Source organism: Bufo gargarizans, chromosome 1 (assembly GCF_014858855.1).
Source record: "Bufo gargarizans isolate SCDJY-AF-19 chromosome 1, ASM1485885v1, whole genome shotgun sequence".
Lineage (NCBI taxonomy): Eukaryota > Metazoa > Chordata > Amphibia > Anura > Bufonidae > Bufo > Bufo gargarizans.
The window spans coordinates 378249580-378321668 of NC_058080.1; the positions used below are offsets into that span (position 1 = coordinate 378249580).

General features: G+C 43.5%; 1 protein-coding gene across 1 annotated transcript; it reads right to left on the reverse strand.

Moving 5' to 3' along the window:
* Positions 1-8835: 8835 nt before the first annotated feature.
* On the reverse strand, positions 8836-58923 carry MAP1S (microtubule associated protein 1S). The gene is made up of 7 exons (XM_044270076.1): positions 58626-58923; positions 42953-43054; positions 39246-39328; positions 38277-38420; positions 35109-38184; positions 12389-12624; positions 8836-11158 (listed from the first exon to the last, which is right to left on the reverse strand). The coding sequence occupies exons 1-7, from the start codon at positions 58738-58740 to the stop codon at positions 11003-11005; spliced, it is 3912 nt and encodes a 1303-aa protein (XP_044126011.1). The 5' UTR covers positions 58741-58923; the 3' UTR covers positions 8836-11002.
* Positions 58924-72089: the final 13166 nt, after the last annotated feature.

A 72089-nucleotide genomic window follows, 5' to 3' on the forward strand; every position in this document is an offset into this window, starting at 1 on the left:
TATAAGCATTTGCTGAACACATTTAATGTTAAACGAGTTTTATTTTGTTTTGTTTTTACTGGCATTTTGGTGGTGTTTTTATTTTTTTCATGTATTCCTGCTGCACTTTGTACTATGTGCTTTCTAAGTCCTGTGGAGATGCTTATGGGGGGAAAAAAGCGCCACACCTAGATCCTTCTAAATTTTGTAAGGGGTGGGATGGGGTAACTATCTGTATGAGACCTAATAGGGTATACGTATATGGTGTGTATTATGCGCTGCTTTTTGTTCGGAAAATCGGCAGTGTAATACTGTACCAGCTGAGGAGATGGTATTTTTATATTAACTCATATTAAAATCTCATGTGCATAAGGACCTTCTAACGTCACAGGGTCATGTGACTGTGCCCCCCACCCCGTACTGTGCCCCTTTATACCCTGCATTGTGCCCTCTTACCACACCCTGTGCAGTGCCCATAGTCATTCCCTGTACTGTGCCCTCTTATACCCTTTTATCCGGTCACTGTATGGTGGTTTTACCATTGTATGGCGGTGTTATCACTATATGGCGGTGGTATCCAATAACTGCATGGCCATAACTGTATCCCCTTCCATGTCCACACCACTTTTTTAGACCTGGCATGAGCGGGAAAAGATACAGATTGCGGTGCTAAGGACCTTTGCGCCACAATCTGTGTCAGAAATACGCCTAATATAGACGTATTTCTATATAATAAATGACCACCTAATTGTATTATTATTCGGGGGTAGGGCTAATAGCGTTATATTATGTAGACTCTAGTGTGTTTTACTGTGCCCTGTATTTCCCAGTAGAAAATGATCCTTGGGAAACACAGTCCTCCTCCCTGACCACCAGGACCAGGTAGCGCTCTGTCAGTACATGGCGGCCCCCCTCCGCCACGCTGCTCCGCTGTGTACTGGGGCTTATTCTGACACTAGGGCTGGGTTCACATCCCATTTGTGCCATCCATTTAATGTATACCAAAAATGTCTGCGTTACAGATGCCTCAGACTGATGCCGTACAGTGGCGTCCGGTCACCATACAATCCTCAGACTGATGCCGTACAGCGGCGTCCGGTCACCATACAATCCTCAGACTGATGCCGTACAGTGGCGTCCGGTCACCATACAATCCTCAGACTGATGCCGTACAGTGGCGTCCGGTCACCATACAGTTCCATTGTAAAAAAACATATATGTTAACGTATGCATTTTTTACTTGACTCTGCAGGATACAAAAACGTGGAGTGCTGCACATTTGTATACATCAAACCGATAGGAAAAACGTGATGTGAACACACATTGGGGGGGAGGGGGGGGGCGCACTAAAATTTGCTGTGGGGCCCAGTCAGTTCTAGCTACATCACTGCACATCTCCTTCTCTGCTCCAGGCCTGGCTCACTGCTGCAGCGGCCGCCGGAGAGAAGGAGCGCAGGGAGCTGCGGTTAGTGAATGACAGGACCACCAGCTCCCCTGCAATGATAGGTATGTGAGGGGGCCATTGGGGGGGTCATTCATCACACTGTGAGGGCCCCTTACACAGTATAATGACTCCCAGTGCCCCCCATTTAGTATAATGATCCCCATTGACCCTCCATTTAGCATAATGACCACCAGAGCCCCCATTAAATATAATAACCCCTCGTGCCCCCTCCATACAGTATAACCCCCAGTGTGGGGGCGACTGGGGGTCATTATTCTGAATGGAGGGTCACTGTGGGGTCATTATACTGTGAGGGCCCTTTACATAATATAATGACCCCCAGTGTCCCCCATTTAGTATAATGATCACCAATGACCCTCCATTCAGTATAATGACCCCCAGAGCCCCCTCCATACAGTATTCCCCCAGTGTGGGGGCTACTGGGGGTCATTATTCTGAATGGGGGCGACTGGCGGTCATTATTCTGAATGGGGGGCAACTGGGGGTTATTATTCAGAATGCCGGGCCACAGGTGGTCATTATACAGTGGGGGGGGGGGAAAATTGGGGGTTCATTATACTGTGTGAAGGGCCACTAGTAGTCATTATACTGTGTGAAGGGCCACTAGTAGTCATTATACTGTATAGGGGCCACTGGGGGTCATTATACCGTGTGGGAGCCACAGGGGGACATGTCAATGTAAAAAAATGCCTCATGGGGGCCCACTGGGATTTATCGCCCAAGGGTCCACATGAACCTGGAGCCGGCCCTGGGCGTAGTTATACGTTATTGTTCCTCGTATATAGGCCTAGTTATACGTTATTGTTCCTCGTATATAGGCCTAGTTATACGTTATTGTTCCTAGTATATAGGCGTAGTTATACGTTATTGTTCCTCGTATATAGGCCTAGTTATACGTTATTGTTCCTAGTATATAGGCGTAGTTATACGTTATTGTTCCTCGTATATAGGCCTAGTTATACGTTATTGTTCCTAGTATATAGGCGTAGTTATACGTTATTGTTCCTCGTATATAGGCCTAGTTATACGTTATTGTTCCTAGTATATAGACGTAGTTATACGTTATTGTTCCTCGTATATAGGCCTAGTTATACGTTAAACCTACAAGAAACCTCTCTGTCTAACCTAGACAGCAACACACACCACTTGTATATCATCTAATCTATAAGCAACAAAATTCAAGTGGGAAAGCTATATCAAAATATCACTTTATTCTCAGATATAATAAATATGGGAAAAGACAGGATGGAAAAGAGTATACAGAGAGCCGTAGGGCAATATACACAATGCGGGATCATGTGTGACCACACAGATAAGCATGGATAACCTACAGGTAAAAGTAATTATGGTGCATGAATAATCAATCCTGTATAGAAAATAAAGAAAAAGATATAAATAAATAAGTATAGGGCCCACTAAAGGGATATATCCCATACAACAGGATCAATTGGGTTACTGATTATTCATGGACCTCACATCAGCAGAAGTCATGTATACATATATAAACTTCTAAGACTCCAGTATGTATAATACAATAAATATGGTCACTGGATATCAGGTAATGACAATATCCCACGGATGGTATCATGGGCATAATGTGGATGTGAACTGGAACCAAGTATAGACACACCGTAGTGCTATAGTACTATACATGGAACGTACCTGAGGACATGATAACCGCAAGTATAAGCCCGAGAGCGCAGACCTCGACGCACGTTTCACCTGACGAAGCCGCTGATATATCCCTTTGGTGGGCCCTATACTTATTTATTTATATCTTTTTCTTTATTTTCTATACAGGATTGATTATTCATGCACCATAATTACTTTTCGCTGCATTTTGCTTAAAGATAACATGATTATTATAGACATTCAAGTTAAAGAGTGTGTGTGTGTTATTCCTGCTACATCTGTACTTATAATGTAACTAAAGTATTGAAATTTCAACATATGTTTTTTAATTTTCTAATGTTTTTAGAACTGAAGACAACCTAGAGGAGGAAGGTGATGAGTCGGGCCCACACCAATCAGGTGCATGTGAGGAGGACACCACATCAGCCCAGCCTGAAAGTGGACCAGGACCCAGCACAGCACCATCAAGGCCTCCTGCAGCATCTGGTGGCGAGTCCCCCACCTCCCCTCTGGCTCTACCCAGCAGGGCCAGACGACGGGCAATGCCTCCTGCCGAATCTAACATAAATTTACAAGTTCTAGATTATTTATCTAGAGCACGGCAGGAGGATCATCATGACATGTTTGCCCGTAGTCTGGCCCATTTTATGCGTCAGCTACCTCCTGAATGACTAATGTGAACCAGAACTGCATTAGAAATAGTTCTGGAGGTAGCTAATCGTCCACAAGAGCCGACCGAAATGTTCGATGCGCTCAAAAGCCTGCGCTGTCATGGCAACATATTTAGCCCCCACAGGTAGTCAGCCCTCACAGGGCCCCCAACAATTTCCGCCCCAAAGGGATCCCTATGGCCCACTAATTGCCCCATATGTGCCACAGTATCAGGGGGAACCCAGTTACAGTCAGCAGGGCCCATCGTCCAGTCAACCTGGCCCAAGCCAATACTCTGGACCCCCTTCCCAGACACAATTTCCTGGACCTCCATATCAGGGCCCATCGTCCAGTCAACCTGGGCCTAGTCACTACTCAGGGCCTCCTTTGCAGCAACAAATTTCTGCCCCTCATTATTAGGGAGCCTCGTCGCCATCAAGACGTTATGTAAATTTATAATTTATATTTGTTTACTGTTTATTTTTTTTGAAAAGCCAGAGTATATTGGAATATAGTGTGCAATAAAACACTTTTATTTTTACAAGTTTATAATTGTTAACTTTGGTGTTTATTTTGCACAAACACACACAATACAATATAGATTTATGATTTGTGGAAAACATCATTAGCCACAAAAGATCCATACATTTTAAATTTTTAAATCACAATCTGTAAACACACATTCATGTATTGGATTTTTCGGCAATAATTGAAGAACTTTGGAGGGTGCGCACGGAGCTCAGCGTACAAGCCAAAAAAAGAGTCCTTTGCTGGCCCGCTGCGAAAGTATAGGATGCACCCACATACGCTTCCTCCGCGGCTCCTCCTCAATCATTTCTGGCTGCTCTCCAAAACAACGGGACACCAGCCAGTGCAAAAAGACATGGTCAGTTGATGACCGGGTGAAAGTGGACATCCTGCAAAGGATAATCCAATAACAAAGACACACGTCAACCACACAAAAACCACTCCACAAAAAAATGGAGCTGTCCAACAAAACACTGCATACTGGGGCTATTTATATTGTCTTTGCAGTTACAGGTGAATCTAGTGGATGGATCAGTTTTTTTTCACGCGCGTGAAACGCAACGCAATCGCATAGTAAAATTACAGCACTCGCTTGAAAAATCGCAAGCTTTTCACTGAACGCACCCTGAATGCATCCGGCCAAAAAACATGACGCCCGTGTGAAAGAGGCCTTAGGAAGAGTGTGAAGGAGAAAGTTTTAACCACTTTGTGACAACTGTTGTACATATATTTCATGTTGCACCTGCATGCAGTGGATGAGATAAAAAAAATTCCGATCACGTTCCCAAAACTCGTTTGATGTCATGGTCAACAGCAACATCTAATTGGTCAGACCTCTGTCCCACAGACCACCCACTCCATCCACTTGCAATGAAATTGTAGGTTGCTGAGCAGTTGTCATGACAGCTTGGGACCTAACAATGGCCGACAATCCTACAATGTATGTTAGGTTAGGCATTGCCAGAAACTTAATAGGCTGACCCAGATAGGCCCTGTACATTGCAATGTAGAAGTAAAAAACTTAATACATTTAAAAAAATAATATATATATAAAAAAAAACTTATTATAAGTTCAACAGAACAACTTTGCAAGGGTCGCATCTCCACACAGAAATACAAAAGGAATTTCTCCTATCAATTTGATATACTGAGTTCTCTGAGAGTATATCCATCAAGAATGGAATGTCTGGATTTAATACCACATCATTGCCGCATTGAAAACGCAATTGCGTTTTTTGAAGTCCTTATGCCAAGCCCCCTTCTCCCTCAACAGGAGAGCCTAATAGTTTACCTAATTCAAGGGTAACCCCCTATGCTATATTGCTATACGGAATTTGTGGTGTAGAGCCGCACCATCATATTGATGACGCAATTGCGCTTTTGAGTGTAATTTTATATACTGCATGTTTATATCTTTATGGAGTTGTATATCGGCCATTATATGATACATATTACCACCTGAGAAGAATATCACAAAATTCATCCCATATGTTATTCGTCTCTCGGAGCAGCCCCACCTCTTATTAAAGGATTACTCATAAAAAGGGAGCCATGATACCGCACTGTCTATCACTGATGAAGGAACCAGTTTTGTTCCGAAGCACGTTTGGTGTAAAGAGGGATGACTTCCACGTCAATTATGGAATAACTTGAATTTATTTCTAACACAAAGAAATTGAAGCGCACCGGAACGGATAACGATCAGCTGATCCAATACATCCAGGAAGTGTCAGCGGTCCAGTGTCACGCCACACAAGCGGACCAAACCGCGAGCATAGAGCCTACAAAGACCGCCTCACTAGCATCCTCGCGTTCCAGAGCCTGCAAAGATCACCTCACAAGCTGCTCTCTGCTGCAAGACTGGTAACGTAGAACACTCATCTAAGTTGTGTGTCAATACTACAACGGTGGCACTTTGATATCACATGCTGATATATAGCAAACTACATACAGTGACGGATGTGGAATTACTAAGTATCTTCATGATATCAACAAAGAAAACATTTTATGCCTCACAAGTAACAAAAATACTGACATAAGTACGAAGTCAGCTTGCTGTGGAACATGATAGGCGAGTATATGGACACTGGAAAGTATAACCCTAGTTCCCATTGCTGAACATCAGCAAGTGTAAATCTGACATCATTATACGGGGGTATAACATAACATTTGTGTGGACGCACACAAATAAGAACCCATTGGGATTGGATTTTGAAGCCCATCCTATGACTATTTATTTTATTTTTATCTCAATCGATTCTGATATTTATTTTTTAAATATGCATATGTAATCGATTTTTAACTTTGACATGTTATGAGATATATGTACTAGGCAGGATAAGTGGTCTTTAGTAATATATAAATAAATCCCCAGAATATTTAATTATTTTAAGGTGGAGTTTCTATGCAAAAAAACAGATATTTGAGTGCCCTCCATACTACTTAATTTATCTCTGGATCCATTCTGTTTGGCATTGGGTGTTGCCTTGGGAGAGTGCACCTATTCCATGCTTATGCGACAGTTGAGCCACTGAAATGTATCATTATTTGTAATGTCAGAGGAGGTTTGGAGCTCTGCAGGAGACAGCAGAGCCTTGGGGCCTTTTATGCACTACACACCTCAGCACTCGGTAACCGCTCTACAACTGTACGGTCTGTCACTTCATGGCCGAGTTGCTGTGGTTTCTTTCACTTTACAATAATACCACTCACAGCTGATGGTGGAATATGTAGGAAGGAAGAAATGTCACAAACAGACCTATTACATCAATGGCATCCTATTCTAGTACCAGGCTGGAATTTAGCAAGATCTTTACAAACACTTGTGAAAGAATGACTTGTTCTAAAGGCAGACTGCATGGCTAGGGGGTGGATTTTATACACCTGTGGCAATGGGACTGAATGAATCACATGAGCTCAATGATTAAGAGGTGTCCCCTAATACTTTTGTCAACATAATGTACTGTATGTGTATGTATATACATGTTCCGCGATCACTCAAAAATATAACCATCGATTTTAATGAAACTTGGTATACACATCCCTTGCTACCTGGAATAATAATCTTGTGGGGGTCACAGGTCTCCAGGATGTACCATTCCCGAGATATTCCCCAAAAATGACCTGCATTAGCCAATACAAGCCTGCAAGTCTCTCTTTGTATTCCAACTGCCATACACACGGTCACATGTCCCTTATCAGCCAATAGAAGCTCGCAGGCCCTTAGTCTTCACATACATACAGTTTTACTCCAGGTTTCCATAACAACCCAGCCATTTTTCTTCACTGCTGTAGGTCAGCTTTAGGCTGGGACTACATGACATGTGTTGCAAGACACAGGGCACAACTACACTGCTGCATATGTTGCGATACTGCTGCATATGTTGAGATTCCAATTTTCATAATGATAGTCTATGGTGTTGCACTGCGACATGCTGCTACCGAGACACGACAGTCGCAGAAAAATCCATCTTGGATTGTTTGCAACTGTCATGTCGCAAAGCGACACTATAGCCTATCATTATAAAAATTGTTAAGACAAAATGTCGCGCGACGCGTCGTCTTGTAGCCCCAGCATTAAAGGGGCAAAGCGCTGTGGAGGTCACTGTTAAGGGGGCAGAGGCCACTATTAAAAGGTGCAACTGCTGTGGAGGTCACTGTTAAAGGGGCGGGCTGCTGTGAAGGTTAAAGTTAGGGTCCATTCACACGTCCGCAAAATAGGTCCGCATCCATTCCACAATTTAGCGGAACGGGTACAGACCCATTCACTTTAATTGGGGCTGGAATGTGCTGTCCGCATTCGCGGATCCGCACTTCCGCATCCGTTTCCACAAAAAAAAAAAAGAATACGTCCTATTCTTGTCCGCAATTGCGGACAAGATTAGGCATTTTCTATTATAGTGCAGGCGATGTGCGGTCCGCAAATTGCGGAATGCACATTGCCAGTGTCCGTGTTTTGCGGATCCGCAGTGTTAAGGGGTGGGGTGCTATAGAGGTCACTGTTATGGGGGAATACTGTCGATATCTTTTAACCACACAAAGCCGGGTCCTTCTGCTAGTGTTTGATACAAAACAGATTCCTCATATAGCTATGCTGATGGAAAAATTAAAAAAGGAAATTATGGTACTCTGAAAGAGGTGAAAACACACACACACACACACACACACACACACACACACACACACACAAAACTAATGGTAGAAGCAACATGTGCCATAATGGAAAGTGCCCAGTTTGTGTTCCCCAATTGTAAAATAACTTAAGCTGTCTACTCTAAATTCCCCACAATCTCCCCACTCTTACTTACGGCTCCAGCATGCATATGGTAGAATTTATTGTGCCATTCCATGTTGAGTGACCGACAGGGGATCCAAGAAACATCAATTTGGGAGCATGCTTAAAACAAAATACAAAAATAGTACCACCCTCACTGTTTGGCAATTCTTGGGTTCTGTGGCCAATGATTGGCTGAGTGGTCACGTTTCTTGTGCCAAGAAGAACAAATTGGTGGTGGGGATCAGTGAGGCGATTATCAAATTAACACAGAATGACTTGGAATAAGGACACAAGAAGCCACAAACACTTGTTTACTTCAAATTTTAATTTGCTTGTCTACTCAAAGCTATGTGAATTCACAATACAAATTGGTGGTACATGATCTATGCCGCCCACCCCATCGTTGTCTGGTTGGATGCACACTCATTTCACAGACAATGACATGGTGATTAAAGCCCCATTTAACTCCTTCTTGGGGCTGACTGGCACTTTTAACGTGACATGTTGGCATGTCTAAGGAACTATTCTCCACATACATTCGTGAAGACAGCAGGAGGTAATCCTTCATTTAGTACAGCATACTATTATACAATTAAAAAACATAACTAGCTAGCAGAACTTTGCGCCACAGGAAGAAAATGGTGTATTTAGTGTTTTAGACATAGTACACTTTACAGAACAGCTGAAAATACAAGTGACCGTGCAGAGATATTGCCGCTAAACTGGTTTCTTCTTCTTGGGCTTACTTCTCTCAGCAAGTTTTATTTTTATTTTTTTAAACATTATCTTAAATAAGAGCATTAGAAAAAAAAAAAAAGATGTTTCATTCTAATACACAACTGAGAATGTAAACTCAAAACTTCATTACTTAAGCCCCAGCTTATATAGGAAGCACAAATCTTCTTTTGTTGGAGTGTCAGAAACTAAACAGTACCCAAAAATGCACCACTAGCCCTTTATTGTAATCTAGCAAACTCTAGTATGCCAAGTACAACAAAAAGCATACAGTATGTGTGTGAAAATGGCCACATACCTGCCAGAGATCAAATTCTTGTGCTGTAATGCTACAAAGGTGAAATATTTCTACAAACAGTCAGTCATTCTATCACAATTATCTTATTCTGAAAATCGAGGGCGATAATCGGCTGCTTGAGAAAAATGGACAGTATGTAACACAGACCGAGGAGCCATGATGCCTAAGGGTCGGTCCACATGTGGATGTAGCCCCATTACTGGGTCTATATCTGCTTGTGGCCACCTGCAGTGGTTTTATGTGAACTTTGATTTCTTATCCACCCCATGTGAACTTTAGGCGGTGGATTTTGGGCAGATTCTATGCAGATTTCAGTTTGGAATATGCATGGAAAATCCACCATGTGAACGTGCTTTTTCTCCTATTACCACTAAAACAAATTCTTGTTTGTGCAGTAAGTGCTTGTGCGTGAAATGCAATCTGAACATTAGCTAGCAAGCAACCAACCAGGCTCTAGGTGCGATTCTAGAATCAGGGGTCAGCAACCTCCGTCACTCCAGTTGTGAAACTACAACTCCCAACAAGCTCCATTCACTTGTACAGGTGTTTAGGGGACAGTTCAGCAGCTGTGCATTGTTGAGAGTTGTAGTTTTACAACAGCTGGAGTGCCAAAGGGTGCTGACCCCTCTTCAACAATGCTGGCAAACTGTCTGCAGATGGATACAGATATTTAAGAAACATTGTATATTGTCCATAATTTAGTATTGAAGTGTTCCGAGACCATGTTTGATCCTATGAAAGAGAATTTGATTGTGTGGTCATCTTAAGAATAAGTACCTTGCTTTGCCGAGGACGACATGTTTTGCGGTCTCGTTATGGCAAAGGCAGCAGATAATCATAGCACAACATGCAGGACTCTTCCCACTGATATCTCAGGTGCACACAGCTTTCAGCGGCTCGAGTCCACATTCATTACATCCATCACATTTACAGGGAACAATATTTTCACTATGGTAGGACAGAGGCAGTTACCCACATACATATACAGGTAAGGTGATGGGCCAATACAGGTTACCTTCGGCAACAACAACTGCAATAGCTTCTAAGACCACGCAAAAGACAATTCAACTGCAAACATCTGAATGTGATGTGGAAAGCAAGTCTTCAGCCCAGGTGGAAGGAAGGTCTACTGTTTGCAGGTACAAGATTCCATGCCAAAAATCTGGGACGTGAGGAACTTTTATTCATGCCATTGAGTGCTCTTCAATTGTGCACAAGCTTTCCCACTTCCCCAAAAAAATCTAGGATTCCATGGCAGCCCAAATAAAAGAATGTTCTTGTGTGACCAGTGGGTAGGAATGTCTTCACTCCAGTGCGAAGTGCTGCATCCACTGATAAAAAAAAAAAAACATGTGCAACAAAATAGAGAAAGCACCCCCAAATGACAATGTCCTAAAATAACTCCCATTGGGTAAGCACACCGCAGGATAGGAAAGGTTTAGAACTCTACTTTGCAAGCAGGGAAGGTTTCCCCCTGCATCGATACACTGCTGGTGCTGCCCAACACAGTAATGCCAAGCGACTGCTGAAGGGCGTGCGTTTCCTCATACCAGGCATGAACTGTTGGCGACTCAAAAGTAGGAATCAGGGTAACCTGTGAATGGAGAAAGCAGTAAATAAAACACCACAAAGGAATACAACTAATACTACTTTCACACTCGCATTTGGTGCCAATCCGTCATGGCATGCGCACAGATAATACAACAGTATGCATCCGTTCAGAACAGATCCGTTTGTATTATCTTCAACATAGCCAAGACGGATCCGTCTTGAACACCATTGAAAGTCAATAGGGGACGGATCAGTTTTCTATAGCACCATATTGTGTCAGTGAAAACTGATCCGTTGCTATTGACTTACATTGTGTGTCAGGAGGAATCAGTTTGGCTCTGCATCGTCAGGCGGACACCAAAACGCTGCAAGCAGAGCGGAATGGAGGCGGAAAGGAGGCAAACTGATGCATTGTGAGCGGATCCTTTTCCATTCAGAATGCATTGGGGCAAAACTGATCTGTTTTTGACAGCTTGTGACAGCCCTGAACGGATCTCACAAACAGAAAGCCAAAACGCCAGTGTGAAAGTAGCCTAAAAGCATACACATGAGGGTAAATGCAAAGCTGGGGGATTTGGTTTTACATTAATTCACATGTGGTAGATGTTGTAGAAAGCTCGGCAACTGTCCCATTCATCTGAATAGGGTTTGCAGAATCAATCTTACCACCAAAAGCAATCAAATTAATTGAACATTGTGAATTTATCCTAAGGCCAAGTCCACATGTGACTAAAAATATAGCGTAAAAATCAGCTGTATTTTGGCAGTGAGATCCCTATGCATTACGTGGTTTTGCCACGTAAAAGGCAGTGGATGTCACCCTTTCTGCTGCAAAGGGAAATCTGCAGCATAAATTGACCCTCTGCAGATTTCAAATCCACACTGCAGGTCAATTTAGGCTGCGTTTTTTGTACACAGCGTGTGGAAGAGATTTCTTAAAATCTCATCCCCTTCCCCTTTGGTACCGTACAATGATGTGGAGATGCTGCATGAAAATCCATGACTGCAACTCAAAAACTATTCAGTCAGGTGTGAACACAGCCTAAAAGTCACCCACCCAAACCTGTCCATTGTGGTGGGAGCAGCGGCCTGACCGTAGGCACTGGTTTGGTGAGGTATGTAAAAAGGGAGCATGGCCTTACTTGCAATTTTAAAAAGGGTATTCCCATTAATCTGCCCGATATTCTGGCCACGTAAATCCACAGTTACTTGAAGGAGAGGTTGTAATCTACCCTGCAGAATGACATTGAAGAATTAGTAGTAAATAACGTACCGGCATATCTTGAGGCCAATTACTTTTTTCAGCAAGCAGAGAGTCCAGAATTTTGCGGGTAAACTTTTCTTTCACAGGATCATCTCCACTAACAACATAACAAGAAGAACATAGCCGCTTGAAAAACTCTTCATCCACCGTCTGGGCAGCAGGTCCACCAGGTAGGTAAGCAAGGTCTACATAAACTGGTGTTGCAGGGGTTGAAGAGGAGACTGGCTTTGGGGTTCTGCTGGAAGCTGAAGAGAAGAAGGGGGGAAAAAAACAAAGTCTTACAAATGTACCAGTAAATAACGAATTTCTAGCAAGACTATCACATGTGAGAAGACCCTGGCAATGACTAGAGAACAAAAAAGTTACTGCTGGAGATTTACGGAAATGATCTGTAAAGGCTCTGTTCACAAAACTATGCATCATTAGGACTTCTTCACACATTAGTAAATCACAGACGTGTGTAGCCCATGTTCTCCACAGACTTCACACATATCCCTTGACTTTAATCTGTTTATTCACACATCCTTGTTTTTCAATGGGCCATGGATCAATGAAAAAACAACGGAGACCAGCACTACTTTGGTCCATGATTTGGAACAACACACCCACTGAAGTCTATGGACATGGATGGTCAGTGGTTTTCATGGGCAAAATTTTGGTAGGGGATTCTGTGGAAATCCCTTTTCAGCTTAGCAGTTCATGTGGAATACAGATGAAAAACAGAGGGCAGGAAGTTGACATATGGACCACATCATGGATGAAACACTGACTGTTTTGTCATGGATGTGTGAAGGCCTGACAAACACTGAGGGCTTTATATAATGGTTCTGTCATGGGGGGAAAAAAGTCACCATGCATTTTATTTAAATTAAAAAGGAAATGGTTATTTAAGAGAAGGAAAATAATAAAAACTCAATATACATAGAAAACATTTAGGAATTTTTGAGTTTCTTTTGCATTTTGGCAGTATAGGCCATTGAAAATTATAAGGGTTTTCTAAGATTTTATAACTGATGGCCTATTCTCTGGATTGGTCATCAGTATCTGATGGCTCCTGCGAGAGCTGCAGCCTTCTCATAGCGTTGTACAGTGTATAGCTTGGCATTGCAGGTCACCCCATTCACTGCTCCTAGGCCACATGACAAATTAACGTGTGGTCACTGGCCTAGGGAAAGCTGTGAGAAGGACGCAGCACTCACAGGAGCACCAGTGCCTTCTCAAACAGATGAACGGTGGGTGTGCTGGGTGTCGGTCCCCCACCGATCAGATAGAGATAACTTATACACAGGACATCAGTATAAAAGTCTAAGATAACCCCTTTAACCGCCTCCGGACCGCCTAACGCAGATGTGCGGTCCGGAGGCGGCAGCCCTGCGCTCAACGACGCATATACGCGTCATCTCGCGAGGGCCGGGATTTCCTGTGAACGCGCGCACACAGGCGCGCGCGCTCACAGGAACGGAAGGTAAGCGAGTGGATCTCCAGCCTGCCAGCGGCGATCGCGCTCGCTGGCAGGCTGGAGATCCGAATTTTTTAACCCCTAACAGGTATATTAGACGCTGTTTTGATAACAGCGTCTAATATACCTGCTACCTGGTCCTCTGGTGGTCCCTTTTGTTAGGATCGACCACCAGAGGACTCAGGTAGCTCAGTACAGTCGCACCAAACACCACACCACACTACACTACACCCCCCCCCCGTCACTTATTAACCCCTTATAAACCCATGATCACCCCATATAAACTCCCTGATCACCCCCCCTGTCATTGATCACCCCCCTGTCATTGATCACCCCCCTGTCATGCTCCGTTCAGACGTCCGTATGATTTTTACGGATCCACGGATACATGGATCGGATCCGCAAAACACATGCGGACGTCTGAATGGAGCCTTACAGGGGGGGTGATCACCCATATACACTCCCTGATCACCCCCCTGTAAGGCTCCATTCAGACGTCCGTATGATTTTTACGGATCCATGGATACATGGATCGGATCCGCAAAACACATGCGGACGTCTGAATGGAGCCTTACAGGGGGGTGATCAATGACAGGAGGGTGATCACCCATATACACTCCCTGATCACCCCCTGTCATTGATCACCCGCCTGTCATTGATCACCCCCCTGTAAGGCTCCATTCAGACGTCTGCATGTGTTTTGCGGATCCGATCCATGTATCCATGGATTCGTAAAAATCATACGGACGTCTGAATAGAGCCTTACAGGGGGGGGTGATCAGTGACAGGGGGGTGATCACCCTGATCACCCCCTGTCATTGATAACCCCCCTGTAAGGCTCCATTCAGACGTCCGCATGTGTTTTGCGGATCCGATCCATGTATCCATGGATCCGTAAAAATCATACGGACGTCTGAATGGAGCCTTACAGGGGGGTGATCAGGGAGTGTATATGGGTGATCACCCGCCTGTCATTGATCACCCCCCCTGTAAGGCTCCATTCAGACGTCCGCATGTGTTTTGCGGATCCGATCCATGTATCCGTGGATCCGTAAAAATCATACGGACGTCTGAACGGAGCCTGACAGGGGGGTGATCAATGACAGGGGGGTGAGATAAATATGCTGGGTGAGAGAAATATCTTGGTCAAATGCCAACTTTGTATAAAAAAATTGGAAAAGTTGTCTTTTGCCAAGATATTTCTCTCACCCAGCATGGGTATATGTAAAATGACACCCCAAAACACATTCCCCAACTTCTCCTGAGTACGGCGATACCAGATGTGTGACACTTTTTTGATGCCAAGGTGGGCAAAGGGGCACATATTCCAAAGTGCACCTTTCGGATTTCACCGGTCATTTTTTACACATTTTGATTGCAAAGTTCTTCTCACACATTTGGGCCCCTAAATTGCCAGGGCAGTATAACTACCCCACAAGTGACCCCATTTTGGAAAGAAGACACCCCAAGGTATTCCGTGAGGGGCATGGCGAGTTCCTAGAATTTTTTATTTTTTGTCGCAAGTTAGTGGAATATGAGACTTTGTAAGAAAAAAATAAAAATAAAAATAATCATAATTTTCCGCTAACTTGTGACAAAAAATAAAAAGTTCTATGAACTCACTATGCCCATCAACGAATACCTTAGGGTGTCTACTTTCCAAAATGGGGTCATTTGTGGGGTTTTTCTACTGTTTGGGCATTGTAGAACCTCAGGAAACATGACAGGTGCTCAGAAAGTCAGAGCTGCTTCAAAAAGCGGAAATTCACATTTTTGTACCATAGTTTGTAAACGCTATAACTTTTACCCAAACATTTTTTTTTTTTTATCAAAGACATGTAGAACTATAAATTTAGCGAAAAATTTATATATGGATGTCGTTTTTTTTGCAAAATTTTACAGCTGAAAGTGAAAAATGTCATTTTTTTGCAAAAAAAGTTACATTTCGATTAACAAAAAAAGTAAAAATGTCAGCAGCAATAAAATACCACCAAAAGAAAGCTCTATTAGTGAGAAGAAAAGGAGGTAAAATTCATTTGGGTGGTAAATTGCATGACCGAGCGATAAACGGTGAAAGTAGTGTAGTGCCGAAGTATAAAAAGTGCTCTGGTCATGAAGGGGGTTTCAGCTAGCGGGGATGAAGTGGTTAAAAGGCAGTCTGCCATCAGGAAATTTACCTTTAAACCTGGTATAATGTCTTGTAAAGCTAACTGAATGCAATGATACCTGTAACTTAGTGATCTGCTTCATTCTAGAGGAATTAGTCTTAATTTGCATGCAAATAAGCAGTTAATTGCACAACGGAAGGGCTCAAAGCCACTCTGTGCACGCTTGCACCTCCTGCTTCCTCTGCTAGCCTTCCCTTTCCTTTTTGATTGACAGGGCCAGGTGAGATGACTTCACAGTAACCTAGCCCTGTCAATCAAGGAGATAGAGGTCCTGGTAGAGAAAGCAGGAGGAGTAAGTGTGCACTTTACTGCTCATCTACAAATGCATTAAAAATCCTTTTTACCACAGTAACTCAAAAGATCACTAAAGTGAAAAGGGTGTGTGTGTGTGTACACATTATAACATACACTCACCTAAAGAATTATTAGGAACACCATACTAATACGGTGTTGGACCCCCTTTTGCCTTCAGAACTGCCTTAATTCTACATGGCATTGATTCAACAAGGTGCTGATAGCATTCTTTAGAAATGTCGGCCCATATTGATAGGATAGCATATTGCAGTTGATTGAGATTTGAGGGATGCACATCCAGGGCACGAAGCTCCCGTTCCACCACATCCCAAAGATGCTCTATTGGGTTGAGATCTGGTGACTGTGGGGGCAATTTTAGAACAGTGAACTCATTGTCATGTTCAAGAAACCAATTTGAAATAATTCAAGCTTTGTGACATGGTGCATTATCCTGCTGGAAGTAGCCATCAGAGGATGGGTACATGGTGGTCATGAAGGGATGGACATGGTCAGAAACAATGCTCAGGTAGCCCGTGGCATTTAAAACGATGGCCAATTGGCCTAAAGTGTGCCCAGAAAACATCCCCCACATCATTACACCACCACCACCAGCCTGCACAGTGGTAACAAGGCATGATGGATATATGTTCTCATTCTGTTTACGCCAAATTCGGACTCTACCATTTGAATGTCTCAACAAAAATAGAGACTCATCAGACCAGGCAACATTTTTCCAGTCTCAACAGTCCAATTTTGGTGAGCTTGTGCAAGTTGTAGCCTCTTTCCTATTTGTAGTGGAGATGAGTGGTACCCGGTGGGGTCTTCTGCTGTTGTAGCCCATCCGCCTTGCTGCATACCTCGGTTGTAACGAGTGGTTATTCAGTCAACGGTGCTCTTCTATCAGCTTGAATCAGTCGGCCCATTCTCCTCTGACCTCTAGCATCAACAAGGCATTTTCGCCCACAGGACTGCCGCATACTGGATGTTTTTCCCTTTTCACACCATTCTTTGTAAACCCTAGAAATGGTTGTGCGTGAAAATCCCAGTAACTGAGCAGATTGTGAAATACTCAGACCGGCCCGTCTGGCACCAACAACCATGCCACGCTCAAAATTGCTTAAATTACCTTTCTTTCCCATTCTGACATTGTTTGGAGTTCAGGAGATTGTCTTGACCAGGACCACAACCCTACATGCATTGAAGCAACTGCCATGTGATTGGTTGACTAGATAATCGCATTAATGAGAAATAGAACAGGTGATCCTAATAATTCTTTAGGTGAGTGTATATACAGTACAGACCAAAAGTTTGGACACCTTCTCATTCAAAGAGTTTTCTTTATTTTCATGACTATGGAAATTGTAGATTCACACTGAAGGCATCAAAACTATGAATTAACACATGTGGAATTATATACATAAAGTGTGAAACAACTGAAAATATGCCATTCTAGGTTCTTCAAAGTAGCCACCTTTTGCTTTGATTACTGCTTTGCACACACTTGGCATTCTCTTGATGAGCTTCAAGAGGTAGTCACCTGAAATGGTCTTCCAACAGTCTTGAAGGAGTTCCCAGAGATGCTTAGCACTTGTTGGCCCTTTTGCCTTCACTCTGCGGTCCAGCTCACCCCAAACCATCTCGATCGGGTTCAGGTCCGGTGACTGTGGAGGCCAGGTCATCTGGTGCAGCACCCCATCACTCTCCTTCATGGTCAAATAGCCCACACAGCCTGGAGGTGTGTTTGGGGTCATTGTCCTGTTGAAAAATAAATGATGTTCCAACTAAATGCAAACCGGATGGAATAGCATGCCGCTGCAAGATGCTGTGGTAGCCATGCTGGTTCAGTATGCCTTCAATTTTGAATAAATCCCCAACAGCGTCACCAGCAAAGCACCCCCACACCATCACACCTCCTCCTCCATGCTTCACGGTGGGAACCAGGCATGTAGAGTCCATCCGTTCACCTTTTCTGCGTCGCAGAAAGACACGGTGGTTGGAACCAAAGATTAAAAATTTGGACTCAGACCAAAGCACAGATTTCCACTGGTCTAATGTCCATTCCTTGTGTTCTTTAGCCCAAACAAGTCTCTTCTGCTTGTTGCCTGTCCTTAGCAGTGGTTTCCTAGCAGATATTCTACCATGAAGGCCTGATTCACACAGTCTCCTCTTAACAGTTGTTCTAGAGATGTGTCTGCTGCTAGAACTCTGTGGCATTGACCTGGTCTCTAATCTGAGCTGCTGTTAACCTGCGATTTCTTAGGCTGGTGACTCGGATGAACTTATCCTCCGCAGCAGAGGTGACTCTTGGTCTTCCTTTCCTGGGGTGGTCCGCATGTGAGCCAGTTTCTTTGTAGCGCTTGATGGTTTTTGTGACTGCACTTGGGGACACTTTCAAAGTTTTCCCAATTTTTCGGACTGACTGACCTTCATTTCTTAAAGTAATGATGGCCACTCGTTTTTCTTTACTTAGAATTTGTATTATGGCAAGAAAAAAGCAGCTAACAGTCTATTCAGTAGGACTATCAGCTGTGTATCCACCTGACTTCTCCACAACGCAACTGATGGTCCCAACCCCATTTATAAGGCACGAAATCCCACTTATTAAACCTGACAGGACACACCTGTGAAGTGAAAACCATTTCAGGTGACTACCTCTTGAAGCTCATCAAGAGAATGCCAAGAGTGATGCAAAGCAAAAGGTGGCTACTTTGAAGAACCTAGAATATGACATTTTCAGTTGTTTCACACTTTTTTGTTATGTATATAATTCCACATGTGTTCATTCATAGCGCTCCAATTGAGTCTCTGGCCACAATTATGGTCGGAATGAAAAAGCTGGGCAAGCTAGTTTGCTGTGCTAAAAGTCTAAACAAAGAAGACATTTAAAAGCAAAGATAAAAAGTGACTTTTTCTAATTATGGAAGAGTCCGCTTTTTTTTTTTTTTTTTCATACTGATTGAAAAATATATTGTGCAAATGTTTTGGGACCCAGAGCAGGCCTCCCGGAACCACACAGACCTTCCTTCCATCTTTGGCTGCTTCCTGTGCTCCTACTGCCACGACCTTATAGACAATTGAGGTTACGTTAGCCTCAGCACAACAAAAATGACACTGGTAAGCCCTCCATTCGCTTGGTTTCCTCTCCATGACATATGACTAAACAAATAGATATATATAGTACGTACTCCTGTTTACACCCTAGTGCTCATGAAACCTGCAATACTCACTCTGACCAAACAACCACTCTAAAAGCCAAGCTGGTTCAAAGACTAAAAGGTGGATTTAGGCTACTGTCACACTAGCATCTTTGCCGGATACGGCAGGGTTCAGCTTCTTCCGTTACTGATAATACAACCATCTGAATCTGTTATGAACGGATCCGGTTGTAATATCTTTGTGTATAAAACTCTATTAAACAATCAAAAATACATACATAGCAAATGTACATGTACTCTCCAATATGTTGTACAATAACTGACAATAATAAAGAGCATGACATTGCCAAAAGACAGTGTTGCATCAGAGGTGCCAATTATCAAGAAACCTTACACTTAGTTCACAAGGAAATAATTATTTGAATTGCAAGCTTATTTCTCTGACCTCTGGTGCAATACAGCAAATAAAGTTAAAAACAAAACTGATAATAAGCGTCATGGTGATTCCAAAGACAAAAGGCGAGAGCACTTTACAGCTATACTTTATGTTTAGATCCAATTCTAGCTCTAGAATCATCTACATTACTTGTCATTTTTACTATTGACCCAAGTTAATTATTTAACCTGTACCTTTTTCCAAGGTTTCCACAATATGGAATAAAGTTGGTGTGTTCTTTGTTCCCAGCTTGCTATCTCTTCAAGTCTACATATTAAATCTACTTTCACTATCCACATTTGTATTGTGGGTGGATCTTTACTTAGTCATTTCAATGGTATAAGCAATCTGGCTGCTTGTATGAGCAAGTCTTTTTTGGAGGGGTGCCAAGAGGCACTAGGAAGCCATAACATTTCCCTTCTCAGTTTTAGTCTATCATAAGAAATAAGCGGTTTCTTTTCCATATAAAGGCTGAGAACATTGATTTAACTTGCGTGAAAAACGTCTTAGGGAGATCAATGGGGGCCATCTGCATGAGGTATAGAAACTTGGGCATAATAAATGTCTTCAGCAGACACTTAAAAATTTGAAAGTTTCCCAAATGTCTCAAATAAAAGCATGTATGCGTCGGAACGCCCTGGAGGGGTTGGTGATCAGTAATAAATCATCTGTGAACGCCGCTGAAGTATGTATCTGGTCACCAATCCTCAAACCTTAAATATCAGTCTGGTTCCTAATAGCCTATAAGAGAGTGTTTCCATCTCCAGGATGAAAAGAGAAGGGGACAGAGGGCAGAATTGTCTAGCGCCGTTAGGTATATTCCAATAAATCCGACATAATACCCTTTACCCTTATTTTTGCACTGGGACAGCTATATAGAAACAATCACTTTACTGAAGAGGGGGGAAAGCCAAAAATATTCCAAAGCAGCTTGCATAAAAGACTACCAATTAATTCTATCAAAGGCTTTTTCGGCATCTGTGCCAAGTAGAACTAATGGTATTTTGTTTTCTCTAGCATAGTGAATTGCATGCAATATTCTGCAGGAATTGTCGTTTCCCTCCCAGCAACAAAGCCTGTTTGCTCCGGATGAATCAATTTAGGGAGTAGTGGGGATAATCTATTCGCCAATAACTTGGCCCATATTTTTAAGTCTACATTTTATTTAAAAAAATGGGACAATAACTCCTACATTGTTTCAGATCTTTCCCTTCTTTAGGCAAGATGGCAAGAATTGCCTCCAAAGCTTGTCTCGGCAGAGGTGTACCTTGGAACAATGCTGTGCACCATCTAGTATGGTATGGTAGTAAGGTTTCTATAAGCCTCTTATAATAACACGCAGGTAGACCATCTGGTCCCGGGCTTTTTCCCAGTGGGAGGGATCTTATGAGCCCTATAATTTCCTCAGATATTTTGGGTAGGTTAAGTGATTGCAGAAAGGACCTTAACTCTGGATTAGTCCCTTGTGTCTTCTCTTTTTGGCTGTCCTCTAAGTTGTAAAGTGCAGAGTAAAAGTTTTTGAAAGCACTAGCAATTTCTTTAGCTGTAGACGCTGTACCCTTCCCTTCCTTTGAGATGGAAGTCACATAAGTCTGTTATCTCCTTTTTTCAATTGGGTATGACATCATACGATTACCTCCATCACCCTGGGCATAGTACCTAAACTTCGCATATTGATAGGTTTCAGCATATTGAACATTAAGATGGTCTTTGAGTTGTTGGCGTAACTTGACCAAGTCCCCATGTATCTGTTTAGCTTTTAATCTCTTATGTATCCTTTCCAATGCTGCCATCTGTGCCATTAGGGATTGTGCGAGTTTCTGCGTCTTTCTTAATTCTACTTTCCAAAGCAATGAACTCTCCCCTAATTACTGCTTTATGGGATTCCCACAATATGGTAGGAGATCTCAGTCGTACCATTTTCTTTGAAAGAGAGATAAAGTTTATTTTGGATAGCTAAAAATCTGCCTCCTTATCTAGCAAAGTCTGATTCAATCTCCATGCCCACTGCTTCTCTGGTAAACTAGAGAAGAGTAGTGAGGCTCACATATGAGTGGTCTGATGGTTGGACCTATGTCTGCCCCCTGCACCATGTCTACATGGTGGTCAGAGATAAATATATAATCAATGCGGTGAAAAGTGTTATGTACTGCTGAAAAGTAACTGTAATCTTTGGAAGATGGATTCAGTAGCCTCCAAGTGTCAACCAGTCTCGTGTCTTAAAAAGCCCTATGAAGTGCCCCCCTGTGTATGTACAGATTTGCCAGAAGAGGAGTCTAATTCAGGGTCCACTAAAAACCAGTATCCCTTTCTGCATATGTATGAAATGCTTGTAAATTGTTAATCAGCAATGGGATTTGCTTTTTGTTTGGTGCGTATACATTTGCTAGCGATACCTTCACTGAGCCCATTGTACCTTTAACAAAGAGTCCAAGTGTGTGAATGGGACAGATTTTGCAATGGCAATGCTGACCCCTCTAGATGCACTACTACGAGTGCTATGGTACCAACTAAAGTGGAATGCGGTCATTTTGGTATTCTGCCCATTTTAAAGTGAGTCTCTTGGAAAAAACAAATCCCCACCTTGCTCTTCCTGCACAAGCTCAGCACCTGAGACCTCTTTTGTGTGTGACATAATTGAACTCTCACTACCATTCCCTGCCTCCAAACAAAGACAAGACATATACAATAAGTATAACCATAGATAACAAAAAACATAAGTGATATTCCGCCCAAGCAAGGAACATATTTGTGGAGGACAACATACGGAGAGCACTGCACTCCTAAGGGAGTGTGTGAGCCCAGAAGGCTCTCCAGTTTCTGCTCCTCTTATGGTGGGGATGGCAGGAATATGACACATGGTCAATATCCTGAACTGTTCCTCCTCGCCTGCATACCATTTTAAACTCATAGGCTGACTAAATTATTTATTTAACCCACTTTATTCTTAAAACGTACAAAAGTGTTTAACATACAAAAACTATTCAACTTTAGCTTTATGCCTTTTCTAAGGTCTGCTGTTGTCTTTAACATGGGGATTCGATGCCCCCATGTCTGTTGCCCCATGGTCTTACTAATTGCCCTGTTTGTATCTCAGGTACGTGTGTATTTCAGACAACAGTCACTCAACGCCTGTTTTTAAACACCTTCAAAGTCTTACAATTAGTCCATATCATATTAGTGATCAGACCTTGCTTTAGATCTTCTGTTCTTCTGTCTAGCAGCTGCTTGCCACTTCTCCTGCTCAGGCAGAGTTGGATACTCTTCTCCTATATTAGGCAGCATGAGCCATGTTGGAATGCGGACAGGCTCTGTATTCAGAAGATGCCAAATTGGTGGTAGATCCTCCGGGGTCCTGATCACCTTTCTTTGGCCCTCTGCAACGAGTGTAATCCCAAAAGGGAACAGCCATTTGTACATAATCTTCCGTTGTCTCAGCAGATCCGTAAGTGGTCGCATCATGCGTTTTAGCAAGTGTGGAAGGAGCCAAGTCCTGAAAAAAATAATATAATAATAATTTTTGCCCCACTCAATTCCAGTTCTTTCTTCTCTCTTGTCGCATTAAGTATGGCAGCTGTGTCCACATAGCTCAACAGACCACATATTACATTTCTCGGCGGCTCACCTTGTTTAGGAGGTGGTCTGAGGGCCGCCCTATGAACCCTTTCAATTGTTATGTTTTCTCCTCTGTCTTGACCCAGTAACAATGAGAATAATGTTCTGGTAACAGTCTGAAGATTCTCCCCGGGCCTCTACAGGATACCTTTCATGCGCACATTCTTCCTCCTACTTCGATTTTCTTGGTCCTCTATTAACAGGTGCGCCATGTTCAATGACTCGCATTGCGATGCCATTTTCAATTTTACGGCAGCAGTGAATGTGATGAGAGGGGCCTGATTAGATTCAAGTGCCTCGACCCTGTTCCCAATATGTCGCACTTCATGTTTTATGTCCGCCAGCTCTTTCTGGATCAGGGCTATGGCTTGTTCCAGTGCCCTTCTGAGAATACCTCGAGACAGTGGGGTTCTGTCCATGTCTTGTGCTGTTGCCCCTAGTTCAGTCTCAGTCAGAATCTTCCACAGCCTCCGACTCCATTGCAGGATCTGGCCCCATCTTGGATTTTTCCCCTCGTGGAGACATTTGCCTTCTTCTGCCAAAGTTTGTCGATTTCCGACTGGCCTTGCTTCTTTTTGGGGGTCTCCCTCTGATCAGCAGCTCTGTCTCTCCCCATTTTGGAGTATTCAGTTCAGTTTTGTCCCCATTGATAATGAATAGGGTCAAAACTGAAGCGTTTTTTTCTTGGTATTGAGCCATTATGACGGAACTCAATACCAGAAAACTAAAACGCTAGTGTGAAAGTACCCTTAGACGGCCAGATAACCAGGCAAAACGCTCGTTCATCGGGTGATCTTGTTGTTTATGCAGGCACCTAAATTATCGCTTCTGGGCAGCAGATCTGCTGCCCAAAACCAGTGCAGCAGTATGAGCGATCGCAATAGCGACGGATTGGCCTCGTACTGTGGAGGGGATCGCTGCATGTAAATTCAGTGCGTCACCCCCACTGAGCAAGCAGATTACTGTCGGGAAGGAATCTGTTGTTCAGCACATGTAAATGCACCTTTAGTGATGCACACTGCATAATGACCACTAAAGGAAATTCTTAACTACTGACCACTTTGACAAGACGCACAAGAGGAACGGACCCCAGTATTCTCAGAATGCAGTGCTGACTTTGCTCAATGAGTTGTGTAATGCCTCCGTTTATTCCTTTCAATGAACGCTTTGTGTAAAATACAAAAATACTGAAAAAAAACTAAGTGTATGTCCACACAATGGATTTTGAAAATCCGCCTCTCGAAATCAGCACCAATTTATGAAGTTACCTTTGAAAATTACAGCTTGTCTTACAAAAAAAAATTAAAAATTACATAGCTGTGGATAGAAAGATAAAAATGTATTGGGAATACAGTGACAAAAACTTTGAAAAATATTTTTATTGTCAAAAAGTAGTTATGTCTTCAATGTGGAAATGAAAAGACAACATTAGCCAAGCTGATCATTTTAACTCTGCATAACTGAGGTTTAGAAAAACATCCATATGTACTATACATTGTTGAGAAACTTCCTCAACTTATATGCCATGGCCAAACATGCAGCTATTGGAACTAAATGTATACACACACCTAGGCCTCATGCACACGACCGTAGGGCTTTTTCATTATTTTGCGGTCTGCAAAAAACAAATCCACAAAAAATACGGGTGACGTCCGTGTGCATTGTGGAATGAAACAGCTGGCCCCTGATAGAACAGTACTATCCTTGTCAGTTATGCGGACAATTAGGCTCCATTCACATTATGTGCTCTCCGCATCCGCATTTCCGGAGCGTGCCCCCGATCTTCCGGTCCAGTTGCTCCGGAAAAAATAGAACATGTCCTATTCTTGTCCGCAATTGCGGACGTCTAAATGAACCCTAATAGGACATGTTGTATCTTTGAATGGAACAACGGAAATACGGAAACGAAAGGCATACGGAGTACCTGGAGCGAAAGAAACGGAACTTAAAACGAAAAAAAAAAGCGTAACAAAATAAAATAATTTACATTAATTTAACAAAACCCATAAAACGGTGGAGGAATTGTGTTTTTATTTTTTCAATTTCACCCCATTTGGAAAAAAAATTCCCTGCTTCCTACTACATTGTATGCCACAATTAATGGTGGCATTACGCTACTTTCACACTTGCGGCAGTGTAATCCGGAAAGCAGTTCTGTCTTTGGAACTGCCTGCCGGATCCGCCGATCTGGATGTGACTGAAAGCATTTGTGAGACGCATCGTGATGTGGATCCATCTCACAAATGCATTGCAAGAACGGATCCGTCTCTCCGCTTGTCATGCGGACAGACGGATCCGTCTTGTATCTTTTTTTCACATTTTTACTGGTCTGCGCATGCGCAGACTGGAAGGACTGATCCGATATTCCGGTATTTTGAATGCCGGATCCGACACTAATACATTCCTATGGGGAAAAATGCCGGATCAGGCATTCAGGCAAGTGTTCAGGTTTTTTTCGCCGGAGATAAAACCATAGCCTGCTACAGTTTTATCTTTTGCCTGATCAGTCAAAATGACTGAACTGATGCATCCTGAACGGATAAGGCTACTTTCACAATAGCGTTTTTCTTTTCCGGCATAGAGTTCCGTCACAGGGGCTCTATACCGGAAAAGAGCTGATCAGGCATATCCCCATGCATTCTGAATGGAGAGCAATCCGTTCAGTTTGCATCAGGATGTCTTCAGTTCAGTCATTTTGACTGATCAGGCAAAAGAGAAAACCGTAGCATGCTACGGTTTTATCTCCGGGAAAAAAAACTGAACACCTGGGGGGGGGCGGGGGAACTGATCCGTTTTGCCTGATGACACTGGAAAAACTGATCAGTTATTGCAATGCATTTTTCTGACTGATCAGGCATTTTTCAGGATCCTGATCAGTCAGAAAAATGCCTGATCAGTCAGAAAAAAATTACATCCGTTTGCATACAGTTTGCCTGATCAGGCAACTGAACTGCCTGCCGGAATCAAACACAAGTGTGAAAGTACCCTTACTCTCCATGCATGGGGATATACCTTATCAGTTCTTTTCCGGTATAGAACCCCTGTGACGGAACTCAGCGCCGGAAAAGAAAAACGCTAGTGTGAAAGTACCCTTAAAAAGTACAACCTGTCCTGCAAAAAATAAGCCCTCAAATGGATATGTGAACGAAAAATAAACAAGTTATGGCTCATGGAAGATAGGGAAGAAAAATGAAACAAAAAAATGAAAAAACCTCCCGTATCCAAGTGGTTAAAGGGGTATTTCCATCTTCAGTTTTAATACTTACCTTCGTCCAGCACGACGTTCACTTCCTGGATTCGGCAGTGCTTGATTGATGTCTTCTCGCGCTTGCGCAGAAGACTGAAGTTTTTCTCCAGGCCGGGCCGTGCAATGTCCTGAACGCGCACGCCGCCGCGCATGCGCCATGGTGACTTATTTCTGGCCTGTATAGTACAGAGCCGGCGTGCACATTCGCAGCTCTGTACTATACTGTCCAGGAAGAAGTCATCATGGCGCGGGGGCGTGCGCGTTCAGGACATTGCGTGGCCCGGCCGGGAGAGAATCTTCTGCACAAGCGCGACCCGGCGGGATTCGACAGGAGAGGTGGCCATAACCAGGGGAGACGAAAGACAACAATCAGGTAAGAGAGGACTTATTTTCTCAAAAAGGGTGGGATTTGGGTAATAAAATGTATTTAGAAAAATGATCACTGTCAAATCATTAAGAGATTTAACAGTGATCATTGTGATGGGAATACCCCTTTAAAGAATAAGGCCACTTTCACACTAGCGTTCGGGGCTCCGCTTGCGAGTTCCGTTTGAAGGCTCTCACAAGCGGCCCCGAACACATCCGTACGGCCCCAATGCATTCTGAGTGGATGCGGATCAGCTCAGAATGCATCAGTCTGGCACCGTTTGTCCTCCACTCCACTCAGCAGGCGGACAAGCGAACGCTGCTTGCAGAAATCGGATGTCCGTCTGGCCGTGCGGAAGCAAACGGATCCGTCCAGACTTACAATGTAAGTCAATGGGGACGGATCCGTTTGAAGTTGACACAATATGGCTCAATTTCAAACGGATCCGTCCCCCATTGACTTTCAATGTAAAGTCTGGACGGATCCGTCTGACTAACTTTCACATTCACACTTTTTCTGAAATATAATGCAGACGGATCCGTTCTGAACGGATCCCATCATCTGCATTATAGGAGCGGATCCGTCTGTGGAGACACCAGACGGATCTGCTCCGAACGCAAGTGTGAAAGTAGTCTTACTAGCATTTTATATTTTTATTTTAAATAAATGATTACTATGGCATAGGATCAATATCTTCAAACCTATCCAAATATATAGACGTACAAATACAACCAGTTGTGAAAAAGACTAGCTCCTACATCAAAGACACAACCCATATTATACAAATATTAGAGGAGTTAGAAGCTGAACCAGGGTGGATTATGGGTACACTCGATGTACAGTCTTTGTACACGATAATTGACCATCAACAAAAGTATGTCAGCAGTAAGGGAACAACTCAAGAGAGATGGAATAACGGATGATGCATATATTAATTTTATCATAGAAGGGATCAATTATATTTTAACCCACAAATTATTTTTATTTTGAGGGTAACTATTACCTACAGAAATGTGGGACCGCCATGGGGACCAGATTCGCCCCGAGTTATGCAAAAAAAAAAAATTCTGGCAGAATGGGAAGTGAACTACATCAAACCCAAACTGGGGGCAGATCTGGCCCTATGGCGAAGATTTATAGATTAGATCATTTTCATTTTCATTTGGAAACGCAGTAAAGAGGAATTAGAATTATTTCTGCGCGATATCAATCAGAACCAGTTAAATCTTAGGTTCACCTCTAATATTATAGAAGAAATTTTTAGATTTAAAGCTAAAACAGTTGGGAAACAAATATATATGCAATACATTCTCTAAGGCTATATCGAAGAACAGCTTCATACAGTTTTCTAGCTGTCATCTGCTGTCATTGGCTGACTAATATTCCATTTGGCCAATTTCGCAGAATCAGAAGAAACTGCACACAAGATGAAGATTTTGAGATGGAAGCTGTAAAAATGAAGAACCAATTTTTGGATAAGGAATATCCGGAATTTTTTTTGGACGTAGCGTTAGAAAGAACAAAGGAGGCTAGATAGACAAACGTGTTTCACCAATAAGGAACCAGAGATTGGGATAAAGCAAGACAACACAACAATAAAAATACCTGAATTATTCTCCCATTCAATAATAATCATAAGAGTGCAAAAAATTATAAGAACGCATTGGCACCATATCTTGAGTGATAAGACGATAGGCCATCTTTTACCAACCGCACCATCTTTAACATTCACAAAAGCACCTAATTTAGGTTTAAAGATAGCCCCATCTATTAAATCACCAAAACTAACAAATGAGAGAGAATACAATCATGGGCACCTGGATGAAGCTTAAAGGCTTCTTCAAGTGTGGTAAATGTATGGCATGCAAGATTAATCCTACACCTAGGAAAACAACAACAATCTCTTCCACTCAAAATATGTACAAATGGGAGATTAAGGCATGCCTTACCTGTAATACCGCTGGTGTCATCTACCTGATGTAGTCCAGCTAACTAATAACCCTAGCAAAATTTATATTAATCATTTTATTACTATTACATACAAACAAAATGTCCAATCATGTCCAGGCGTACACCAGACCGTCAATACGATTAGGCCAGAGTGTATGTATTAGAGAGCCCTAAGCTAAGATCCTAAGCCTTGGCCCTAAGCCCAGGGGCGGCTCCTGATGGTGGAGACCCCCTGTCCTCGAACCTAACTATACACTCCTGATATACCCTAATAGATAAGGTTGGTTAGGGGCCTAGATTAAATGTGGTGGGCTGGTGTAGGCGTGGACACGAAGGATCAAGTGAAAAAAAGTGCACAGTGTATACAACCCTGCCCATACAGAGATAAGCAGGTACACGGTACAATTAATTAAATCTAAAGACACCAAAAAGAAGGATGGTAAGTAATGTCACAGACCTAATCTGTGTAAACCCCTGGTCTGTGACATTACTTCCCAGATTAGGTCTGTGACATTACTTACCATCCTTCTTTTTGGTGTCTTTAGATTTAATTAATTGTACCGTGTACCTGCTTATCTCTGTATGGGCAGGGTTGTATACACTGTGCACTTTTTTTCACTTGATCCTTCGTGTCCACGCCTACACCAGCCCACCACATTTAATCTAGGCCCCTAACCAACCTTATCTATTAGGGTATATCAGGAGTGTATAGTTAGGTTCGAGGACAGGGGGTCTCCACCATCAGGAGCCGCCCCTGGGCTTAGGGCCAAGGCTTAGGATCTTAGCTTAGGGCTCTCTAATACATACACTCTGGCCTAATCGTATTGACGGTCTGGTGTACGCCTGGACATGATTGGACATTTTGTTTGTATGTAATAGTAATAAAATGATTAATATAAATTTTGCTAGGGTTATTAGTTAGCTGGACTACATTAATTTTGAATACATAACCCATTATATTTATATATCCTAACCTGCTGAATGATTATTGTCATCTACCTGATCCAGTGTCCATGCAAGAACAAAATGGCCTATGAAAACTAGACTGGCAGAACATATAGCCAACATAAGAAAGGGGTATGACAAACATTGTCTATCCAAACACTTTAGGGATGTACACAATAAAGATCCATCCATTTTGATCTTCATGGCACTGGAAAAGATGGATAGGCACTGGCGAGGAGGCAACTACATCAAACAGATGTCAAAGATAGAGTCAAGACGCATACGAGTTCGGATCGATGCTGCCAGTGGGTCTGAACGCAGAATTGGAGTTGTTCGGGTTTTTGTAGGCTGGGTGCCCCTGAACAGACTCACACGCCGCAGTCACTGCTTCGTGAACTCGGACAGGGGCCCCTAGCCACACACTACTTGATCAAGATCCTGCACAAATCCCTATATAAATCAATAAAATCAACTCTGTTGAGTGGCAACCCCCATGATAGATTGTCCCAGCCCTAAATCCTTGAAAAGAGATATGGAAGTGAAGGGGTATATCATGCGATTAAGGAAAAATAAAAAAATACCATAAATATTATATAAGTGATAATGATCCGCAATTGTCTTATTCTCATATTTATGTTTAGTCAAATTTTTACATTTTAACAATTGAAATATATGTATCGAATACACTCCAAGAGTCTGTTTATAATGAACTTTGCTCTACAATACTGCTATATGAAATTGCAGATATTATAATATCTGCAATTTCATATAGCAGTATTGTAGAGCAAAGTTCATTATTTATTATCATCACATATATTATTCATATACTCATGTGCAATTTCAAAACTGAATAACTCATATGCAACTTGAAATACAAATTCTGTTTATATGGGATGTTTATAAAGATGAAAGGAACACAGTACAAAAAACGCATGTGTACCCAAAAAAACGCACAAAAAACGCATGAAATTAATTCTAGGAAGGAAATCCAGTGATCCACATTTTGGTGCTACTTACGATATAAAAGGCGGAGGCTAACAGGTGATGCGGTACCACTGATGAAGGGAAGGAAAGTTCCCGAAACGCGTCTGGGCTGGATCGCACACTTGTGAAAAAAGCATCTCCACAGGTATAAGCATGGCCATGCTATAAACCGGATTGAAGGACTGCCGAATCGATCGGAACCATATTGAAGATACATCCCTTCCTTTCCACTGTGCCGGACGATAATACGTGGATCAAGCTAAAATGAAATCCCGTCCGAATTCCCGTGAGATTTCGGGTAAGGCTGCTTTCACACTAGCGTTCGGGTGTCCGCTCGTGAGCTCCGTTTGAAGGGGCACACGAGCGGACCCGAACGCAGCCGTCCAGCCCTGATGCAGTCTGAATGGAGCGGATCCGCTCAGACTGCATCAGTCTGGCGGCGTTCAGCCTCCGCTCCGCTCGCCTCCGCACGGACAGGCGGACAGCTGAACGCTGCTTGCAGCGTTCGGGTGTCCGCCTGGCCGTGCGGATCCGTCCAGACTTACAATGTAAGTCAATGGGGACGGATCCGTTTGAAGATGCCACAATGTGGCTCAATCTTCAAGCGGATCCGTCCCCCATTGACTTTACATTGAAAGTCTGGACGGATCCGTCCCAGGCTATTTTCACACTTAGCTTTTTTTTTGCTAATATAATGCAGACGGATCCGTTCTGAACGGAGCCTCCGTCTGCATTATTATGAGCGGATCCGTTCAGAACGGATCCGCCCGAACGCTAGTGTGAAAGTAGCCTAAGTTGGCTGAAGGAGGATGGAGCGAGACGCCGGCAGTGCCCCGCGCTGCCCGAACCTCGCTGAAACAAACCGCCAACAATAAGGAAGGTAAGAAGCCTTCATATATGAATATAACAGCTACAGTTGATATGGGACTGAACAAAGTGTTACAGCCGGTTGATTATATTGGCGCATAAGACCGGCATTTAACACTTGTGAAGTACTTGTGAAACATTCTAGCAGTCATAAGCGACATGGGACTGAATAGAGCATCATAACCATCTGATTACATTGGTGCCACAATATCAGTGCATAACACCTGTGAAATATTTGTCAAACAGCATTGCGATTGGAGATCTCCTTTATAGTAGGATCTAAGAAATTTACCTCTATTTACATGCAAACTCATATCCCTATAGGATTGAAATTGTAACGCAACATGCTGATACAGTACAATTAATCAGACTGCAACGTGCACTGTGCAAAAATAACTATCCCTACTATATATTTAAACTCCGTGGATTTTTTTCAGATTGTTTGAAGTGCATTTTATCTTTTTTTATTATATTTTACTGTACATAGATTGACCATATTTTTATTATATCTACACGTGTTCATTTATAAATAGTGATTTAATTCAATTTTAGACATCTTATGAATCCAAATGCAGTGTGCTCGCCCATTCTAGTCTTTTTACAATATCTACCACTAGAGGGTGGGTGTCCCTCTAATCTGGGTTAGTAGCACCTGTTCCACAGTCTCGTCTTGAGTGAGCCACCGCCCTGTAGTTTGTATACTTACTTACACTACACCAGGAAAACTTAATGTGATTCAGTGTTGACACTGACAAAAAAACAAAAAATAAATTAACGCACCCAGATAGAAATGTTAGATTGCTGCAAAACGTGGCATGCAGTTATGTCTCAGGCATATATGTGAATGATTACAGGTGTGATCTGATTAGAGACTAGGTTTTGCCACAAGACCGCTTAAAAAGTGCTTCCCCTGATGCTCTACAAAAAGGCTCTCAGAGGCTACTTTTGGGTAGTGTATCTCTTGGTGAGAAATCACCGACTGCCAGACATGTCTCTACCACGCACTCAGACATTTTTCCAGTTGACAGACTTTTAGAGGGGGGCACAACGTGGGACTGAGATAAGCAGGATGGTCGTTTTGATTAACTGTCAGCTACCTAGAACGTTCTGACTCCGCTATTACGCTATGTTGGGCGTAATGGTTATGTGAGGGCACACAGGTTGCGGACAGCCTAGACAGACTGCCAATAGAGAGGATGGCCTGATTATTGATCTGGACAACAAGCAATTCCCATGGTTTTATAATCCACCATCATTACACACTCATGTCTCTGTTGGGACCATTTACAGGAGCGTAGCAAATATGTGGCATTACTAGGGCCATTACATTTCATGCCACTCGCACGACTGCTACAGACTGGAACGATATTGTCTTTAGCTACGTTTGGGATCCAATGACAGTTGTGTTTGAGTATGGAGGTCTCAAAGTGAGCCTGCTGGCATACAGTGGTGTCCGGCGTATCACTACTAGGGAACTGACTAGCAGCTTAGTGATATATGAACGACATCTTGTGGGCACATGTGTTGCCAGGACTTCCAACTGACATTTTTCAGCACAATAATGCTCACACACACAGACAAAGGGTTTTCTAACATTCCCCATGGCCTGTCCAGTCACCAGATTTATCGCTAATATAGCATCGACCAGCTTCAGAAAATGTGCAGGATCTACAAGGCCCATCTGAGGCCAAATGTGCAGCAGAATACCATAATGATACCATGCCCAACCGTATATCACCTTGTACCCATGCTAGAGACAGCCCAACAGGGTTATAGAGCCTCCCATCAATTGTACAATGTTCCCCGATAAACTTACCCTTTCACGCTAATATTGTAATCACTTACATACTGTATATCATCGTTACATTCACTCAAAGTTTCATTCAATTCCTTTTTTTTTTTTTATCATCAAAGAGTGTATAAACTGCTAGTGGTGCTCGTTCAATAATCACACAACCAAGTTGGTGCACTCTTTATTTTGGGTTCTGCTGCAGGGTATATTTTGACGCAGGGTCACATTAATGCACAACCGCAAAATACGGAGAGAAATGCCTATTCTTGTCTACAAAACTAACAAAAATACAACAGGTTTTATAATTTGCAGAACGGCCACACGGATGACATCCGCTTGCAGTCTGCATTTTTTCCAGATGCACAGAAATTAATGGGTCCAAACACGATCCCCAAAAAATGCTGATTGTATGTGTACCAAAACTACATTCGTGTGCATGAGGCCTAATACTGAGTGGCATTTTTCATACCTGCAAAACAGGCTATTAAGCGTGAATGGTATAAAACTAAACAAAAAAATAAAAAAAAATATGCTGATAGTTTTTCCCCCCTACATTTGCACAGCAAAAATAAAATTATATAAATTGGCATCAAGCAGTGCCAAAAATAATACAATTCTTCCATCATAAACAAAAGTCTCAAAGCCAGGTCAATGATTTTTTTTTTTTTTTTTAAAGTTGCCAATGATTTCATGGTTTTGTAATAACTGAGATAAATACCTTTACTTGCGGGGCAGCTGATGCTGCCACCATGCCCGATTTTTTTTTTTTTTTGTGTTCCCCCACAGTTTTCGCACTCAGTATGCCAATACTGAGCATCGGTACAGGGAGAAGGAGACTGCCCTATTTCTCAATGGGCGTCTTATTCTCCCTGGCTGTAGCGCAGTCCAGTAGCAGCAGAGAATTTTTTTTTAAATAAAATAAAAAAAATCACCTTCTCCGTTGCTGTGACGCTCTCCCCAGTGATTGGATCGCGGCCCAGCCAGGGAAAAGGAGACTCCCATTGAGAAACCCTGGCGTCTCCTCCACCCTGTACCGATGCTCAGTATTAGCATACTTCCGGGGTGGGGGCACAGAAATGATATTTATATAAAAAAAAAAACTGCATCAGGAGGGGGGGTACCCCTCAAGTAAAAGGTATTTATCTCAATTATTAAAAAAACATAAAAAGGTCCTCTTTAAGGCTGCTTTCATATCAACACTTGTCTCTGCTACAAAAACCTTCTCCTGAACGGAAACCTAAGGAATCCCTTTCTAGTCAATGGGGTCTGTAGGCTCCGTTCACTTCTGTTAAGTACCAAATGCGGCACTCCTGCTCCTAAAACAGAGCAGAAGAATGAAAAGCTAAAGAGTTTATGCAAAAGGAGCCAAAAAGGGCCTTTTATGCCTGGTCAGTAAACAGACATATAGATTAGCAGTTATTTGAACTGTTATTTTATTGGTAACACCTACCTGCTGAAGATAAACGATTTCCTGAAGGAGTTGCCCTGATTGTATTCACAACACTGCGTTTTGAAACAAGCTGTTTGGATTCCACCCCTGAACGGGTCCTCTCAGAAATATCAGCCCTCGCTGGAGTAGTTTTGCTTGTTCTTTCTCCAATTGCCCTAACTTTTCCAGATGCGCCCGATATTTTGCTGCTACTACGAAAGTTGGATGATAAGTGGGTTTGACTTTTTTTGTCACCAAGGTCTATAGACAGGGCCTCAGGATCAACCATGCAGGTTCCAGGTTGAGGTGGTGTGGGATGTGGATCTTTCAATACTGGAGGAATAGGATCCAAAAGTCTTGGTGTATTTTCCCCCTCAGAATCAGATGCTCCGTCAATAGCAATCGAAGAACCTTCCTCAGGCCCAGAATCAGAGATTGTTGGCAAAGACTCACTTACTGAAGTAGGTGGTGTTTCAGGCCCATTTGGAATTTTTTTTCCAGGGGAACATAGAGGCCTAGGTAGTTCTTGGGAAGGATCACTGTCACTGTCTCGTGGACTTGCTACAGCATCTGATTTAGGATGCTCAAACTCACATGGTGAAACCAAGCACAGATCTACATCATGGGGAGAAGCTGACCTTTCAGATTGGCCTTCGGGTTCACTAGAATGTGAAGGGCGCACAGGTAAGCACAGACCTGCCCTACTTGCAGCATGGATCTCTGGTGAGACATCTCTAGGAGACTCACTAACTGGAGGGAGTGTTTGCTCAAAGGAAGAAATTGATAGAGATTCATCCACTTCTGTGGAATGGGGAGAGCCTACCTCAGCAGGCAAAGAAGGTGTGGTGATTGTAGGAGATACATCAGGTAGGTCCTCCCGAAATGGACTCAAAGACAAGCAACTTGTTTGCTTTCCTTGTGAGGAATTTGAGTTCTCTTGAGAAGATTTTGGCGGAACCTTAAAAGAGTTGAGATTTTTTGCATCTCCAGAATAAAGAACCTGCCCATTACTCTGCTGTGCCACTGCTGGCGAATGATGCTCTGAACTAACAGGTGAGGTAATTTCCAAAGTCTTTTCTTCAGAGCTTCCACAGGGATCATCCAGCCAGTCTTGTCCATGATGACCAGTTTTGTTTTTTTCTTGGATTGTTAGATTTGTAGGAGTAATGTCAAAATTCACACTAATTTCACTTTTGGGTGTTTTAACTAAAGGAGAAACAGGTGCTAGACACTTAAGAGGACTTGTCTCCAAGTAACGGAATCCATTTGGGCTCTCTGGCTCAACTGCACATAAGCCATTCTCTGTACTTACACCAAGTCCATTTTCATGGCAGGTATTGTTGCCAACCTCAGCACAAGCAGACTCCATACTTTTACAAGACTCTTGAGAACTAATAATTACTTCACAAGAAACTGGATTGCTACTACCTGTGGCTACATCCTTTTGAGTTGGCTGACTTTTTGTTTCTTTAACCAGCTCTTTTTTGGGGAGTTTACCCTTTACTGCGTTCTTGGCACTTGCTACCACATCTTTTTTTACTCCTCCCAGCTCCTTTTTCAGTGATCCTATTTTGGAAATAGGTCTCCTGGAATCAGCAGGTGTAACTAATATTTTCTTTACATCTTTTACCCCTATTCGAGTGTCTGTTTTGGCATCATTAAGAGAAGGGCGAAAATCTCTCTTAGCTTCTGGTTTTGCTACTTCCCTTTTTTTATCTGCTTGAATTTCATCCTTTTTAAAAGATTTCCTTTCATCCTTTGTCTGTTCTTTCTTTACCAACATCTTTTCTTTCGCGGCTTTTAGTCTTGAATCAGACGACTTTAGTTTTTCAGATGCAGTTTCTATTTTACTCCTGCCCTCTTTTTGTTTTTCACCCTCTGTTCCCGATTCCTTGCTGATTTCTGCAAGAGTTTTAGTTCTGTCTTTTCCATCTGGACGAATCTCCTTCTTTTGCACTCTCGTAGGCTTTTCTTTTCCTGACCCAAGCTTTGGTTCAACACTAAGTCGCCCTGATCCAGAACCCAGACTCTCTTTGCTCTCAGTACGGCTTGGCTTTGCACCAATCCTTTCCAAGCGACTACATTTTATCATGTCCAGATCTTTCTGAGTTATAACTGGATCTTTCAAGAAGTCCAAGTGTTTTAATTTTTCAAGACCTTCAAAAATTTTGTTTTGAGGAGTGCAGCCTGGGAAAAGAACCCTAACAATTCTCTCAGAGGGTGAAGAAGGAAGCCAAACAAGTAAAGCACATGCAGAAGTCAGAGAGGTTACGGGCCATTCAGTCATACTACTTTCCTCATTTCCAAGCCACTTTTTGAAGGCTTCAAGATCTTTGCTGCCCTTTACAGGGTTCAGGATGTACATGTCTAACCTGCCAACACCCATCTTTTGAAACAGTATAGTTGGCTCCACAGTATTTGCACTTCTGTACAGTGGTTCTGGATGAATATTGAGTTTTGCTAAACACAGCACTGTGAGCAAGGCTTCTTCTCTAACCCTAACCACACTGGAATTTTCTTCAGAAATCAGCTTTTCTGCAGTGTTCATAAATACAACTCCAAGCTCTGGCGAGACTAAATTCTTTAACCATTCGTTGTTAGCTTGAGAAACATCCTCTTCTACCTCTGCTATCTTTCTTTGCAGCAAGCTATTGATGCCAGGCAAATTGTCTAGACCCATGTGAGTAAGAAGAATTGAGTCCACCCTATCCAAATGGCGTATTAATTTCCAAAACGGAGATCGAGCATCAGAGCCACCATTCACTAACATGTTAAACCCATTTACAGCAAAGAAAGCAGAGTCTCCCCTACCGCCAGGGAAAACGTAACAGCATGGTTTAGACAATTTCAAGAAACCAACAGTTGTGGGGGATTCCAGGAGTTCAAATGGAGATGGTGGCTCTAAGGACTCAGAGAGGTACTCAGACAACTCTAGCAAGCCCTCAGTTTCCGGAAAATGTTGGTCCTTGTTGAACTGCAATTCAATAAAATCTTGCAGGCTGCATTTATCAATCTGTGATAAATCCCAATTATTAGGGCAAGAAACTGTTAAACACACACGAGCTGTTGGGTCAGACGAGCCTAAAGTCTCACCAATCTAAGAAGAGAAAGAGACTTTTGTAAGTTTTTAACAACTGACATTTGTTACCATATCTATGCTTACATTTCTGCATTAATAAGAGGAATTACCTCTTTGTCTGTAAAAATATGAATAAAGTCATCAATTGAGAAACTTTCTCCACCTTGCAAGAGCATTTCCCAGGTGTCTTCAAGGAAGGGGCCTGAAAATATTAATAGTTTATGTTGCGAGGAGTGGCAGATCAATTTGCGGATCTAAGGGACAAAAAAAAAAAAAAGTAAGAATTTACATATTATTATTAGCTCAAGCATGCAAATGTATTTTTTGTCCATTCCAGTTATTTTTGCGGCCCGTATGCAGAACCATTCACTTCAATGGGGCCTTAAAAAAACAGAAACGACATGTGTATTCTGTATCCGTTGCGCAAAAAAGTAGAACATGTCCTAATATTGTCCGCATTACAGACATGGACAGGACTGTTCTATTAGAGGCCAGTCATTCCGATCCGCAAAACAACAACAGTCGTAAGTGTCAAACTCAATCTCAGCAAAAACAGAAGAGCAGATCAGATCACATCTTAAAGCCAGAATTCCTTTAAGATGCCTGAATCACTTTATGAAAACACATTCTAAGGCCTCATGCACATGACCATCTCTGTGGATCCTGAAAATAGAGAGGCCTTCAATATATTTCACATTTTTATCACTTCCATCACTAGAAACAAATATAAATACAGACATGAATGGGACATGTTCTATAATTTGTGTAACGTACACTTTGATAGTGTGCTGTCTTTTTTTGCGGACCCATAGAAATGAATGGGTCTGTGTTCTATTTCATAAAATAATCCCCACAGTCTCCTGTGTAGAATATCAATGCATCAGGCATGCCCCTTTGCCTTTAATTGATATGTGGGATTTGTAAATGAGCTTAAAACATCCAAGCAGATGAAATGTATACTGCAGGCATTAGAGCAGATAGACATGGGGCTAAGGAAACAAAATAATGCAGCAGATATTGATTTCCGTGGTCTTCAGGGGGTACAGATTGGCTACAGCAGTTACAAAACTTACACATACCTCATTGCATACTGATATCTTTGAAGGGTTAATCAGAACCAAAGTCTCTAATGTGTCACCAGCATGATGGAGACTTCTTTGGCCTGCAATCAAAAATGATCATTCATAATCAATACTTGCAGCAATATATCTTCATCTTAAGACAAAATTCAATAAGCAGCTGCCTCCTTATAACATGCTATGGTAGCACCCATTTTGACCATAACTTTTCAAAAACATTCAAAGTGGTTGAGACAGCATATTTACCTGCTAGCAACAGGCTGCCAGCAACATTGCTTCATGGCCTCAGCCCCCCCCCAAAGTGCACAAGTTAAAGGGGCCGTCTGGCCTAGAAGCCAACAAATCCCATGGATTTTCTGTTTCCAAGTTTCAGCACATCATGCTGAGGCTAGGGATTAGCTGAAGTGGTCAGAGGACCAAGCCATTTCCAGTATACGAACTGGCAGTGGTCGGGAAAGGGGCACCAGAGTGGGAACTGCAGGGCCGCAGACATAGAAGTTTTTAGTTTTTTTTTTTTTTTTTATCTGTGAAGTTGTCTGCTACTAGGACAGACAAAGCCTTCACATAAGTGGATGCCGTTCTTCTGTGCATATTGTGAGGGTATTTTCATTATGAGTGTTTTGTATGCTAAAAAAAAAAAAAAAAAAAAAAAAAAAAAAAAAAAGAAAAAAGCTGAATCTGCTTCTGGATTCCATGTGTCCCCGTCCCCAATGATGTGGTTTATGCCACTTTTTTATGCAGTTTTTCATCCTGCCCATAGACAACTGGAATTCGGGGTGCAGATTACGCCTAAAGAATGGACAGTTCACTTTTTTTTCTTCCTGTGGAGCAGTTTTTAAAACTGCAAGGTGAGAAAAAAATATAAAAATAAAAAAGGCGCAGCATAGATTCACATGCGGGTCCCCCTTAGAATTCAATGAAGATGATCTTCATGCATTTATGGTGTGGAATCCATGTCAATAAAATTCTGTGTGAAAATACATGGAGGGCTGTGCAACTGCATATATGCAAAAGCATTTAACGCAATATTCCAACTCCCATACTAACTATTTTAAGGGGAATCTGTCAGCAGTTTTATGCTCCAGCACATGCCAATGAGTCCCCATATTCATGAGCTCCCGTCTCTCCTGCCCACCTGTCTCTGACAGTTCTTTTCCGTATGAATCAGCAGCAGGTGGGCAGGGAGAGCCATGGGGTCATGAATATGGGGACTCATTCAGCGCGCGCTGGAGCTGTTTAATACACGATTTTAGAAAAGGACCCAGCATTTTGCTAAAGGGATCTGTCACTAGTTTATGTTGCCCTTAGTTAGGACACCATAAAACTGGTGATAGATACCCTAAGGGTCAAGGTGGACAATTTCACAATAACTGGAAAATATCAGCAAGTGATATCAGATGCAGACAGACTTCTCCTGCATTCCAGTCCAAAGATACCAACAGACGTTAGATTAAAGTTGATAAAAACAGACAGTTTATCATCAGGTGAAATTTACCAAAAGACAATTGAAATTTTCATTCAACAGATGCAAAAAAAGAGCTGTTCAAGTGAAGATCGTCCATGGACAAAAGATTGTTCTTTCAAAGAACGCTTGCAGAAAAATGGTTTGATTGACTGGTTTCATTGAACATGTATGGCCAGCTTGCAGGACTGAAATAGCCAATATGGACTAAAATAAACATGGCTGTGTCTGCAAAACGATCGTACACCAGTCAAACCTTATTTATCTAATGTGTATGGCCACCTTAAAGGGGTTATACCCATCTGGATATTTCTGGCATGGGGATAGGATGATGAGGGTAACCCACCTCCTATCTCAAGAATGGGGTCCAGAAGTATATGGAGAGCAAGTGGTGCATGCAGTCACCGCTATAGGACTTCCCAAAATAGCTATGCTCTGGCTGAGCCATCTTCAAAAGTCCCAAAGTTTCAAATGTAGGGGCGGTAGCACATGTAAAGCATTCTTTCCATTTACTGCTATGGTGGCAAGACACTGGGGTAGATTCATCAAACTGGTGTAAAGAAAACTGGCTTAGTTGTCAATAGCAACCAGTCAGATTCCAACTGTTATTTTTCACAGCGCCTCTGGAAATGTAAGGTGGAATCTGATCGTTTGCTACTGGCAACTAAGCCAGTTTTCTTTTACACCAGTTTGATAAATCTCCCCCACTGTGTCTGCCGCTCTCTCGGTGGGACCCGCACCTGTCAGACATTTACGTCTTATCGATATGCCATAAATGTTGAGATGGGACAACCCCTTTAAGACTCACCTGCTTTTCACCTTTTGTTGGAGACACCGGTATATACAATATACCTCTTTACTGTATGGATATACTGTACTACGTGGTATAGGTTTTTTTTTTTTTTTCCACTGCAATCGCTCGCTAAAACAAAGCGTGCCACTCTTTTGGCATACATTGTATCCATGGGGCCCTATTGATATGTTCAGAGTATGCGTTGGCAGTTTTCCCAGTACACTGAACGTACAGAAATAATGGAGGTCTGAATATAGCTGGACAAGTTTTTGCTCTGGGAGGTTGCAGTCAAAGCAGCTTCCTAAGGAACTAGGCCCTACAATACAAACCAGAGGCCAAATTGAATATTTAAAGATGATATCCAGATTGTGAGGAAAAAATAAAAAAAACAGCTGAAAATTTTAGAAGACAAAAAAAATTAAGCACTACTTGCCTCTTCTCCCAGTCTCTGCTTACTAGCGGCCAGCATGTGACCACTGTACCAGTCACCTACTGTATTACTGGCTACACCACTCAACCATGGCAGCTATGATGCCAGTAATGCAGCACCTGACTGCTGTGGCCACTGACTGGCTTCAGCTGTCACATGCTGGCAAGCTTGGAAGAAATGATCAGGACGACTACTGGAGATTTATTTTTTTTCCTAATATTTGCAGCTGCTTTTATTTGGATTCTAACAAATGTTTCTTTCACCACTGTAAAATTAAGAGAAAATAAAATATCTAAACGTTGAGGGCATAAATTCCAGTGAAGTCTATGGTGGAAAATAACACACCCAACGATAGAACAGCTGTAAGTAGCAGCAGTTCCCAGTCACGGATCAGCAATGCACCGCCTCAATAAAACAAATGCATAATGTGAACTCCTACCATACAATACTACCGCCAAGTATGGTCTCCGCACACAACACTAATGTATGCAAGCAAGCCTCTAATTACAACACCCACATAATTATAAGCAATGTTACCACGCCAGACGTGGATTATTGATATTGCATTTTCTGTTGTCTTGTCAGCACGAACGGTTACATGTTGAGTCCATCATATAAAAGGGAGCAGTGCTGCAGTAACCAGTTCGTCCACTACACAATAGACAGAGCTGTGTACTCCAGCACTACTGCAGAACAGCTTATTGACGGGGTGCAGGGTGTCAGACTCCCGCTAATCAGATACTGATGGCCTATCCTGAGGACAGAATTCTGTGTCTGTGTGCCAGAAGAGCAAACCTATGCCTGTGCAATTCATGTCAATTTCTGGCAGAGGTTTAGGCAAATCTGGTGGTCAGCAGGAGTGCACGCCCCTCCATGCACCCACCGTCCTTGTCATTTTGAAAAAGCGATAAAGCAGGCGAAAGCAGCAAAATGTGAAAAATCTGCAACTTTGTACGCCAGAAAACTGGTGTACACTCACTCATAGTGTGACAAACAAAAAGACGGTATAGACACAACCATACCTTTAAGCTTTGGGGAGAAAGTGGCCGAATGACGAGAGACAAATAATTTCAGCTGATCGTCCAAGTTACAGATTGATGGATCTATATCCCAGGAACAGAAACCTAAAAAATAAAAATAAAATCTGGTTCATTACACGTCAAAGTTCACCCTGCACTGAAACAATTATACATTCTTTGAAATTCACATTAGTGGTACCGCACATTGGAAAGTTATCAAAACTTGAGCAAGGGAAAAGTTGCTCTATCAGGTTGCTGTATTCAGTTTCCAAAAAGGTATAAAATGATGGACTTCTTTCTTAAGGCTAGTTGCACACCTCCAGTGTGAAATCCGTCGGCCTGGTCCAGCAGACCCTGCCGGGAATCGGCATGACACAAACCGCAGCATCTAGCTTTCTCTGCATTGTCTGCCTGAATGCAGCCAGATCTCCACAGGACACCATTATACTTAAAGGGGTTGTCTAATCATAGCCAATGTGGGCATATCGCTAGGATATGCCCCCATTGTCTTATAGGTGCGAGTGTCACCGCTGGGACCCGCACCTATATCGAGAAAGGAGCCCCGCAAGGTGGTGGCTGGAGGACTCTGATCCGGCCACCACCAAGTCAGCTCCCCATAGAAGTGAATGGGAGTGTACTGCTCCCATTCATTTTTATGGTGGCCGACGGAAATAGCCGAGCCAGCGCTCTGCTATTTTTGCCGGCTCCATACAAAATGAATGAATGGCTGTTGCGCATGCACAGAGTGCCCTCCTTCACTAGTGGGGCTCCGTTCTCGATATAGGTGCAGGTCCCAGCAGTGGGACCCGCACCTATAAGTTAATGAGGGCATATCCTAGCGATATGCCCCTATTGTCCATGATGAGACAACCCCTTTAAAGGGGCAGGCGGACATTCCATCTGCATCCGGCAGGCTGTTCTCTACAGGAACTCACACCGAAGGTGTGAAACTAGCCTTAGACACCCTTCATAAATAAGCCTTCATTTTCTCAAGTTTCTCTGAGTGGCAATTTTTGGCCAGGTTCACAGAGATTTTTAGTCAAAATTGCCTATTACTCAAAATAATGAACATGAATATGCTAGTTGTGTAGTAATACTAAAATCGGAAATGTATCAATGCACATCTTGGCAGGTTTGCCATTTCACACTCTGGAAAACTGGCAACAAGCCTAGATAGAGTGGTCATAGCATTATGGCTATCACACAGGCTCCCTAGGGACAGACAAATATAATATATCGGTTTTACTTATGTATACACCACACAAAATATATAAAATACATAGTTTATTAGAATACAATCCCAAGTCACATAAATAAAACTATCCCCTACATAGTCATTATGGAGAAGAATGTGTGCGTGTGTTGGGGGAGAATGTATATTTCGCTGCTCAGGAAAATATTTGTATATTTGAAAAGTTTATTTTTAGGGGCACCAATACCTATTGTTTATTTTTACCATTTAAAAAATAATAACTAGGGAATGGAGTGGTTTTCATTTTTATTTTCTTAAAAACAATTTTTTTTTCAATTTTCATCACTGTCATTTTTAGTGCCCTTAGGGAACTTGAATATGTGACCTGATTGCTTGTAACAGACTGCAATAGAATAGTATTGTGGCTTATGGGATTTTTACAGGCTGCTTGCCACGCTGTGCCTTGGGCACGAATTTGCAGACAGTTTGCTATGACAGGCCTGGGAGTCTGCGATTTTGTGCAGGGGGCTCCAAATCAGAGGGTGCGCCCTCCCTCAGTCTAACCTCTCAGATGCCGCAGTCACTATTGTATATAAGTATATATTTTGATTACCGTATATTTTTGTTTGCCATATATAGTCTTTTTGTAGGTGTATTTAACTGATGGTTGGGTCCTATATGGTTCTTTATAGCCATTTGATGTAGATAGGTGTGCACTTCATATACTAGGTAACCAGCTTTCAGCAGTTACATTACAAGAAATAAAGCTTAATAAGTTACAGACAGAAAGCTATTTTCCACTCTGGAAAAGTACCAAAATGCCTAAAAACTTAATTGTTATTTGCCGTGACCAGACATCTTATGATAGGATTACCAAGGCAACTCTCCAACATAATGTGGCATGAGTCCTCACAAGACAAATGATTAGTGTCTGGATACAACTAAACAGGATATTTTCTTTAAAGGGCTTTTCAGAATACTGATGGTCTGATCATCAATATCAGATCAGCGGGGGTTGATTCTCAGCACCCCTGACAATCAGCTGTTTGAGGAGGCCGCAGCTCTTTTGCAAATCCCGTGACCTCTGGATTGTTTATATCGCGCCGTCTACTAATGACAGTGCTGAGTGTTATGGCAGCTTTGTCATGTGCAAGTAGACTGCGCTATATAAATAACGAGGAGGCCACAGCCCATTCAAACAGCTCATCAGCAGAGGTGCTGAAAATCCAAACTCCCACCTATCTGGGACTGATGGCCTAACCTGAGGATAGTCCATCAATATCCTCATCCAGGAAAACCCATTTAAAGGCTACAGCAGAGCTGAACCCGGACATACCCTTATTTTCACCCAGACAGCCCCCCTGAGGCTAGCATCGGAGCATCTCATGCGCCGATGCACTCCCTTGCCCTGCGCTAAATCGTGCAGGGCACAGGCTCTTGTTTTCAATAACACACTGCCGGGCGGAAACTTCCACCTGGCAGTGTGTTCGGTGACATCACCAGCTCTGAGGGGCGGGCTTTAGCTCTGCCCTAGCCGTTTTACTGGCTAGGGAAGGGGTAAATCCCGCCCATCAGTGCCGGTGACGTCACCAGGGATTCCTGGCAGCCCCATGGAGAGCCCGAGTTCGTCACCGGATTTCCAAAAAATGCCTTTGCCCTGCGCAATTTAGCACAGGGCAAAGGAGAGCATCGGAGCATGAACTGCTCTGATGCTCATGTCAGGTGGTCTGCCGGGGTGAAAATGGAGGGATGTCCGTGTTCAGCTCTGAACACGGACAACCCCTTTAATAATTCCCACTATTTAAAGGGGTTGTTCGGGTTCATAGCTGAACCCGGACATATCCCCATCTTCACCCCTCCGGCCCCCCTAACATGCGCTTCGGGGCATTTCATGCTCCGATTCTCTCCCTTGTCCTGCGCTGTATCGCACAGGGCAAGGGATTTTTTGTTTATATTATTACATTATTATGGGCACTGATGGGCAGGCTTTAGAGCTGCCCTCTTCGTTTTACAGGCTAGGGCAGCACTAAAGCCCGCCCATTAGTGCCGATGACGTCACTGGGCTCACCACTGGGTGGAAGCCTCCAGCTAGCTTTCCCCATAGAGAGCTTAGTACGTCACCGGATCTCCCAAAAAATGCCTTTGCCCTGCGAGATACAGCGCAGGGCAAAGGAGAGCATCAGAGCATGAAATGGGGGCTGCAGGTGTGAAGATGGGAATATCTCTGGGTTCAGCTCTGAACCCAGACAACCCCTTTAACTTAAATTCTGAACAAATTGCTCAAAACAGTAAAAAGAAAAACAGAAGTAGTGAATATGAGCTGAGCTGCAATAACCCGGTACAGCCTCTACATCCTGGATAGACCTGTGCTTCTGGCTCAGTTCAAAGTTCTAGTTCCAAAACCACGGGCCGCAGGAAACAGCTGGGAGGTGTTAGACCCCCACAAATATCATGCTGATGACCTACCCTGAGGATTGGTCATCAATATCATTAACCCAGAAAACCCCTTTAAATAACTGCTGAAGAGGTCCTGCTGCTTTTTGCTTTCCTGGAGATGTCATGCAATACTTCCACATGACCACGGCAGCCAATCACTAGCCTCAGTGCCATATATGTCATGAGACCACCTGGGCAAGGGATTTTGGTTGCAAAGGTCATTCGGATATAAACCACTGCAGAAAAATGCAGAAAGCTGCCAGGACCAACCAGAATAGCAGTGTTGGAGCAGCAGATAATACTTAAAGGGGTTGTGTAGGGTTTTTATTTTGATGACCTAACCTCAGGATAGGCCATCAATATCTGATTGGTGGAGATCCGACACCAGCACTGATCAACTGTTTGATGAGGAGGCGCCACTCCATGTGAGTGTTACGTCCTCAATTACATCGCCTGACATTTTTTCAATTGGTCTTTATTGACAATATGGAACCCTTTTTTGTGTACAGAGCAGAGAAGCTCTAGTAGCAGCCTCTGGATTTTCTGTCCTGTCATTTGAGGAGCTGAAGGTCTCCTTATCTCTGCTCTGCTTAGGCTACTTTCACACGAGCGTTCTGCTGTCCGCTCGTGAGCTCCGTTTGAAGGAGCTCACGAGCGGAGCAGAACGCTTCCGTCCAGCCCTGATGCAGTCTGAATGGATGCGGATCCGCTCAGACTGCATCAGTCTGGCGGCGTTCAGCCTCCGCACGGCCAGCTGAACGCTGCTTGCAGCGTTCAGCTGTCCGCCTGGCTGTGCGGATCCGTCCAGACTTACAATGTAAGTCAATGGGAACGGATCCGCTTGAAGATGACACCATATGGCTTAATCTTCAAGCGGATCCGTCCCCCATTGACTTTACATTAACCCTGGGTTCACACCTGAGCGTTTCTGAGACGCGCGTTTTACGCGCGTATTTGTCGCACGTTTTTATGCACTTTTTTGCAATAGTAAACGCGCGTTTGTGTGATTGACTGCAGTGTTGTCCAATGAGTCTATGAGCCAAAACGCGCGACAAACGCCCAAAAAAAAGCTCAAGAACTTGTTTATGCGTCGGGCGTTTTACAGCGCGTTCAAACGCGCTGTAAAACGCTCAAGTGTGAACCAGGGCCATAGGGAAGCATTGGTTTTCACGTGTTGAGCATTTTACAGCGCGTTTGAAAGCGCTGTAAAACGCTCAGGTGTGAACTTAGAGTGAAAGTCTGAACGGATCCGCTCAGGCTACTTTCGGACTTAGACATTTTTCTAAGTTATTAATGCAGACGGATCCGTACTAAACGGAGCCTCCGTCTGCATTAATATGATCGGATCCGTTCAAACGCTAGTGTGAAAGTAGCCTGATAAACACTCATTATAGCTCAGTTCTTATCCAAGGCTAGTTTTGGAGGGAGAGGGAGAGGGAGAATATCTCTATCTATATATCCAAAGGATGAGGCAGCACTCCAGGTAAAGTGAAAAAAGGTGGATCTTTTATTCCCTCTGCAACGTTTCAACCGTCTCAATGCAGTCTCTCTCAAGCATTGCGACGGTTGAAACGTTGCAGAGGGAATAAAAGATCCACCTTTTTTCACTTTACCTGGAGTGCTGCCTCATCCTTTGGATATATATTTATCTGTGGCCGTCTGAGCCTGCGGCTGAGAGGACTTGCACCTGTATTCCGTTTTTTTGGATATATATATATATATATATATATATATATATATATATATATATATATATATATATATATATAGAAAGAAAGTGTGGGCAGCACCACTATCTGTAGGGTGTATGCGGAGTGCCAGCGGCTGGGTAGGCGATCCACCTCCAAATGTATAAAAATAAGAAATTCCGCAGCACATCCAGGTTGTAAGAAAGTAAAAAAAAGGCTTTATTCACCAAGCATGCTTGGTGAATAAAGCCTTTTTTTACCTTCTTACAACCTGGATGTGCTGCGGAATTTCTTTTTTTTAATAAATATATATTAGGGCTGCACAATATGGGAATTTTGTGCGATTGCGATTAGGGCCCTAAAAATTGCGATAACGGTATGCGATTCGATATTTTAAGGCAATTGTGCTAGAGGTCTATTTGCTTGGATTTTCAAGGCAAAAGCACACACAAATTACTGATAATGCAGAAATGTAGTTATGCTTAACTCAAGAACTGAAATGCAGTGTTTTTCAAACTAAAACATCTTTTACTAAATTAAATAACATATTTGCATTACTGCAAAAGTACAAAACTTGCAATTTTCTTAATAGCACTGCACAGAACAGATAAATAAAAGAACATTTGTTCATTAAAATAATGACTTGCCTCCAGCCCCTCCTCCCTCCCCACACTGTAACTGATGTATCGCCGGCCGCACTGTGCAGCATAGCGGCCGGCGATACATCCGTGTCAACCACGTAAAAAGTCAACCCTCGCTTTATAAGGCGCATTGCCAGATTTTTTTTTATATATATATATATATATATATATATATATATATATATATATATATATATATATATATATACACATACACACATACACATACATACACTATATAAGACATAATACAACTGGATCAGTTCATGACGGATGCATACGGTTGTAGTATTGTAATGGAAGCGTTTTTTTTTGCAGATCCATGATGGATCCGCAAAAAACGCTAGTGTGAAAGTAGCCTTAGGCGTTTGGTTTCCGTTTGAGAGATCCAAATCTGTGGATGGATAACTGGCTTAGGTCTTCCCCGTCACATCCTTAAAGCTTGTAAAAGAGCGGGATCTTGACATAGGGGCCACTTAATATGGTGGATTTGGTGATCTCTGTAATGGGGACACCCCTTTGCTCGGTTTTCCTTCCTTTGAGGGATATCTGGCTTTCACTGTGTTGAAGACCCATAACTGGGGCTCCATGGTTATTTTGCATATCACTGTTTCCCAGGGAGCTTTGCACTTTGGATTGCTGTGTCGAGACTCTTAAAGGGAGTCTGTCAGCACATTTGCCCTTTTTTAACAGTTCCCATAGCGCTGTAGCCGCAACACAGATGATTAAAATGGTACCTTTATATGCTTTTGTGGACTTGTAAAACTGCCAAAAACGAACTTTGATGCATATGTAAATGAGGGCTCGCAAGTGCCCAGGGCGGCGTCCACCGCCTTGGTGCCCAGGCAGCTCTGCCTCTTCGGCTCTTATCCCCGCCCAGCCTCTTCCTCTGCCCGCCCATCTGTTTTCTCTCCCCCTCAGCGAGATCCCGCGCCTGCGCGATGATTTCCTTGGCCGGGGCATGCGCATAAGCTACTGCGATGCCGTGCCAGCAATGGGCATCACAGTGCGCATGCCCCGACCAAGGAAGTCAGCGCGTAGGCGCTGGATCTCGCTGAGAGGGAGAGAAAACAGATGGGCGGGCAGAGGAAGAGGCTGGGCGGGGATAAGAGCCGGAGAGGCAGAGCTGCCTGGGCACCAACACGGTGGACGCCGCCCTGGGCAATTGCGAGCCCTCATTTACATATGCATCAAAGTTCGTTTTTGGCAGTTTTACAAGTCCACAAAAGCATATAAAGGTACCGTTTTAATCATCTGTGTTGCGGCTACAGCGCTATGGGAACTGTTAAAAAGGGGTAAATGTGCTGACAGACTCCTTTTAAATGAGGCTCCACAGTGTTTTCTGTAGCTGGTCTCCCTAAGATCAGCTATTGTTTTGTTTGACTATATAATGGGGTCTATTGGGTTTCCCCATAGTGTCCATTATTTTAACAGACAAAACATTATTTTGCCCGCTATTTTTAATGAACTCAGTGATGAAGGCCCCTAAAGGAAGCTTCAAAACAGGTGTGAACTGTATCTTCCATTGTAGACTGCATAGCTGACTGCCCAAACAAGTCAACCACCAATCATTACTCAATACTCCTTCAGGCCTCATGCACACGACCGTTGTTTTATTCCGTGTCCGTTGTTCCCTTTTTCGTGATTTTCTGCGGACCCATTGACTTTCAATAGGTCAGTTGAAAACTCGGCTAATGCACAGTTTGCCACTCGCGTTGTCCGTGATTCCAGTCCGTCAAAAAAATATAACCTGTCATATTTTTTCACGGAAACGGTTCGCGGACCCTTTCAAGTCAATGGGACCGTGAAAAAACGCGGAGGCACACAAGATTGTCATCCGTGACCGCATCCGTTTTTTTCCTATCATTTGCATGGCAAACTTGACTTGATATTTTTTTTTTTACTTTCCTTCATGTCTGGTGATCCTTCAAAAGTAAAGGAAGACACACGGAAACAAAAACAGATCACAGAACAATGGAACCCCATTTTGCGGAACGGAACACAACACAACAACGGTCATGTGCATGAGGCCTAACCTGCAGTGCCAGCCTGCTAGCATCCATAGTCCATAGGATGTCGGGAAGAATTCCAAAATTTACCAGCAGCCCTGCTGGAAAGAAACCATCTCACCATCATACTGGTCACAACAATATTGTGCGTGCCAACACTGAGACACAAATAACACCTATGTTGTGCTCTGCACAACTATAGTACAATATGTGCGAGCTAGATGAGGACCAGTGTGGTCGAAACGTTGCTGCATCCGGTGTAAATAAATTCCAGAGGATATTGAATCGTTGGAGTGCTGCGGTTATTTCATCCTTGATTGTGCTCTGCACAAAGCATTATAAAATAACAGTCACTAACAACCAAAATAAAGGCAATCTATGAACGCAAGTAATTCTACCAAGGCAACATGCCAGATAGAAAAAGCTCACTGGGCAGAGCAGGCATGCAGTGAGACAGATGACGGAAACTCTTAATCAATTACTTATGTACGGCCAAGAGGTTTCATTTCTCAGTGCATGCTTATAACACCAGTTCACAAGTTAAAACGTACGGCTACAAAATAAAAAAAAAAAGGAATGAGAATAAGATCTGTGCTCCTAAGGGTACTTTCACACTTGCGTTTTTCTTTTCCGGCGCCGAGTTCCGTCCTAGGGGCTCAAATCCGGAAAAGAACTGATCCGTCATATCCCCATACATTCTGAATGGAGAGTAATCCGTTCAGGATGCATCAGGATGTCTTCAGTTCAGTCTTTTTGACTGATCAGGCTTTTCAGAAAACCGTAGCATACTGTATTTTTACCTCCGGCAAAAATCCGGAACACTTTGAACGCTGGATCCGGCATTTTTCCCATTGACTTGCATTAATGCCGGATACGGCGCCGCGTGTTCCATCAAACCAGATCTGGCTTTTGCTTGTTAAACCTGAATTTTTATTTTTTTTTAAAGTTAAAGGGGTTGTCCAGGTTCAGAGCTGAACCTGGACATCCCTCCATTTTCACCCCGGCAGCCCCCCTGACATGAGCATCGGAGCAGTAAATCGCACAGGGCAAAGGCATTTTTCTGAGTTCCGGTGACATACAGGGCTCTCTATGGGGCTGACAGGCAGCCCGGTGACGTCACCGGCACTGATGGGCGGGATTTGGCTCTGCCCTAGCCAGTAAAACGGCTAGGGCAGAGCTAAAGCCCGCCCCTCAGAGCCGGTGACGTCACTGAACACACTGCTGGGCGGAAGTTACCGCCCGGCAGTGTGTTATTGAAAACACAAGAGCCTGTGCCCTGCGCGATCTTGCGCAGGGCACGGGAGCGCATCGGAGCATGAGATGCTCCCATGCCAGGCTCAGGAGGGCTGCCGGGGTGAAAATAAGGGTATGTCCGGGTTCAGCTCTGAACCCGGACAACCCCTTTAAGGTCCATAAATGGCGGATCCGTTTTTTTCTAATGTAGTTTTTCATTGTGATCAGAATCCTGATCAGGATTCAAATGTAATCCATTTTCACACATTTTTCTGGATCCGGCGGGCAGTTCCGGCCCAGCCACGGCCCTGAATTCCCAATTGAAAATCTCTGGAGAGACCTGAAAATGGCTGACCACTTATGGTGCCCATTCGACCTGAGAGTACTTCAGAGGATCTGCAAAGAAGAATGGCAGAAAATCTCAAATCCAGGTGTGCAAACTTTGTGGCATCATATACCCAAGACAACTGTAAATCGCTGTGCAGACTGCAGGGGGAGGAAGCCAGAACTAGATCCTTCTCTCTCCGTCTCAGGCCTCATGCACACGACCGTTGTGCGCATCCGTGGCCGTTGTGCCGTTTTTTTTCACGGACCCATTGACTTTCAATGGGTCCGTGGAAAAATCTGAAAATGCACCGTTTGGCAGCCGCATCCGTGATCCGTGTTTCCTGGCCGTGAAAAAAATATGACCTGTCCTATTTTTTTCACGGCCAACGGTTCACGGACCCATTCAAGTCAATGGGTCCGTGAAAAATCACGGATGCACACAAGATTGTCATCCGTGTCCGTGATCCGTGTCTGTTTTTTCCTATCATTTCAATGGCAAACTTGACTTAGATTTTATTTTCATTTTTCATGTCCGTGGATCCTCCAAAAAACAAGGAAGACCCACGGACGAAAAAACGGTCACGGATCACGGACCTACAGACCCCGTTTTTGCGGACCTTAAAAAAAAAAACGGTCGTGTGCATGAGGCCTCAAACAGTAAATGACCCTAGAAGGAGGGTAACATGTATTTCTGTACAGGTTATCAATCCCCCCCATCAGAGAGCATACTTGCATTTGATTCTCAGTCCAGAGGTCGCAATAACGCCTGTACAAGCGTCATAGACGAGTCTTCAGGCGATTTTACTCCTTAAAAAAAAGTCTAAGGCGTACCAATATGCCTTAGACTTTCCCTGCCTTTCATCAGCGCAGTGAGCAGCTCCTTACAGCAAGGAGCTTTGTTATTGGTCGGTTTGAGCGAGCAGCCGGAACATTCCGCACACCGCTCTGAAGTCCTGCAGCAGCGCGAGATTCTCACCAGGTGGCGCCTGGCGGGGGTAAGCGGTCTTGGGCTGTGGGTCACTTCCTCCATGTGCTCACAGCGTCCTGCCTAGTGAAGAATGTGCGGCATGCGCCCAAACTCCATATTAATCAGATACCAACAGACTCGCCCCAGGGCACTATATGCCTGAGCATGCTTGCCCTGGTCGGATGAATGAAATGATCGGGTACGTGCCAGGCCAGTCGAGCCCAGTGCATGTTGACATGGAGATTGAAGTGGTGGGAGGGGGGACTGATGGTGATGAGTTGGGGTAAGCTATGAGTCTGGGCGCACGTTCTTCACTGGAGAGGACGCTGTGAGCACATGGAGAAAGTGACCCGCAGCCTGACCGCCCAGAACATGGAGTGAATGTGACCAGTGGAAGACTTATGATTGGTGAGCCCATTTAATTAATTTCTCATAATTAGATGGCACAATATGCGATTGGTGCAATGTTATATGTTTCCTGCTGGGATCTAAGAGGGCAACTCCAGGAAAACCAAGGAGGGCAGGCAAATAGGCAATAGATTGTCACAGATATAGGGGCCGCCATTTTGCCTCCATTAGGTCTCAGTTACACGACTGTATCCATTTTGAGGTCTGCAAATCGCAGATCCACAAAATATGGACATCCGTGTGCTATCCACATCTCCATGCTGCAAAAGATAGAGCATCTCCTGTTCTGGCGGACCCACTTAAATCAACGGGTCCGCAAGAAAATGCGGATTGCACACGGACCGCATCCATGATTTGCGTACCGCAAAATGGACACAGTCATGTGCCTCAGACCTTATACTGAAAGCCACAGTGCTCATAGATGTAAAGTACACTATACTGTGCAATAGTCCAATATACCGTGTATAAGACTGTCCTGTAACTGACTCCTGTGCATTCGTCCCAGACCGCCAGCCACCGCTCCCTGCCACAAACACCAGACGTCCCTGTTCAATTCTTATTGCATTGCGTTTTGCACAGTCTACCGCTCCGATCCCTACGTGACAGATTTGGTGCTTCAAGAAAGGTAGGGATTCAGTCTTCTGAGAAATAAATTTAAAAAAGGTCAAAATTTGCCATTTCTGTATGGAAGACGTTATAGAGGAGACTGGTAATGGTTTCCTTGCCGAAATAGCAACATCTTAACATTATTTAGGCCTGGGTAATTATATATATGAATTACCGCAAATTACGTACTCTTCCAGAAAAAAATGTAGCGCGACCTCTGATTCTCACATAATGGGGGTCTTTGCTTTCAGTAAAGGAGTGACTAGATTAGCGTTTGCTCATCTAATCACCCCATTCATTGGCGTCATGACCATTACGTTTACCAGCTTCTGAATCGCCATGCCAAATACCTAGCACAAAAACCTATCTGTAGAATAAAATATACAGACTGATTCTCTAGCGATACCCATAACATGCTGCGGAAATTGATTTTCAGGAAATACATTTCTATTACTGACTGTTTTCAATAACCAAAAAAATAGTATTCAGACCTTTCAGACAGGTGTAACAAAGGGGCTTCTCTTGTGCCCATATTATGGCGGTATAACATAGACCTCTCACAGTTCTGCACACGACCACATGTTTGGTCCACATCCGATCCCCATTTTTTGGACCTATTCATTTCAACGGGGCTGCAAAAGACTGTGGTCCTGAATTATCATACCTTCTCTCCAGAATTCTGGCATCAAAAAGTCCCAAAATAGGTATTTTGCTACTTTTTTGCACTCCCTTGCGCAAAATTTATGAGATTGTAAAAAGTTGCACATTTTTGCGCACTCACTTGTACAAAATTTTGCATCTGTGTACACCACTCACTCCAGTTTTGTAATATGGGTGGAAAAGTGGGTGCGGTTAGCTATGTTAATGAGTTGCACTCCAGATTTATCTTTTTGAAAAGTCGCTAAATAGTCGCAATCTCACTCAAGTAGGAGGGTGGAGAAGGAAAAGTGGAGGAGCTTCTCTAGACAAAGGTATTAGATGAGACAAATTTATCAAGTAACATGAGACCTTTGATAAATGTGGCACAAAGTACTCCAACGCAGACTGAAGCAAACCCGACTTCAAATATTCCACATCCATATGTCCTGCCCCACAAAAACATTTTTTTTATTGACGTGAAAAAGAAACTGTCCGCATGCACACGGCCAGAATCCGCGATGTGCAGACCGCAGAACGGATAGGGTCGTGTGCATGAGTTCTTAGTGCATTACATTAGGTATTTATCATTGTTAATTACAGTTTGTATACGGGGATGGGAATGATCTAATACATAATTCCCAATACTTCATGAAAATGCATTATTTTTTTTTACACGTACAGCATTAAAAGGGGTTGTCCGGGGTCAGAGCTGAACCCGGACATACCCTTATATTTACCCAGACCGTCCCCCTGATGCTAGTATCGGAACATCTCAACTCTCAAGCTCTGAACCGCTCTCCTGCTCTGCGCTAAATCGCGCAGGGCACGGGCTCTTTTGTTTTCAATAGCACTGCCAGTGTTCGGTGACGTCACTGGCTCTCATGGGCGGGCTTAAGCTTTGCCCTAGCCGTTTTACTGGCCCATCAGTCACCGGGCTTCCGGGCAGCCCCATGGAGAGCCCCGGTATGTCACCGGATCTAAAAAAAAATGCCTTTGCCCTGGGCAATGTAGCTCAGGGCAAAGGAGAACATCGGAGCATGAACTGCTCCGATGCTCAAGTCAGGGGGGCTGCCGGGGGAAAAATAGAGGTATGTCCGGGTTCAGCTCTGACCCCGGACAACCCCTTTAAGTGTAGACGTGTGGGATGTAGCAACGCCTCGCATCTTACAGTTTTTTGTAGTCTATATTTTACTTGCATAAGGAGTATGTATTTTAGTTACATTTGTCCAGTATGTGCTAATAACCACTTCTGCATGAAGGTGGTTGTGTGTATTATTAGGTTATATTTCTATACACGGCATGCTTTGTGCTCTCAGAAATGATAGATTTTGGTGATCTAGAAGTGGTCTTATATTACGTGGCCTCTGTCCAATGTTTTGTGGGTGTGTACACTTCTGGAATATATGTTTTTTTGCACATTTCAATATATTATTTTTACTTTAGGTATAAACTTCTGCTCGGATGTTAGTTTTAGATGCATTTTTTTATTATAATTCCTGTTCATCACAAAGTTACATAAAGGTGGACATAGCCGTCAGCAGTCCATCAAGGCAACTGAAATCATATACTTTGGTTTTGCGGGTGCGCTTACTCTAGGTGGTTACTTTTAGAAAATTCCCCGCTTAAAACCAGATTTTTGGTATTTCCAGTTCTGGTGATTTTATGACGATATCTACATGTAAATTTAGGCCTGAGAGGTATTAGGGAACTTTTATTTTTAGGAGGTGTGGTGTATATAGCTTTCTGCTTGGTCACACTTTTTCTCACTAATATCAACTTTTATAAATTAAAAAAAATGTATAAGGCTACTTTCACACTTGCGGCAGGACAGATCCGACAGGCTGTTCACCATGTCGGATCCGTCCTGCGGCTATTTCGCCGTGCCGCCGCTCCATACCCATTGACTATAATGGGGGCGGAGCTTCGGCGCAGCACGAAAGCTGACGGACTAAAAAGCCTGACATGCAGTAATTTTTGTCCAGCGGCCTTTCGCCGTCCACCGCGGTGCTGCGAAGGAGCTCCGCCCCCATTATAGTCAATGGGGATGGAGCGACGGTCCGGCGGCACGACGAAATAGCCGCAGGACAGATCCGACATGTATGGGCTCCAATGAGCCGAAGTTAGTCATTCACAAAACCACGCGAGACTTCGTTGAATAACTTCGGTAATTAATTATTACAGTGAAAAACCACTTCAAAACCTGGAACCGAACTCGGCTTCGAGTGGTACCTTGGAACTGAAGCCGAGTTCGGTTCCAAGGTTTTTCACTGTAATAATCAATTACCGAAGTTATTCAACAAAGTCTCGCGAGACTTCATTAATAACTTACTGCTGCTCATTGGAGCCCATACATTCTAATACGGTACGGAGACAACTCTCTGAGATCGCCTTGACGTTTGGTAGACGGGCCCAAATAATTTTGTACAAAATGATTTGCCAAGCATCTCACATTTATTAGCGCAGCATTTGCACCAGAATACTTTCTATTATTTTGGCGTTATTGTACTGTATTTGGTTTGCAGAGTGCTGTTGCAGTCTATATTTTTTTGCCTTCGTGCTTTCAGCCATGGCAACGCGCACCTGCGCACTGGATGTGCTGACTGACCCCCAATTTTTCTTTGGAGACAACTCTCCGTACAGTATTATAACACATTTTTTAGCGATGTAGCATCCGAATTCGCTTCACTCATCTCTAGTATGCTTGTTTTTATTAGGCTACTTACACACTCGCGTTTTGTGCGGATACGTCATGGACGGATACGTTAGTATTATCTGTAACATAGCCAAGACGGATCCATCTTGACCACCGTTGAAAGTCACTGGAGGACGGATCCGTTTTCTATTGTGCCAGATTGTGTCATAGAAAACAGATCCGTCCCCATTGACTTACACTGTGTGCCAGGACAGATCCGTTTGGCTCCGTTTCATCAGACGGACAACAAAACGCTACAAGCAGCTGAATGAAGACGGAGCGGAGGCAAACTGATGCATTCTGAGCGGATCCTTTTCCATTCAGAATGCATTTGAATGCAAACTGACCAATTTTGGACCGCTTATGACAGCCCTGAACGGATCTCACAAACGGAAACCAAAACGCCAGTGTGAAAGTAGCCTTATTTGTACATGTCGAAATTGCAGAAATCACCAAAACTCCATCAGCAGGGGGGTTAGGACCTTGCTCTATGGCCGATTTGATCACGCTTTTTGCTGGATTACCCCTTTAAACAAAACTCAGCAAAGCTCCACAAATATCTATGGCAGAAGTCTCTGTGCCCAAAGGTTTCAGTGGCACTGCCACCATGGAGTTGAGGGCTGGTTGACACTTCATTACAAGGCGCCTGGAGCCCTGGCACCCTCACTGCTGGGCACAGCCTGCCCTCTGCACTCCAGGACTGACAGGAGGAAGACGGAAGCCGCTGGGTACCACCACAGGAGCATGGGGCAGGCTCAGGGGCCACACAGCATCCCTGCTCCCGCACTAAGGGTGAGGGTGCGCTCCAGACATCACCGCCAGTCCCCCGGGATCTCACCTCTCTTCAGCTCGCCCACTGCCCGCTTTACCAGGCCGGGTCCCCGGCACATCTCCCCGCAAAGTACCAGACAGGAGCAGCACGAATGCCCGGGACCCGCCCGAGTAGCCGCCATCTTGCATGTGACATCAACACGCAAAGCTGCACTGAGAATGAAGTCAGCGGCTGCCGGGGAGCGGGACACGCCCACGGAGGTCCCGGCCACGCCCCCTGCACACTGGCACACAAGCCCTCAGTCCGCTGGCAGTCACACGGTAACGGTTTGCCAGCAGTCCTCCTACACTGAGGCGCACGTGACTGTCACTGTACGAGCCAGCAGGAGCTTGTGACTGGAGTTAGCAGGGCACTTTTTTCATACGCGCTTTGTTTGTATGCAAAGTATTTGTAGCAACCAATCATATCTTTTGTTTTATTTTCTAACGCGGTCCTTTAAAATGAAAACCAGATTCCCATTGCTTGGTGTGGTGTGTATATCAGATGTATACTGCTATTCCTACATACTATATGTATTCCATAGTGTTGCCTATGACCAGGGGCGGATTGGGAATTTAACCTCTTAAAGGGAACCTGTCACCCAAAAATCGCCTATTAAGCTGTTTACAGTACCTTATAGTGCTGTATAGTCGTTTCCTGATGCACTTTTTGTTAGTTTTGCAGCATGTATGCTCAGTCAGAAATCGATGTTATATTCAGCTGCTGCCCCGTGCTTCAAGTCAGGCTTGAAGTCACGGGGGCAGCGGCCTCGGCGTCTTACATGGCCCTCTCCCCGCCCCCTGCCTCTGTGACTGACAGCCGAAATCCGATTCCGGGACCGCGCTCAACGGCCGCATGCGCAGTAAAGGGCGGCAGGAGCGCGGTCCCGGCTGCCGCGCGTACTACGCGCCGTCTTACTTTCGCCGCACTGCGCATGCGCCCGACATCCTGTATCAAACGCGCCCGCGCCCGGCATCTGGGCGCGGGCGCGTTTGATACAGGATGTCGGGCGCATGCGCAGTGCGGCGAAAGTAAGACGGCGCGTAGTACGCGCGGCAGCCGGGACCGCGCTCCTGCCGCCCTTTACTGCGCATGCGGCCGTTGAGCGCGGTCCCGGAATCGGATTTCGGCTGTCAGTCACAGAGGCAGGGGGCGGGGAGAGGGCCATGTAAGACGCCGAGGCCGCTGCCCCCGTGACTTCAAGCCTGACTTGAAGCACGGGGCAGCAGCTGAATATAACATCGATTTCTGACTGAGCATACATGCTGCAAAACTAACAAAAAGTGCATCAGGAAACGACTATACAGCACTATAAGGTACTGTAAACAGCTTAATAGGCGATTTTTGGGTGACAGGTTCCCTTTAAGGACTCGGCCTTATTTCACCTTACGGACTTGGCCATTTTTTGAAAATCTGACCAGTGTCACTGTAAGTGGTGATAACTTTAAAACGCTTTGACTTATCCAGGCCATGCTGAGATTGTTTTTTCATCACATATTGTACTTCATGACACTGGTAAAACAGAGTAAAAAAAATGCACTTTTATTTATAAAAAAATACCAAATTTACCAAAAAGTTTCAATTTCGCTACTTCTATAATACATAGTAATACCTCCAAAAATAGTTATTACTTTACATTCCCCATATGTCTACTTCATGCTTGGATCATTATGGGAATGATATTTTATTTTTTGGGGATGTTACAAGGCTTAGAAGTTTAGAAGCAAATCTTGAAATTTTTCTGAAATTTTCAAAAACCAATTTTTTAGGGCCCAGTTCAGGTCTGAAGTCACTTTGCGAGGCTTACATAATAGAAACCACCCAAAAATGACCCCATTCTATAAACTACACCCCTCAAGGTATTCAAAACTGATTTTATTGGCAGTGGAGATGAAGAGTTATTGGCAAATGGAGATGAAATTTCAGAATTTTATTTTTTTGTCAAATTTTCCATTTTAAGCCATTTTCCCCAGTAACAAAGTAAGGGTTAACAGCCAAACAAAACTCAATATTTATGGCCCTGATTCTGTAGTTTACAGAAACACCCCATATGTGGTCGTAAACTGCTGTACGGGCACACGGCAGGGCGCAGAAGGAAAGGAATGCCATGCGATTTTTGGAAGGCAGATTTTGCTGGACAGTTTTTTTGACACCATGTCCCATTTGAAGCCCCCCTGACGCACCCCTAAAGTAGAAACTCCCAAAAAGTGGCCCCATTTTAGAAACTACGGGATAGGGTGGCAGTATTGTTGGTACTAGTTTACCCTGGGTTCACACCTGAGCGTTTCTCAAACGCGCGTTTTACGCGCGTTTTTGTCGTGCATTTTTATGCGCGTTTTTTGTAATAGTAAACGCGCGTTTGACGCGCGTTTGTGTGATTGACTGCAGTGTCCTATGGCCACAAACGCGCGTCAAAACGCCCCAAAGAAGCTCAAGTACTTGATTATGCGTCAGGCGTTTTACAGCGCGATCGTACGCGCTGTAAAACGCCCAGGTGAGAACCATTCCCATAGGGAAGCATTGGTTTCCATGTGTTGAGCGTTTTACAGCGCGTTTGAACGCGCTGTAAAACGCTCAGGTGTGAACCCAGCCTAAGGGTACATATGATTTTGGGTTGCTCTATATTACCGTATTTTTCGGACCATAAGGCGCACCGGGTTATAAGGCGCACTATCAATGATCGCCTGCTAACGCGTTTATTTCCATATATAAGGCGCACCGGGTTATAAGGCGCATTAAATGAAACAAAACTCTGATACGGTACGGTAAGTCAAATTTTATTCAACTCTTTCATAATAACCATAAAATGGTCTTTAACAATAACTCTCAACATTGTTCAGTAAAATGAAATACAAACAATACACTAACTTTTTCACTTTATTCTTCTCCCGCAAATCCATCAAATTCTTCATCTTCAGTGTCTGAGTTTAACAATTGGGCGATTTCGGCATCAAGCACGCCAGTATCCCTCTCATAATTCCCATCATTATCCGAGTCAGTCTCGTTGCTGTTATCGGTACTTACCGGTAGCTCTTCAGTGATAATTCCAGCCTTCCTGAAAGCTCGGATGACACTGGAGACTGATACCTCCGCCCAGGCATCCACGATCCACTGGCAGATAGTGGCGTAACTCGCCCGGCGTTGCCTCCCTGTGTTGGTGAATGTGTGTTCGCCTTCTGTCATCCAATGCTCCCACGCAGCTCGCAATTTAGCTTTAAACGACCTGTTGACACCAATATCTAGTGGCTGGAGTTCTTTGGTTAATCCACCCGGAATGATGGCAAGCACCGAATTAGTTTTCTTCACTTTGGCTTTGACAGTATCGGTCAGATGGGCGCGCATGGAGTCATAGATCAATAGGGACGGAGATTGGTGGAAAAAGCCATCCGGTCTCTTGACGTAAACCTCTCCCAGCCAATCACTCATCTTCTCCTCGTCCATCCAGCCCTTCGGGTTAGCCTTGATGATGATGCCAACCGGAAACTTTTCTTTTGGCAGAGTCTTCCTTTTGAAAATTACCATGGGTGGTAGTTTCTGGCCATTAGCCTGGCAACCGAGAACTACAGTGAAGGATGACTTCTCGTTTCCTGTAGTGCGTATAGATACTGTACTGGTCCCTGTTCTCTCGACAGTACGGTTTACGGGGATATCAAAGGTAAGGGGGACCTCGTCCATGTTGGTGATGTGTTCTGGCCGGATCTTCAATTCATTGATCTTGCTCTTGCAGTAGGTACGGAAAATGGCCAGCTTTTCTTGGTAATCCTTTGGCAGTTGCTGTGAGATTGTAGTTCTTGTGCGGATGGAGAGATTACGCCTTTTCATAAAACGGAAGCACCAAGAGGGACCTCCTCGAAAGTCGTTGATCTCCATGTCGCGTGCTATTGCTGTTGCTTTGAGTCGAATAGAGACAGTAGAGACACTTCTACCTGCGGTTCTCTGTTCAATAACCCACTGTTCAATTTTGTCCTCCAACTGTGGCCATCTTGCTTTGTTTCCTCGGAAACTCAGTTTGGTCTTCTTTACCTGGCGCAGGGCATCTTCTTGCTTCCTCCACTTCCGTACCATTGATTCATTAATGTTGAATTCTCTCGCAGCTGCTCTATTTCCATGTTGTACTGCGTGTCTGATAGCGTTAAGTTTGAAATCCGCTTCATAAGCATGTCTCTTAACAGGAGCCATTTTTAGGGCAGCGAGTACCGGTATAGAAAATGAACGAATGAATGCGCACACCCCCTGACTACAATGGCCGTAATGCCCAATCCAAGCAGTGCAGCTTCCTAGGATTACCAATTCTAGGAAGCTGCACTGCTTGGATTGAGCATTACGGCCATTGTAGTCAGGAGGTGTGCGCATTCATTCGTTCATTTTCTATACCCGCTGCCCCAAAAATGTCTCCTGTTAAGAGACATGCTTATGAAGCGGATTTCAAACTTAACGCTATCAGTCACGCAGTACAACATGCTGGCCGTGCTAAAACATTTTGACACATATCAGTGCTAGGTCAGAAAACGCCATACATTAGGCGCACCGCATTATAAGGCGCACTGTCGATTTGTGAGAAAATTTAGGGATTTTAGGTGCGCCTTATGGTCCGAAAAATACGGTACACTTTTTGTGAGGCAAGATAACAAGAAATAGCTGTTTTGGCACAGTTTTTATTTTTTGTTATTTACAACATTCATCTGACAGGTTAGATCATGTGATATTTTTATAGACCAGGTTGTCACGTATGCGGCGATACTTAATATGTATACTTTTTTTTATTTATGTAAGTTTTACACAATGATTTCTTTTTTGAAGCAAAAAAAAATCATGTTTTAGTGTTTCCATAGTCTGAGAGCCATTATTTTTTCAGTTTTTGGGCAATTACCTTGGGTAGGGTATGATTTTTGCGGGATGAGATTACAGTTTTATTGGCACTATTTTGGGGAGCGTGTGACTTTTCGATCGCTTGCTATTACACTTTTTGTGATGTAAGGTGACAAAAAAATGGTTTATTTAGCACAGTTTTTATTTAATTTTTTTTACGGTGTTCATCTGAGGGGTTAGGTCATGTGATATTTTGATTGCGCCGTCGATACAGACGTGGCGATACCTAATATGTATACTTTTTTTTTATTTATGTAAGTTTTACAGAATAACAATTTTTTTTTAAACAAAAAAATGATGTTTTAGTGTCTCCATATTCTGAGCCATAGTTTTTTTATTTTTTTGGTGATTGTCTCAGGTAGGGGCTAATTTTTTGCAGGGATGAGGTGACGGTTAGATTGGTACTATTTTGGTGGGCAAACGTCTTTTTGATCGCTTGCTGTTGTAGTTTTTGTGATGTATGGTGACAAAAAAAATGGTTTATTTAGAACAGTTTTTTTTTTTACAGTGTTCATCTGAAGGGTTAGGTCATGTGATATGTTTATAGAGTCGGTCGATACGGACGCGGCGATACCTAATATGTATACTTTTTTCCCCCTATTTTTTACCAATTTCTTTTAACTTTATTTGGGGAAAATGACGTTTTTGTTAATTTTTACTTGAAACTTTACATTTTTTGGGGGGAAAACGTTATTTTTTCAACTTTTTTTTTCGCTTTATTATTTGCCCCACTTTGGGACTTGAACTTTTGGGGGTCTAATCCTTTACAATAGATTCCAATACTTCTGTATTGGAATACATTGGCTGTATGAGTAATACTGTGTGTATTACTCATACAGCTTCCGGCCTGTGAGATCCAGGGGGCTGGATCTCACAGGCTCTTCACCGGAAGGCATTCCGCTGCCTTCCATGCCATCGGGTCCCCCCCACTGCCCCATGGGGACCCGATGGCACCACCGCCGCACTAGGTAAAAGCCGCAAACCGCAGGTCTCAATTGACCTGCGGTTTGCGCCGATCGCCGACCCGGGGGGGGGGGGTCACGGGACCCCCCCTGCACATTTAGCCGTGGTGCCTGTTCAATGACGTACCGGTACGTCATGGGTCCTTATGGACTCGGGAACCATGCCGTACCGGTACGTCATGGGTCCTTATGGACTCGGAACCATGCCGTACCGGTACGTCATGGGTCCCTAAGGGGTTAAAGTGGCCCTGGAAAAAAAGATAAAAGTGGCCCCATGTTGTACGCCAGGCTAAACTGACAGAAGGTGGGGTCAACATGAGTAGTCGGGGTCAAAATACATAGCAGAACCAGCAATATCATAGACAGCAGAACAATACACTGCCCCACAGAGGCAAATACCACAGTGCAGCACAATATACTGCCCCAGCAGAGGCAAATGCCACAGAGCAGCACAATAAACTTCCCCAGCAGAACCATACCACAGAGCAGCACAATATACTGCCCCAGCAGAACCATACCACAGAGCAGCACAATATACTGCCCCAGCAGAACCAAATACCACGGTGCAGTAAAATATACTGCCCCAGCAGAACCATACCACAGAGCAGCACAATATACTGCCCCAGCAGAACCAAATATCACATTGCAGCACAATATACTGCCCCAACAGAACCAAATACCACAGTGTAGCACAATATACTGCCCCAGCAGAACCAAATACCACAGTGCATCACAATATACTGCCCCAGCAGAGCCAAATACCACAATGCAGCACAATATACTGCCCCAGCAGAACCAAATACCACAGTGCAGCACAATATACTGCCCCAGCAGAACCAGATACCACGGTGCAGAACAATATACTGCCCCAGCAGAACCAAATGCCATGGTGCAGCGCAATATACTGCCCCAGCAGAACCAGATACCACGGTGCAGAGCAATATACTGCCCCAGCAGAACCAAATGCCATGGTGCAGCACAATATACTGCCCCAGCAGAACCAGATACCACGGTGCAGCACTAATACCACAGTTCAGAGCTGAACCCAGACATACCCATAATTTTACCCAGGCAGCCCCCCTGATGTTAGCATCGGCGCATTTCATGCTCCAGTGCTCCCCCCTGCGATCCGGTCGTTGCACATGTGGAGAAGACTCCGGCATTATCATGATAATGACAGCGCAATACAGATCCTAGGCCACCCTGCTGTGCGCTCATTATCATATGTGTGATAGCGTCCTGCGATGTGTATTGCAGAGGGCTGCGCTGTCATTATCATTATAATGCAGAAGCCACAAGTGTGAAGGGAGAGAGGGTGCTGGCGGCCCACTGCATAGGCAATCGGCCCACCGGAAATCTTCCCAGTGAGGTGAATTGCCAATCCACCCCTGCCTATGACCATGCCTCCCAAGTGTCCCTCTTTTGAAGGGACAGTCCCTCTTTTTGACCCAAGTCCTTCTGTCCCTCTTTGATCCTTAATTGCCCCTCTTTTAATGTGAATTAATAAATGTATTAAATTGCTCCTCACTAAACTATCTGTATGGTTTCTACCTGTATATTAGACTATAACTTCATAATTTTTTGCAATTTCTACCTTAATCACTTCCCATCTGGGCCATTTACCCCCTTCCTGACTGAGACATTTTTTTGCAAATCTGACATGTGTCACTTTATATGGTAATAACTTTGGAACACTTTTACTGATCCAAGCCATTCAGAGATTGTTTTCTCGTGACACATTGTACTTCATGATAGTCATAAATTTGAGTCAATATATTTCACCTTTATTTATGAAAAAATCCCAAAATTTTGCATTTAAAATCTTGCGCCTGCGCCGCGGCCGTACCTGTCATCAATTGGCGCCGGCGCACTGAGAGGCGGCCGCTCGCTCGGCCGCTCTATCCTCAATGCGCCTGCGCCGATGCTGTCACATCTACACCCGGCGCAGGCGCATTGAGGATGGAGCGGCCGCCTCTCAGTGCGCCTGCGCCAATTGATGACAGGTACGGCCGCGGCGCAGGCGCAAGATTTTAAATGCAAACAGGCAGGGCCAGCAGAGAACGATCCCGTTCCCTGGCCCTGTCAATCACAATGTGGAGGGGGCGTCATTACGATCGGAGGATGCGGCTGCTACCAGCAAGTAGCCGCCCTACTTGCTGGTAGCAAGGTAATTTGCATATTTTAAAAGCTTGTTTTAAACTAAATCTACAGGACCAAAATTATTAATTTGATCATGTAGCCATAAATCGCAGTGTAGGGATTATAAGTAAGCAAAAAAAAAAGGTTTAGTGGGGTGACAGAAGCCCTTTAACTCTCCCCATATGCCTACTTTATTTTGGCATCATTTTGGAAATGTCATTTTATTTTTTTAGGATGTTACAAGGCTTAGAATTTTACAAGCAATTCTTAATTTTTTTAAGAAAACGTTAAAGACCAGTTCAGGTCTGAAGTCACTTTGTGGGGCTTACATACTGGAAACCCCTATAAATTACCCCATTGTAGAAACTACACGCCTCAAGTTACTCAAAACTGATTTTACAAATTTTGTTAACCCTTTAGGTGTTCCACAAGAATTAAAGGAAAATGGAGATTACATTTTTGGGCAGATTTTCCATTTTAATCACTTCGAGGGTTCACAGCCAAACAAAACGTAATATTTATTACCCCGATTCTGCGTTTTTTATAAACACCCCACAAGTGGTTGTAGTAAACTGATGTAAGGGCGCAGAAGAAAAGGAGCACCATATGGTTTTTGGAAGACAGATTTTGCTGAACTGGTTTTTAGATGCCATGTCCCATTTAAAGCCCCCCTGATGCACTCTTACAGTAGAAACTCCCCCAAAAAGTGACTCCATTTTGGAAACTAGGGGATAAGGTTCCAGTTTTATTGGTACTTTTTTGGGGTACATATTATTTTTAATTGCTCTATATTATGATTTTTGAGAGGCAAGGTAACCAAAAAATGGCACCGCTGTTTTGGCACAGTTTTAATTTTTTATAACATTCATCTGACAGGGTAGATCAAGTGCTATTTTTATAGAGCAGGTTGTTACGGACGCAATGATATCAAATATGTCTACTTTGTTTGTTTCAGTTTTACATAATAAAGCATTTTTGAAAAAAAAAAAATGTTTTTGTGTATCCATAAACGCCATATTTTTTATTTTTCTGCCGATCGTCTTGTGCAGGGGCTTGTTTTTTTGCAGGAAGAGTTGACGTTTCTATTGGTACCATTTTTGGGTACATATGATTTTTGATCGTTCATTATAACACTTTATGGGGCAAGGTGACCCAGCATTCACCTGACATTTTTATAGAGCAGATCGTTACGGACGTGGCAATACCTTATATGTATACTTTTTTTCATTTTGTTAAGTTTTACACAATAATAGCAGTTTTTAAACCAAAAAATTATGTTTTAGTGCCTCCATAGTCTGAGAGCCATCTTTTTTTATTTTATGACTGATTTTCTTATTTAGGGTCTCATTTTTTGCAATTTGATTGGTACTATTTTGGGTGGCATACGCCTTTTTGATCGCTTGGTGTTGCACTTTATGTGATGTTAGGTGACCAAAAAATGGCACTGTTTTTATTTTGTTACGGTGTTCACCTGAGAGGTTAGTTCATGTGATATTTTTATAGAGCTGGTTGTAACGGACGTGAAGATACCTAATATGTATACTTTTTTTTATTTATTTCAGTTTAACACAAAAATAACAGTTTTGAAGCAAAAAAAATATGTTTTAATGTCTCCATGTTCTGAGAGCTATAGTTTTTTTTTAGGGGCTAATTTTTTGCGGGATGAGGTGACGGTTTTATTGGTACCATTTTGTGGGACATATGCCTTTTTGATCATTTGGTGTTGCACTTTTTGTAATGTGACAAAAATTGCATTTTTTTTTACACAGTTTTTATTTTATTTTTTTATGATTTGTTTATCGGACAGGGTGGATCATGTGATATATTTATAGAGACGGCCGTCACGGACGCGGAAATACCAAATATGTGTATTTTTTATTTATATTTTTAACATTTTTTTAAATTACTTAATTGGGGAAATTAATTTTTTTACATGTGAAACTTTTTTTTATTTTTTTTATAAAACACTTTATTTTTTACATTTTTAAGTTTTTTATTTTACACTTTGCGTCCCCCATAAAGTGATACAAGACCTCTGGGGGACATTTAACGTCACATTTTTATTTAATTTTTCACTATTGATTGCTACTATATCAGCCCCAGTAACATGGGAAATACAACCCCTAGAGAGGCTGTGCAGAAGAATACTGCGCTGCACAGCCTCCGTGCAGGGCTGATCGAGGTCATGGAAAGACCCAACAGCTCCTGCACTCTCCCGGCCCCGGCGGTCACATGACCACCAGGCCGGGACAAGAAGCGAATAGCGTGGTGTATTCAGCGATCTAGAAGGCAGGGACACCTGGGAACTGTCCCTGCTTTCTCCCTGGGGTGCCATGCTGTCACTGACAGCGGGTCCCTGACAAAGCAGCTGCACGTTTAGCGTGCAGCTGCGATCTCTGAATGGACGTTTCAGAACGTCCATTCAGAGATAAACAACCACTACCCGGATGTTTATAGTCAACGGGCAGATCTGTAGTCGTTAAAATATCTATAATACGATTATTATTTGCTAATATTTAAATAGATATTTAAGCGCAAAAAAAATATTCTCCCTAGGGCTCCACATTCTTAAAAAAAATTAAGGAACTTACACTCACCTTACTGATCCCCTGCTGCTGCAGTTGTGATGGAGTCAGTCAGGGCTGCACTGCCAATTAGGCGAGGTGAGGTGATCGCCTCAGGCAGCGCAGCCCTGGTGACAAGTGGGGGGCGGCAGCAAGGCACATGTCCTCAGGACAGCGATGCAGATGGATGCTGCAGGGCAGGGGAGAGGCATCTCCCTTCCCCGTTCCTCTGATGTGGGGGCGCTTGTTACTGGCACATGATTGGGGGGGCACCTATGGGTGGACACTTCTTACTGGCACATTATTCGGGGGCAGCTATGGGGGCACTTGTTACTGGCACATTATTGGGGGCATCTATGGGGGCACTTATTACTGGCGTACTATGGGGCACTTTTTACTGGCACATTATTGGGTGACACTATGGAGCACTTCTTACTGGCACATTATTGGGGGGCACTATGGAGGTATTTACTAAGGCCACCTAGAAGGGGTATTTTATATGGGGGAAGGGGGGAGAGGAACACTATGGTGGCATCTATTGAGGCCACAAAGAAGGTGTATTTTATATGGGGGGCTCTGTATAGAGGCATTTAAATACTGGGACACATTATGGTGGGTACTATGGGGTCATCTACGGGGGCACTAAGAAGGGGTATTTTATACTTGTATATCATGGGGGATACTGAGGGCATCTACTGGGGCACTATATAGGGGCATTTTATACTGGCACATTACGGGGGCACTAGGAGGAAGGAGGGAGAGGAACACTATGGGGGCATTTACTGAGGGCACTCTATAGGGGTATTTTATACTGGCACATTATGGGGGCACTATGGGGACATTAGCACAACTGGGGGCATTAAAAGGGGGTATTTTTGCACTGGCACACATTATAATTTTGTACTGTCACATTATAAGGAGAATTATTACTACTGGGGGCATTATGGTGGGCTTTATTACTACTGGGGGTCTATGGGGAACATGATTATTAGTATGGGCAATATGGGAGCATCATTACTTCTGGGGCACAGTGGGGACATGTTGGGGGCACTGTAGGAGCACTATTACTACCATGTGTGCTCTAGCAGAGAATTATTACTATTGGTGGGACTTTGAAGAGCACTATTACTGTGGGGGCTCCTTGGCACAGTATCGGCTTACCAAAATTATTTTTGGGGGACATTATGTTTACACTATTAGTGTCAGGGGCACTATTTGCTGGGCGCAGTTATTTTAGGACACTGTGTGCTAATATTTATTGAAGGGCACTATCTGCATGGTACTAGTATTATCAGGGGTTTTATCTGTTTCTGCAGTATAGTATTGGGGAGCACATCGGCACAGTATTGGGGGTGGTAGGATGATTTGACCAGAAGATGGGAGGATGATGGAAAAATAGTAAACTAAGACGAGAAATGGTTGAAAAATGTCTGAAAGGAGAAGATGAGTAAAGAGAACATCTACATTAAAAGGAGACATCACTGGATGCAAGAGGTATGGGGCGCTGTTGTAACGGGGCGCGGAAGGCGGACTCGGTCTCCCATCAGCCACAGACCTGCTGCTTAGCTTCGGGAGCGAGGATCTGTGTTTGGCCTCGTTCCCAGGGCGGCTTTTGCTAGCTGGGAGGCTCCCTGCTCCTAGGTCTGCCTTGAGCGCCGAGCTGATCACTCGGTGCTCGACTTGTCTGGCTGTCGGTCATGTGACACTGGCCACGTCACATGACCCTCACTCCCTACTATAAATACAGGTGGCCTGCTGGCTACAGGTTACCTGTGATTTTCATCCTATAGGCTGTGTATTTTATTGTTATTAAGCTACCTCTGGAATTGAACCTCGATCCGCCACTTGACACCTCTTCTGCCTGCTCTCTGTACCTTGACGCTACCTCTCGGATTTTGACCTCGGCTTGTTTACGGATTTGTCTTTGCCTCTTCCCTTGTTCTGACGTGACCTCCTGGACTGACCCCGGCTAGTTGACATGCCTCTCCTTCCGTTTTTGTTCTACCTCTTGTCCCCTTATTGTAACTTCTCAGTGGCTGTCCTCTTCCCTGCTGTCTCTTTCTCTTTGCTTGCACTTAGTAGGTTAGGGACTGTCGCCCAGTTGGGTTCCGTCACCTTGGGCGGGCGGTGCAAGTAGGCAGGGACAGGGGACCAGGTGGCAGCTCAGGGGGTGCACCTCCGCTCTATCTTGATACCCGTGACTCTACCCAGTGACAGCTTTATTACCATGTATGTTATGAAGTGATATATGTAATGTTAGGAGGGAAGTGGTTAGGTTTAGAATTTGGTATGAGTGGACCCCTGGAGTCAGTAATTAGGCTTTGGGCGGAGTAAGAGGCGTAGCTTAGTATGAAAAAATAAATTGCATGATGCGCGCTGCACATATTGTCCCTCTTTGAAACTTTCAAAAGTTGGGTGGTATGCCTATGACTACCATAAACTACCACTTGGAAAGTGGAGTTAACTTTCATACCTCCCAACTTTTTGGACGGTCAAAGAGGGACACTTATGGTTCATCGTGTGCATATTTACACACTTCAATAGTTTTATTTTACACAATAGAGCAAAAATTGTCTGAATGTAGAAATTTCTAAAATCCAAATTGCATTGAATAATGAAATAATATGGAAGGCGGGCTCTTATATACAGATAGGAAACAGAGAAACACTTTCTGGACCAATATTATGAATGTAATAATGAAAATCTATACCTCAGATAAAAAAGGGGGGCTTTGAAGGGGCAAAGAGGGACTTGGGTCAAAAGAGGGACTCTTGGGAGGTCTGAACTTTCCAAGACAAAGAATAATGGGTATGACACATAACAATACCTCCCAACTTATAACGCGGTACACACTCGGTGGTGCACTATAGCAGCTCTTTTATATATATATATATATATATATATATATATATATATATATATATGAAGAAAAAAGGCGGCACTGGCTCAACAAGGAA

What these genes read in the sequence shown, in the direction of transcription:
- MAP1S (XM_044270076.1), bottom strand. Translation starts at nt 58,740, where the DNA reads ATGGCGGCTACTCGGGCGGGTCCCGGGCATTCGTGCTGCTCCTGTCTG. An exon ending in TTTCTCCCCAAAGCTTAAAG is followed by an intron (nt 39,329 to 42,952) that starts GTATGGTTGTGT and finishes TTTTGATTGCAG; the next exon opens with GCCAAAGAAGTCTCCATCAT. An exon ending in ATTGGCCTCAAGATATGCCG is followed by an intron (nt 11,159 to 12,388) that starts GTACGTTATTTA and finishes CTCCATTCACAG; the next exon opens with GTTACCCTGATTCCTACTTT.